The 70,448-nt window shown below is 44.8% G+C and overlaps 1 protein-coding gene across 1 annotated transcript; it reads left to right on the forward strand.

Annotated features, from left to right (window-relative positions):
• Window positions 1-15,830: 15,830 nt before the first annotated feature.
• BMP7 (bone morphogenetic protein 7) lies at window positions 15,831-55,097 on the forward strand. The gene is made up of 7 exons (XM_064391386.1): window positions 15,831-16,652; window positions 40,349-40,541; window positions 50,449-50,597; window positions 51,778-51,975; window positions 53,186-53,262; window positions 53,884-53,994; window positions 54,504-55,097. Exons 1-7 carry the CDS (start codon window positions 16,139-16,141, stop codon window positions 54,651-54,653), a joined length of 1,392 nt encoding a protein of 463 aa, XP_064247456.1. The 5' UTR covers window positions 15,831-16,138; the 3' UTR covers window positions 54,654-55,097.
• The last annotated feature ends 15,351 nt before the right edge of the window (window positions 55,098-70,448 follow it).

The following is a 70,448-nucleotide window of genomic DNA, read 5'->3' on the forward strand; positions in this document are numbered from 1 at the left end:
ACCCACTCCTGAGCGTTTACCCCTGTTGTACTGAGTCCATCAGTTTGGATCTGATTTTACAATGTCTCTGTGCTTCAACATACTGCTGCAAGGACTCATGTGCCCACACATAAATTTTCTTGATGAGAGAAGCTTTTGTGTGAACTTCTTGAAACTGTTGGCAACAAAATATAAGAAACATCTACCACACTTCACTGGATTGGATTAAGGGATGAAAAAGTAAGAGGAGAGCAAACACCACAACACTTTGTAGTCCTGTTTGACAACTAAGGGATAAATTGCATCCTGCCCTCTATTCTTAATAAAAAGCATAAGACCTATTATACTTGTTAATCCAAAGTCCACCTAGACTAATATTCTCCTTCTGACAGCAAGAAATACTGGACATCATGAGAAGAGTACAAAATCAGTGTTCATTGATGTATTCCCAACATGTTTATGACTCAAAGATTTCTGGAATAACTGGTGGGACTTCATATTCAAGGACTTCTGGTGGTGTCTTTGTATTCATCAGGGTTTTTTTAATGGATTTCATGCACATTTTTAACATAACACAACCTGTGACAGGGAGTTCCACAGGTTAAATACTCATTCTCAAAGATGTGTGTTCTTGAACCCAACATCTCCTAATTAGTTATGATGCTCCTTACTCATGATGTTGAGCCAGACAGTGAATAATCAGCCTTTTTCCACCTTTGCCATGCCACTAGGTTGAGGTTTTGGTGGGTTTTTTCCCAAATTTTAATGTATTCCCACACTGCTTCCCCTGATTCCTATTGTCATGGACTATGCAAGGAAGAAAATAAAAAAATTTTTAAAAATTAAAAAAAGAAAGAAAAGAGAGTGCAAAATGGGAAAAAAGACAGAACCACTTAGGAGCCTGAAGCAAGATGGAGGGAATGCAGTGCTCAGGATGTTTTCATCTCTGTCTGGGGCAGAGGGGAAGAGCAGGAAAATAGGCTGGGCCCAAACAGAGGAAGGAGAGTGGAAATCCCCAAATGACAGGAACAGGTGACAACTTGAGGCAAAACCCTTTGTCTTGTTTTGATGATACAGATATTGAGATTCAGAAGGAATTTTGGCCATCAGAACTTGGCTGCAAGCTACACATTCTCTCTATTCCTTCCTTTCCTCTGTATTTGTCAGGTCTGCAATCAAATTTTAAAAATCCAGTTTTAAATTCCTTAGCATCTGGGTGTACACAGGCAGGTTTTGCCTCCTTTATATCCCTGCAGTCCTGCTAATATTTCAGCCCATGAGAACCTGAGATCATAGTTTGGCTTCAAGGAAATTCAGTGTACTGAAATACACTAAGGAGATACACCATCCTCTCTCACCACTGGAGGGAATATTTTTGCCCTTGACAAAGAACTTGGGTGTCATTAAGATAAAATAGATTATGGAGAATTTGATATAGGTGTAAATGCCTCCAGATATTTAATCAATGGGGAAGCAGTGGAACAGGTTTAGGCAGCCCTCAGGTTGATGACCTGTTCTGATAAAACCCGGCTGGACTATTGAAGTCATTCAATATCCAGCCCTGCTGCACTTTCTCATGGCCAGCTACTTACATGGAGCACAGATTCCTGATTTTATTGCCTTTTAACTTGCCACCCTCATGCAGGTCATTGGAATAGGATACAAGAAAGTAGTTTGAAAGCAACACTGAAGTTTTACCTATCCAAAAAACTCTCAAAAATAAACAGCCCCCCAAAAAATGCTCAAACAATAAACAGCCATGCAGGTCATTGGAATAGGATACAAGAAAGTAGTTTGAAAGCAACACTGAAGTTTTACCTATCCAAAAAACTCTCAACAATAAACAGCCCCCCAAAAAATGCTCAAAAACCCCCCAAGAACATAACCAAACTATTATATATATCCAGATTGGGATGGAGAGGAGGAAACTGTAGGAAATATTGGCTATGAGTCCTACCATATGCATAGACATGAAATTTTGGCTGCCCACTCTATGAGCTAAAAGGTTGGATAGTAAGAGTGCTCTAGAAAAGATTGAACCCTGGGGCTTACTGCGAGGCAGTGATGGATTTAATGAGCTGGGTGTGACTGGAGGGAATGAAGGAGATTCTTCTCAGGACGTGCCTGCACTTGAAACTCTGTGGATTTTGTGCATCTGTGTTAAATGATTTGAAAAAAACTGTTGTGTGATCAATGGCACACACACATACACACATCTCCTCACAACACTGCCCTGAATGCATGATATTCCTATTTCTGTCATTACAATTCCTCCTGCAATCACAACAGGCTTTTTAGGAGCTTAGTTTAATTTCTCTTCTTGTTTAAACTCCTTTAGTGTTTTGTGTTATTTACCACATGTTCAGATATGAACCATTTTACCCCTTTCCTGTTACAAATGGAAAGAAACCTGGCAGATTAGCATGAAACTAAAGAAAAAATGCTCAGTGAAAAGGCTAATCCTATGGTTTTGCCTCTGAGCAGCAGGCTGCATTAAAAAGCACATTTCCATTTACGCAATAGAAGATTTTGTTAGTCAATAAATCCCTGCAATCTCAGAGGAAAGAATTAATCTTACATAATTGGAGTTTTGTTTCAGGAAATGAATTTATACTAAGAGATTCAATCTCTTAATTAAAAAGATTTAGTGTGTTTGTGTTCCACTTAGCAGTTTTATTTGTTCTTTAATTTGCAGGAGTCCATACTGGGAAATAATTGAATGAAAATGCCAGGAGGAATGGGATGTGCATACCAGGTCTGTGTGCAGACAAGAACCAGGATCTCTTGAGCTCTGCTACTAGTTTTGACTTTTAAAGGCCTCTGAAAATCTCTGTACATGTCAGTTCTCTGTCAGTAAAATGAAATTCAGCAGTGGGTTATCTCACAAGGCTGCTGTTAGTGCTGGAATCCAAAGAAGGAGCAGTTGGTAAATGCACTACTGGTATTACCAATGTAACAAAATCAAAGAGAGCAGGATAAGATTTCATGGATGGGAAACAGTGCCTTAACAAGAGCCTTTTTCAAATGTCTTCCTCTCCTGACAAAAGATGAGGAAATTACTTGTAAATGCATTAAATTGTATTATATGAGGGGGGAAAAAAACCAAGCTGCCACCTTTATATTCTGCCAGGAGGAGAAAACCATATTGAGCTTTACTAGGTACAAAAATGTTTGTATGTTGAGAGTGATCCTGTGCCGAGTTCGTGTCTCAGTGTGGGAATTTTGTTTGCAAAAGAGCTGCTGGGATTGTTCTGCAAAGAGCATCCAAGCCTCCGGACACGCCTGCCCTTCCCAGGAACTCTGGCTGCTTGGCTTACTCTTTGTGGCTGGGAAGTCTGAAAAGAGTTCACACAGGAGCAACAGGATCAGAATTCCCCTCTCACCTCAGAAAAAGAAAAATATTTTGATCCAGTCCTCTAAAAACTGAACTGGACCACAAACAAGCTCATTACACTCACAAAACCATTACCTTCCTAAGTACCAGAATAAAAATTGTTAAACTTGCTGTTTTCAACCCAATATAGCCAAATGTCTTTTAGACCTAATTAAAGATTGCTCTGGAACTCTCATTTGCTATGGCTTAGGTAAGTATTCCATAGCTTCCATTGAAAACCGATGTAAGCAACCCTCACCCACGGACACAGGCACATATTTCATCCAACCCACCAGTACCAGTTCCAGGTCATGCTGATTAATGCTTTTCACATAAACACACTTCTTATTTCAAATGTTAATGCCTTCTTAGCGCAAGGTGAAAGTCTATCCAATGATAGAATCCCTTAAGAGTGTTAATTAAACAGGACAATAATAATCCACTGGTGATTTATAGTGAGGTGGATTACTAGAGCATAGTGGTTGGTCTGATAGGCATTTATTGCCTACTTAACCATTTAAGTATAACAAAAAAAAATCATTGTGGGACAAAAGGTGATGAATGTTTCTGCTAAAACAGTCCATTAAGATGATTCATTAACATTACAAAGAGGTCTGCAGCCTGTGTGCCACTTGGAGCCTTTAAAAGTCTGGGAAAGTGAGAGGCATTACCATAGGAAATGCTTTATGCTAAATGTGCGCTGATAGAATCTAAAGTCCACTTTCTGCAGATAACATCACTTTTTACATTTTGCACTACAAGGTCTGAGGATGCTTTGTACTTCTCAATCCCTCGAGAATGTATCTTCCTAACAGGGGAGAGGAGCAATAAAAGTCGCAATGCTCTGGCATACATTGGCGTCCCTCTCGCTTCCCTTTGAACTGATGGGCCTGGAATGCTGAATCGCTGGTTGCACCACTGCGGAATGACATGGGAGCCATGAGTTATAGTCACAACAGCCACAGCTTTATTAAATGCACAGCAAATAAAGCTCCTATAATGATCTTTTCAGGTCAAATAACAGCAGATGCCTGCTGTGTAACAGCAAGGTGGTGTACCAGCCCTGGCTGCTACAGGAATTGTAGGAGGGTTAAATCAGCGTGTAAATGCATCCAAAACAGCAAAATTAAGTATTCAGTATTTTCCTAACAAATTATTCCCTGAAAGTGGAGCTAATGAAGCTTGTTTACTCATGGATTTATGTTGCTGCTCTTACATCTCCCTATTGGAATAACCCCAGGTGTCCTCCACCATATCCCACTCCAATCCCTCCAGCCCCCTTCATCCCTCACCTCCCCCCTGCAAGAACATAAACAGGCTCCCTTATTCCCTGGGAATACCCTAGCATGCCTTGGCATCTTCTCCCAGCCATTCCTTGACTTTTGTTTTTGATTTGGCAGCTGAATGAAGCAGTGTTTTCACCAAGGAATATCAGAGCAATGTGCAAATCAGTCGAGAGCCTTGCTGCTGTCAAACACAATGAACAATTGCTGAACTCTCCCTTCTCCCTCAGTGGGAGAATTAGTAAGGATTCCTTCCTCTCCTTAGATGCTAATTCTTGCAAAACTGGTAAGGACAACTGGTAAGTGTCTCCAAATCATCTACATAACCTGTGACAAATGTGTCAGCATCTTGGAAACTGGGTCAGACAAATAATTAGATTGTGTAAGTGATTTCCCTAGGGAACCAGACTGAGAGGTGTGATAGCATCTGCACTGACCAGAAGTCAGTAGAATCTTGTTTATAGTGTGTGCAGCACCTGTCCAGACTACCTGCATGGTCTCAAAAACAAGCCGGACCAGGTTCTAGGAGCACAACAAGACACTTGCATCAGACCTAATAAATTCTGCTTCTCAGTAGATAATTACCCTGGTTTATTTCTCAGTCAGCGAATTAGCACAGCTACACCAAATCCTGGGCTGGAGATGACTGAGATGGATTTGTTGTCCCTGCATGGCATGAATTTTCACTTCCAGATAGTTCAGTTAAAAGTGAAACACTACAGATACTTAATCTGGCCAGGGGAATGGAGCTGAGGGACACATGTGACATCAAACACAGCTGCCCCCAGTACTGTTCAACACCTTCTGACTGCCTGGGGAGTTGGGCAAGCAACATTTAATGTCTGGTGACAAATATTGATTCTTCTAGGAAACAAGGCACTGACTGCATTCATGATCTGTGACCAGGCCTTATTACAAAGTGTCCTGCACTGCACCAGCCTCATTTACAGAAATGGGATAACTGTTTCCAAGCAGTTATCCCATTTCTAGCCCAGTAATCCAAAAACCAGCCTCACACTGGCAAACACCTTTCAGATGAGCTCTGCTGATTGACGAACAGAGGGTGCTGAGGTGTGGAGCTGTGCCTGGTGAAACTCATGCTCCCCACCTCTGCAAACTCCTTTAGGGTCCCCTGGGACACTTGCAAGCCTCAGTTCTTAGTCAAGAATGCCCAGGGGTGCTAGCCCTGGGGAAGAGCCTTTGTGGGAGGATCAGGCCTGGGTGTCAGACAGAAGGAAGGAAGGAATACAAACCAGTGGGAGGCTGGCAGGAGCGCAGGCTAAACCAGAAAGAGAAGCTGAACGTGTGTGTCCAGTGGCTTGATGAGATTCAGAGTGGGAACAAGGATGAAAGGATTGGATTGAAAGATCCCTGTTTGCAAAGCAAAGGAGAAGGGTTGAAATTTACACCTTTCAACACATTTTCTGATTCACCCCCTCACATGTTGAATTTAACCTAATTTCAGTAAGAGCTGAGACAACCACCACCATCTTCTTGTATTTTGCTCTAAATATTCCTTACAAAGTTTCCACAAATTTAGCCACCAGATTTCATCACCCCAGAGCCCACTTCACTTATGATCTCTCCTTCAACCTACAAAAATACTGAAGGTAAACACCTCACGTTTATCAAATACAGAGAAATTTTTCACCTCAGAAAACCTGGTTGAGAATTTTAGACAAAGTGCTTTTTTCTATCAGAAAATGCTAACTTGCAAAAAAAAAAAAAAAAAGTATATTTTTGCTGATTTTCACAGAAATACAGTTAGGTAGGTTCAGACATTTCCATGAGAAAAATCTGTTCTGAATGAGAATGGAGTAGAAATGTGAGGGGTGATTTATAAGATTCCCAAAGCCAGAAGTACACCTAAATATATGCTAGCACCCTACCAAACACAACAGAATAACTGTCTGTTCTCCATGTAGCTATTTTATTTTATTTTTTTAAATAAATAAATAAAATTCCCCAGGCTGAAGAGAAACTGCCTGATGAAACAGCTGGTGACTAAGTCTCACCTACAAAGCACAGGACTCCAAGCAAGCTCTTTTTCAACCCACTACAGAGCCCAGATTTCAGTCTGACAAAAATAATGTTGAAAACATTATGTCAAATGTCTGCTCCAAATCCCATAAAGCACTCCTTGGACAGGGCCCAAGTAAATACCCTAGCCACTGGATGTTGGCTATTCTGGGATGTCTCATTCTTTCTATTCATGTTTTGTTTTTTAAATCATTCTGTGACAAATCTAAAACAAATGTCAAAACCATTAATTTTTTTATACACTAGATTTTTTTTTCTGTTTCTGGTCAACTCTAATTCTCAGTGCACCACCCTTAACTCTTCATTTCTTCTCTTCTAACTTGGTCCAACTTGCTGGCCTTTAGAAGAGTGAGACATACTTAGCTCTTGTATAGGGAAAATTAATTTGATTTGTGCATTCTGTATTGTCCTATATCACTGATTTTTAAAATTACTTCACAGGCCTTTGGGGCCCATAAGCTGCTTTTACAGGGATCCAAAAAGGTAAATAAGACACATTGCTTTGGCATGACATAAAGCATTGGCTGCCACCAAAGTCTGCAAATTAGAAAACATTAAAGATCACTGCTTTACACAGATGTACCTGTGTCCTACTGCTGTTAGTATAGGTTGAAAGCTTGCAATAAGCTTTTATTTGCACTGGGATAAAAAAACTATTAACATTATTAAAAACTAAGTGAATCACAACATTTTTTGGAAGAGAGTAAGAAGAATACTTTGGCTCAGGAGATGCATGTATAACCAGATCCATCACTTTCAAGAGAAAGCAATTTTAAAACAGTCAAAGTTAACATAAAGTTCATGTTGTTACTTTCGCCTCATGTACCCATATGAAAACCGGACAAAATTATCATTTTGACACACTTGCTTTTCATTATTAAAAGCTATCCCATCTCTAATGTGATCCCTAAGCATGTGAGTGGCTAATCAAATGCTAATTAAAATCTGCTTTATGTGGCATTAAACAGTTAAAAATCCATGGTTTTTTTTTTTCTGATTGATCTATTAATTCCCATAAACTTATTTAGCTAGATTTAAAAAATACATTTTTTCTTCTGTCTATCCACTTCGACTTCTCTGAGGCAGCAAATTTTAGTCAGATACAGTTAATATCTTGTTCCTAGAAATTTTCAGTAAGAACTGTCTTCAAATGTGTATTTTTGAGAAAAGATATAATGAAATGAGTACTGTCCTTTCATGCTGTCACGTAGCAGTTACCATATTTAATCCTGAAAACTAGAGCTACCACATTCTGGATCATTCCTACATGCATACAAACAAGAAAAATGAAATCAGATTCATGGAAACACGGCAATGTGCTCGTGGATCTCGGCCGTGCTGCTGTGAAAACAGCATTTTCACAAAAGGCAGGGTCTTGTCTCGGCTGCTCCTCCTCAGCAGTGTCCTTTAACAGGAGCATTTTCTCTACCCCCAGCCCAACAGCCAGTCAGGAGACAATGAGGCTCTGCAGTTTATGAGCTCCCTCCATGGCCAAAGTGCTCTTCCATACCTACCAAATATAGTAAACAGTAAATGCTCAGCTTTTTTGTTCTTGCCTCAAGGCTCAGAAACAACTTGCAAATCCTCTCAATTCTCCTCGCGTCCCCATTCCTTCCATTAGACTTGCTAACAGCATCTTTCACAAAGATTCTTTTGTTTCTACTGAAAATCTCTTAGAGATTTCTTTGACATTTCTCTTTCTCTGAGTATCCTGTCACAGGGCACTGGACCTTCATCCTGGGACTTACCCAAATCCTTCCTTTTTCCAGGACACACTAAAACCTTCTATCCCACACTTTACAAAGGAAGAGTGTAGGCATTATCCCTCACCAAAAACCCAAAACCTTAGAGCTGTGAACTGCTGAACTCCTCCCAAAAATGGCAGAGCACCCTCACACCCACATCACACCATGGAATTTTTAAGATGTTCTGAATATTCTTACTTTTCTCCATAATTTAGCCTTTATTCAATATGTACTTTCTGTCTTAATGGATGTTCTTCTCTCTTCTCCTTCCTCACTTTCTTCCCGCTTCCAAATAAAGCAGTAACCTATGCTTTAAGTTAGAAATACCCTTATTAAATCTGATATTAAAACACAAACCCCAACTTCTTTCAAAAGAAACTGGCATTTCTACTTGCAAAAGTAGCCAGTGTAAATTCCCAAACCGCCCAAATTAGGGATGTTTGCTGTCTGACTTGTCATCATTTCCCAATTACAGACAGTAAGATGCTCTGTAAACAGGTTTTTGTTGAAATGGAAGGTCTCCTGTGCTGTTCTCTTCATGTATTCAGGACATGGAAATAGGGACAGGAATAATCAGGAAGTGATTCAAAATCTCCATAGCCCTCATCTGTGTGAGGACACTGCCTGTGCTGCACGTATCCTGCAGTTACTCAGCTGGAAGAACAGGAGTTTGGTCCTGGGTGGTTTCAGTTTGTCATCATAACTTCAATTTCTGTACACATTAAACAACCGAAGCCTTTCCCCTGCTCATGATAAACATGTTCTTCACGAAGATGGTTTTTACCCCCAAAACAAATGTGAGGATCTTCCTGGAATGTACAAATCTTCACTTCTCTGGATTTTACATTTTCATGAGTTTAACAGACAGCAGCTTATCCCAAGGAAAGAAGTTAAAATTTTATATGCAACTCTAAATAGTCTATTTTGTAGCTCCTTGATTTAAATAAACAAAAAAACAAACATACAAACTGCTTCCTTCTGCTCTTTTCCCGACAACCCAAATATTTAGTACTCTTTATAGGATGCTAACTGTGGAAACCCATGCTTTTAAATTATGCTTTTTGGGTGCCTTGAACAACAAAAACAACAGATTCTCTCTTGCGGTCAGACCACCAGAGCGGAGTAAAGTGCAGTAACTGGGAGAGTTTCTGCCCCATGTTCTGCTCTGCTTGTCCTTTTGAAAGGGGGCTCAATGAAGAGCCTTGTTGAGACCTCCGCTGGTGCCACTGTTTATAGAGGGGGTCATTAGGAACAGTTTAGTCAGAACAAAAGGGGTTTTGTTTCTATTGTCCCGCTTGCAGTTTGACGATGTCTTAACTGAAAAATTATCTTAATAGTCTAACAGTATATATTCGCCTATGGGGCTCAGACAACTGCAGAAAGGGCTTTGGATGAATGCTGAAAAGATGCACTTGACAAAGCCAACTCAGTGCACGCTGAGCACCATTTAGGAAGCGCGTTTGTTCTGGCTGAAAACTTAGAAGCGCCAGTCTCGGCAAGATAAAGTGCTGCAGCACTTAGAGCCGGAGCACCCTCCGCAAAAGGGACAGCGGGGACACCGAGCGCTCCACCCGCAGCCCCGCGGAGCCCCCGGCTGCGGCAGACACCGCACCTCCATCTGCTCACACGGTGCTGCCCCACAACACGCCAGCAGAGCAAACTGCCTCTTCTGATTATTTTAAAATCCTCCCGATTCATGATTTTGTGCTGCTAAAGGTCTGGGAGATTGCTTCACTTGTAATGTGGCAAACCTCCTCCCTCGGGAGCTGGAACCTTCCCCCAGCCCTGCAGAGCTGGGCCAAGCCCAGGGCTTGGGATTGCTGCGGCCAGGGCTTTGGAGAATCAATCTCCTGCTTCCATCTTCCTCCAGACCGGTTCAGAAACGCTGCTATAAATCACCGCAGATATAAAGTTATTTTAGAGGCAGAACCAGAAACAAAAAAAAAATGCACATTGTGTCTCTGCAGCCCCATGCAGCTTGGAATTGGCAGCTCAAAACTTCCAATTGGGGTGGCTCTAATGTGTATTCAAAATAAAGTGTGAAAAGAATTGTTCCTATGGAAATGAAATATAAATAAAAGTAGGAGCTGAGACCATATAAGATAATGTTGGAGCAAATTCTGTTTCCTGCTTATTGAAATGCACAAGATAAGCCTCAACAGGAGAGAAGCTGCGGGGTGCAGCTGTTGTGTATAATCCTGCTTCCTTCAGACCTGTAAAACCAGCAGTCTCCAAAGATCTCTCTGCTCCAGCAACACGAGTTTTATGATTCAGGGGCATGGTACATATGGTTTAGCATACACACCCCAATTTTCCATGCAACCTCCCCTGTTAGGATTACTAATACTTGTGGCATGAGTAGTTTGTACAGCAGCTGTGCAAGGGTTATGCAAGCATTTATGTACACATTGGAATAAAGGCACAAAATAATGGTTCTTTTGAGGTATTACTCTGCACCTGCCTGGAGAGGAAAAGTAAAGCCATCCAAATTCATCCCATTGCATTCACAGGTTGGGATCAGTTCTTTTGTTCCCTTTGAAAAAAATGAGTATGTTTTAAGTGCTTTTTGTTCAGTATAAAAAATAGCAAACATCCCCGCCTTTAGTGAATGCAAACAGCAGAAAACTGAAAAAAGCATAAATATATGTTAATAAGAAGAATCCTGAATGTCTGTAGGAGCAAAGATCACCATGTATTGTAAGAAAATGTGACAGCTAAGCAGATTTTCAGAGGCGCATTTCCAAGGTGCTGCAGCACAACTCAAATCCGCTCCCAACGGTGACGTCCGAGCTCGTGCCCAGCTTAGCTTCTCACAAATACAAGCCTGAGATCTCAGACGTTCAGATTACAATGTTACCAACCAAGGAAATACCTGGGCTTGTGCCAAAAGCGTCAACCAAATCAAGTGTGCACACAATAATTTAACAGTGCAAAAGTAAATTCCGTTTTCTTCGAGCTGCTTTGGCAATATTGGAGTCTACATTAAACAATACATTAAAAAATGGCTGTATCTACACTGCAGAAATAGATTAGTTGCATAAAGTTTAAAGAGATTATAGAAGTACATTTCTATATGTATGCATGTATGGTTATACCAATATATAAACTTATACAGAAAATATAGCACATGCCAGTATTCAAATTGTAGATCAATTCATAATAAATGTAACACTGCAAAAGTTTTGGTAACATGAAGTAATTTCTAATGTTCTCTGAAGTAAATAGCAATAAAAGGATCCCTGTGGTGATTCAGTTTTAGGAAGTGAAGGGCTGAGCTGTGAAGGACTGAACTCTGTCCACCTTCCCCAGCTGATGAATGTTAAATTCAGTGCCATAGCCCCATTTCATAAATCCCGAAATTCTATTTTAGCTTTCACTGGCATCCTCAGAAGCAATAATGCCTTTTTCACAGCCCAAAACACAGAATTCACTTCTGACTCTCCTCTGATCAGTAGCATTGAGAATCAACACTTAATTTTTATAACGTGATCAGTATTGTCCAACAGAGCACAGCTCACCCCAAATCTGTTCAAATTCCTGGATTAGAGCTAATATAATAGCTTTATCCATAATGTGATTAACTCCATGTTGCTGAATATGTTCTCAGTATTAATGCTGGAGAGATGACTAGAAACCTTTGATAAAAATGATCCAACACAGCGTAAAAAAATACGTGAGCTAATTATGCATTCTTATACAAATAATAGTACTATTATTTTTGCTGTATTAATGTTTTTCATGCAAAGGGCATGGACAAGCAGTTCAAAGTTCCCCAAACACATGCTAGTTTAGTGGGACTATTTGGAAGGAGAAAAAAGTTTGCTATAATTTAGGAGTTGCACTTTGTTCAAGACAAATGAGAGAAGATGCAAAACAGAATGGAAAAGAACCATGGTTAAAGTTAAAAAGAGGACATCAAAGTAGGAAGACAAGGAGCTTGAGACTGAATCAGCAAAAAAGAGGACAAAATGCTTTGTGTCTAATTTTTGAAAAGTCATTAAATGAGTTTCTGAGCAGAACCCACACTTTTTACTGCCCGTTGGGTAAAACTGAATGCAAATGGCCAAATTCTGCCCCTGGCATATGCCTCACATGGGTTCATGAGGACGACAAATTCACCAAGCAGAAACGTGCACATTTTTGTGCATTTCGTGTTTTTAAATCAGCCCCTTTATTTCTCTCCTAAATACACACTTCCAAATATTCTCTCTTCCACACAAACAAAAAAATGGCAGTAGTTGGTACCAAACTCGGGTAAGAGCGTGCACACAAAGCTCACAGAGATCAAAAAGTTACTCAGTTGGTAATTTGGCTTGTGCAGAACCCCAGAAACATTGGAAGTCTGATTTTATAGAAATCATCTGAAGCAGCAAGTGCCACCAAACAGGGATTACTTCATCACAAGCATTTAGTTTTCCTCTCAAGAAGAGGAGGCTACACAAAAGAAGTAGAGAAGGCTAAGAGGAAAAACTGGTTCCTTAATTGATCCAGGAAGGAGGAGGAAAAAGACAGTGACATGAAGGTGCCAATATTTCAGCAACCTGTGTGGAACTGATCCTACAGGAAGCAGGATAGGGTTTACACAGCAGGCAGGAAAGGAGGGAAGAGAAAGACGTAGTCCATGAAAAAAGGTACAAACTGGATTGCCTTTCTGTTTGAAAGGTATTTGAAATTCAAGCTCAGATCTGAGGGCTGAACCACTGCAGTTTGAGCTGCATCATCCTTTATTGTATCCAGCAGAATAAATGCTGCCCTTTGTGTCCCAAAGCAAGATGAAGGCAAGAGCTGGAGACTTCACATCAAAAACTTATTCTTTAACAAACTCGCTTTCTCATCCCTTGCTGCTGGCATGGTTTTGTAATGGTTTTTAAAGTACCCCCATTGCAAACTATCATGCAATTATTAAAATATGTACAGGTGCAGCAGGATCATAGAAAATACTGTACAAAACTTTCCCAACTGTTGCTATAAAAGCACAGGATACAGTTGCAACATTGCCCCTCTTTTAAGAGCATATCCTGCATTTAATCAGAATATAGCTAATATGGCCTAACCTAGACCACTTAGATAAAACAAGAAGGAAATAGTGTCAAACATCACTTTTCCAAGAAATTTGTCAAATCAAGAGTTTCAAGGTTTAGTTTTTGTTCTCTGCTCTTTCTCCAGTGACACCTACAGCTCCAAGAGCAGTTACCTAAGGTGTTAACAAGTGAGCAGAGAAACCTCCCACACTTTTCCTTTTCTTTCTTTCAGAGCACAACACTGACCTGAAGTTTAGTCAGATTTTAAATGAGAGCTACAAGCAATTCCAGTGCAAGTAATTTAGGCAGCAGAGACACCTGCTCTCCAGCCCACTGTTCCATCCTTGCAGACTTTTTCATCTCATATCCATGCCAAAGGCAAGGCTCCTTGTCCTACTGCTGCTTGATGAAAGGCCAACACTCACAACTCAGGAAAAACAGTCTACAAGGAACACAAAAGGAAGAGAAATCAAGTTGTCTGCAGCTGAAAGGGAGAGCAGAGAGATCCCAAATCATCTGTCTGCCCTCCCTACAGCAGCCTGACCCAGACACCCTCTCCTTGCCCCCAGCTGTGCATTCCTGTGGCCTCCCTCCTTCCACAACATGGAATCAGTCAGAACAAGAGGCTGACCCAGCAGAAAATTACTTCAGCAAAAGCAAATCCACAAATGGTTAAAAAAGAAATATTTTTAAAAACAGAATCAGCTTTCTGACCTGTGTGTGTTGGTACCAGCACTGCAGAGGGGTGGGGCTGCACAGCTGAAGGTCTGGGCTGGGGTGGGATGAGAAAACAAAAATCTTTCTCAGGGGGAGCCTGGCTTTAAATCAGCTTAAATTGATCTAGAAACCACACCCTCGGCAAGGAAGAAATGTAGGCAAATACATGCTGGTGGTGAAGAGCAGGTTGGTGCTGCTCCTCAGGAAGTACAAAAGATGCTGGAGAGTTTGATCTTAACTGGGCAGCCGAAATTCAGCTGCTGGGTCCTGGTGTTTCCATCGTGGGGAGCACTGGGAATGCAGCTACAGGGGGGATTTCTGAGCAGCACCAGTGAGCGTGGCAAAGTGTTTCTTGTTACCTGAAGGGGATGTAGCTCCACAACCTGCCTGCCCCCTCCATCCTCCCGAGCTTGAGCCATTCCTAACCATGTGTTAGGTCTGAGCTGAGGGTTTAATGCTGGTTCCACCTCTATTTCAATAGTGCCATGAGTGAGTCATTTCTATGTGATGCCTCAGTTTCCCTGTTATTAAGAGGTGCACATGCATGCATACAAACACATTATTTCATTCATCTTGATTCCCATGCAGTTTTTTGACTGGCTACCTGCTGTTCACACCAGGATTTGAAGCATAAAGAACTAAAAGAAGTGCTGAATATTAGTTTCCAAAGGAGTTGCAGGATCTGGTGCTGGATACTACCAGATGTTGCTTGTCTGAAAATATTAACAGAACAATCTATCAAAAAACACCCCCAAAAACACTGACCTGCTTTAGCCTCCACCCCTCTTCTTTCTCCTTTGCCCAAGGAATTAATTAAACTTAATGTATATATGTATGATTTCTGGGGTTACCTCAGGCTCGATTCAGTGACCCAAATACACCATCCTGGCTTCCCCTTCTTTCCAAGTAAGATTTGGGAAGCATTAGTTTACATTTGTCATCTGATATTATTATTATTATTATTAATTACTGTTGTAGCAGACAGCTACCTGGGCTAATTGGGGCTGGAGCTGCATTACTGTAGATGTTGCATCCACTGAGTTAAAAAAAGTCATTGCTTTAAGAAGCTGACAATCTATTTCAAGGCAATATCCCCACGAGCAGAAGGAGATGGGAAGGCAAAGGTGCGGGGTGATGGAATGGCATTAACCACCCATGTGCACAGGTTGATAGTTTCATTTCAAGTGAATGTTCCCGGTTTTACCATTCATAGAGAATATCTCCCCCTTCGGATTTCTAACGCTTCTCCATTAGCTCTGCCCACCGCCAGCTGGAAAAAGTGACCCGGGGCTCTGTGCACTGACACACTTCGTGTCTGTGTAGGTGAATTTATAATCATCACTTCTTAAATTATTTAATGGAGTTTGTTTTGTCAGGGCGATCTCTTCTAATCTGAACTTCTTAAAGAAAAAAAGAGTAGGCAGGAAAAAAGAAGTGTGTACGCGTGCTTGTGCAGGCAGCCGATGTACTCGCATCTATAAAGTCTGTGGGAGTTTGGGCCCCTTCCTTATGCATAAACCGCCCTCTCTCCTGGGCTGTCTTCTCCTTAATGACGTTCACGGCAATTTAGGCGCTGGGGACCGGCTCAGCCTCTCGCCGAGCCCGCAGCCTCCACAAACATCCTGAAAAGCAACCTGAGCAGACGTCCCTCCTCGAGGCAGTTCCAGGGATTTTTCCCTCGCGAGCGGCTTGCAGCGGGCGAGCCAGAGAGAGCGCCTGGGCTCAGCCGCCTGCTCCTCCCACCAGAGACACCCTCCCGCCGCTCCCCGCCGAGCCGCGCCGCTCACACGGCTCCGCCGCGGCGTGCGGGACGCGGGCACAGCGCTCCGCTCCCGCTGCCGGGGAAAGCGCCTCGGCCCGCCGCCGCCGCCTCCGCCCCGTCCATGGGCCGGTGCCGCTGACCAGCCCCGCCGCCTCCCCGGGCCATGAGCGGGCTGCGGCGCCTCCGCGGGGGCTGAGCGCGGGGCCGCGCGTCCGTGCATGCCGGTGGCGGGGCGCGTCCCGCGGCGGGGCAGCCCCGCGCCCCCCGCGCCGCCCCGCAGCCGCCGCCGCCGAGCCGCGATGCCGGCGGCGGGGCGCGGGCAGCCCGCCTCCTGGCTGCTGGTGCTGGGCGCCGCCGCGCCCGCCCTCTGGCTGCGCTGCGTGCTGGCCGACTTCACGGTGGACAACGAGGTGCACTCCAGCTTCATCCACCGGCGGCTGCGCGGCCCCGAGCGCCGCGAGATGCAGCGGGAGATCCTCTCCATCCTCGGCCTGCCGCACCGCCCGCGGCCGCACCTCCACGGCAAGCACAACTCGGCCCCCATGTTCATGCTGGACCTTTACAATGCCATGTCCGTGGAGGAGGGGGCGGCGGGGGCCGCCGCCGAGGACGGCGAGGGCTTCTCTTACCCCTACAAGCCCATCTTCAGCACCCAGGGGCCGCCTCTGGCCAGCCTGCAGGACAGCAACTTCCTCACCGAAGCTGACATGGTCATGAGCTTCGTCAACTTGGGTGAGTGCCGGTCTGGCGGGGCTGGGTCCGGGGCAACCGGGCAGGGAGCAGTGCCAGGGGGAGGCTGGAGCGGGGACCTGGCCACCGGCGGGGGGACAGGGGCTGGTGGCGCAGGTGGCCCCGGCTGGGAGCTGTTTCCCAGCGGGTCAGGTGGCTGACAGCCCACCTGGGCAAGGAAGGGCAGGTAGCGGCCCTCGGCCGCCTTGCCAGGCGGTGACTGAGCGGCATCGACGGGGAGAGGGCTCCGAGCTCCCCTCACCACATTTGGACAGCCACGAGCTCTCCCCTCTCTCCACACTGAGGTCTTTGTCGTCTGCTCCCTTCGATAGTTGCTGCGCGACAGAAATGGGATTTGCAGGTAGGAGTTAAACAGGACCATTAGCAGGTCTGCTCCACATCCCGCACCGCCAAGGAAGACGCGAAACCCCGGCGGGAGCCGCGTCCCGCACAGCTCCCGGTGCCGGGCTGGGGCTCCCGCGGGATGCGGAGCCCCCGGGGCCGCGGGGACGGGTGGCTGGGACGCTTCCCTGCGGCATCCCAGCGCCCGGAGCGGCTGAGCCGCTCGCACATGTTTTCCTAATGGCTTGGGAGGGATTCCACAGTAAATCCTTATTTACTCCTGCAGCTTTTCCTGTTGACCCCGGTTTATGCCGCTAACTCGCCTCTTTTCACAAGCACATGTGGATGGGTTTATGCAAACGATACGAGAGCTGGCACGCTTTGTATGCGGCTCACTAGGCCTCTCTAATTGGATGCCACGGCCCAATCTGATTTCTATTTGCTCGCTGTAGATTGCACACCCGTGTGGACTGACTGGGCCGGATTTGAGTAAAACATTGTCAGGGTGCGCATTCTATTTTAAATATATAATTACAGACCTGGCTGCTCTATCTGTTTTTAGACCTCATCATGCGCGGCTCTCAAACCACACACGTACAGATTGGGTGCCTGCAAGTTCAAGGCAGAACCTGAATTGTATTTCCAAAACAAGATCAGCTCAGACTTTGTCCCAAACAAAGGGAAACGCACAGTGCCAAGAGGAGCACACCTCTGGCACATAACCTGCCAGGAATTACAGACCCCCGAGATCTCCAATAAATCCATTACCACATTTATGGATGTCCCTGCTCTGGACACTTCCACTGTCTGGAACTTCAGAGGCAGCAAAGATGAAACCACCACCTAAACCACGACCTCTCTAATCCCAGCACTTTAACTAACTTGAAAAGCTCAGCAGCTGTAAGGGCTCTGTGCCACACGTTAATAATTATTAGACACAGTAGCCATCCCGGCACAATTCTTGCATGATAAGGAGCCACGGGACGCTGTGGGAGAGCTCTAGTTTGCATGAGCTGCGCCTCCCTATTAACTGCCATAAGCTGCACAGTGGGAAGCTCGGAATTACATCTGGCCCGGGGGCTGTACTCTGCTGCTTTCCATTTGGAATTACAGTGTTTGTCTAGTCACTGCTGGATACTTAAGCCGATGAGCAATGATACATTTAAAATCAAATATTTGAGCAGTCAAAAGTACCAATAGCAGTCAAATATTTGACTTTAAAGATAAGGGTGACCTTGCTAACACTGTTCTTGGGTCCTACACCGAGTGCAAGGAAAGTCCTGAGCAGAAGACAAAGATGTTCAAATAACAATAGCGAAATTCACTCTTTGCTTTCCATTTCAGTAGAGAGGAAAGAACCTTATGAAACATGTAAGTACATAATGGGAGGGAGTTTAGCTCTGCTCCTCAGGTGTAGTAATTTACTGAATCATCAGTGAAACTGCAGCGCTCCTGTCCCACACTGCCGATGTAAGGAAGAGTCTCCTTGTCAGCTCGTGTAAGAGTCGTAAGAAAGAATTAATATTTAGGCCACTGATGGGTTTGAATACAAAGGAATGGAATCGATCCACAAATGTGAAATAAAAGTTACATTTTGGATATGTCTGTGTCTACGTGAGAACTTTGTATGGGGCAGGTTTCACCTGTGTAAGCCATAACCCCCGATAATCAACATCCTGATGCAGTTTGGTGCCTGCAGTGGATTTATTCATTCATTTCCACCCGCCAGGGTTTGTTGTTAGCTTAGAAATGCAAGAGCGTTCTTTATGCAAACTCCTAAATGATTATTTTATTGAATTGCTGTCAGCATGGTCAGGGAGTAGTAAGAGCACAAGCAAAGCTCCTAAAAGCACAAGCAAAGCTACGAAACTACTAAAAGGAGTTTTAAGGACAGGTGGAATTACGACCAGCAAGGCACTTTTTGGAGGTTTATCTGTGCTGTTTTGTTCCCTTGTCAACAGTGCATGCCAGGACGAGTTTAAAAAGGACACAGATCTATAATAGCTTTCTTCATCGCTGTGCACACCTTTCATCCCATTATAGTCATTGCTCTTTCATCTTTATAGGACAAAGACAGGCTTGTTTATGGAGGTTTTAATGAATTAGAGCAGCCACTCACTCCATATATAATCAAACACAACACCTGCTTTGAGACGTACAGTTTTCTGTGACATTCAGGGAAAATTAGAAGATCTATTGTAGAACTGAATTTTTGTGGAGACTTTCTACAATGATCCCTTTTAAAGCAGAGCTGAATTCCTAAATGCAGACTGTAGTAAACTGTGTCCTACTTTTGTAAGAGATACTCTGTGAGCATTGCATTTCACAGGTAGGCTTTTATTACTATACCAGAGCCATCACAATGAGGAAGTGTCACAGCATAATAAAGTTTCATTTTAGAATGGAGGAAGTAAAAGAGAGTAAAGAAATAATACTCTGAAATTCCAGTCAATAAAAAACGGTAATTCCAGGCTTCCAAATGCTAATCTACAAAAGCACTTTTTTTGCCTTATTTATATTTTTCATCCATCGAGTTGTACAATTTTAGAGGGAATAGTATTTTTTAAAAAAACTACATTGCAAGATTTACTGGGCTACATAGTAAAAATCCCAACAACAAACCCCACACACATTGATTTCTATGGAGATACTGTGTATATTTAGTCCAGAAAATTTATGCTGGGTATTGGTAGGGAGGAACCAGAATACAGGTGCTCAGTTTTAGGGAGCTTTGTACTAAGCAAAATTTTACTTACTGTAAATTCCTGACAACTAATTAGATTTAGATTTATAACCAGTTAATTTACAGGCTACATTTTGTCTTAGCTTACACCTGTGCTAAGATGAATGGGGAATGGAGTTGTGTCAAGAATGAAGTTATTTGTAAATTAAAAGAGAATTTAGCCACAGTGGTCTGACTAAGTTAGCCAGTTAATTACTGACTAATTTTGTAAAATTTATTACTGTAATTTTAGCATTTGGAATTTAATTTCAGATCCTGTCCAGTACAGTTTACAAACGGACCCATTTTAGGAACTGAAAAAACGCAAAGCATTTTCTGCACAAGTTTAATTTCAAGTTTATAAACAGCAGCTGAGGAGTAAACATCCTCTAGATGACTTAGGCCTTCTCTTCTAAAAATAATTGCGTTGTCCTTATGCTGGTAAACTTGCCTTGGTAAACAGACTTGCTTAGAATATTTTTAAAAGAGTCGGCACAAGTGATAGGCAATTTGTTAATTTGTCTCGTGGTTGATTATAAAATGAACAACGTTGTTTAATCCTGGCAAGAAAGAGGTGGGGGGGGGAATTAGTCATTCTTGGAAGGAGCACTTGAAAGTGGCTTTTGTTAATATAAATCAAGAAGCTGAAGAGCCCCCAAGTTTCCTTTTATTTCATACCATCTGGCTATCCTTTTTGTTGACAAGTGTTTGGCATAGAGAACCATCTCTTTGCCCTTTAATAACAGGCTTTAACACTGTAGGGTATTAGAAAAAGATTCTATAACAGTTAAAAAATTTCCTTCGGGGAATACTTTATAAAGTGAGCACGGGCTGCAGGCATTTGCAGCTGTAACCTGGCTTGTGTTAAAATTTGGAAGGGGCTGCCTTGCATTCCAGCTCACTACAGGCCTTCATTGGTGTACAGCCAAAGGTTAATATAGATGTCACACAGTTTTTCTTTGGAGAGCCTCAGATATAAGAGTACGAGTACAGCTGTGTTTTTAGTAACCCTTTCATAATCACTTCTTTTAAACCTCATTTTCCTGCTTGTATAAATCAAAGATTTTCAAGGATATTTGACCTGGATTTGAACTTATTTGATCTTCACATATTTCCCACTTGAAACAAAGCAGATTAAAAGTTAGCCCTGGATGCCTGGTCCTGATCACATGGTGTGTCCATACATTAGGCCAAGCCCTCAGCTCTTTTTGTTTCTTCTCTTCCACCTAACTCTGTTAAAAGCTCTCAAGCCTGGACAGGTACATCCCATAATTGTTTTGGGCAGCGTGGATATCCCTTGGTGGTGTAACACTGGCTAAGGCAGAAAGCTCACAGCCAAGTGAAGGTGTGACCGTGCAGCAAGTGACCAGCAGGTATTCCCTGAATGTGCAGACCCACCCAGAGAGAATTTAATTAATTTTCTAATTTCCAGGTGTGAAAGAACAGAGCAGGACAGGAACTATTTACCTCTGCCAGGGGGTGTGCTGCTAGCAGAGCAAGGAGCAGCCAAGGACAGATGTCCTTATGCAAGGAAAAAGGACCTGGAAGTTTTCCCATCCGCTGGCACACAGCAGATTTATCCCAGAGCAGGGTCTTTGCTCTGTTCCCACACAGGCTGTCCTGGGGGGGTGAATCCCCCTCTGTGAGCTGCACTTTAGAAGCCAAAACACAACAGCCCTTAAAGGGCTTTGAAGGAGACAAGCCTTGATGGCCAGGTCTTGTGATGCTGGTAACAGGAGCTGGGCACCAGTGGAGCGTGCAGGACCTGCTCCCAGTGCCCCCAGTCGTGCCATGCCTGTGTCTCTGTGTGTGTCCCAGCACTCCCCCTGCAAAGGAGCTTTAATGGCCTCTGGACAGGCAGCACAAAACCAGGCACTGCATTCCCTGGAAATAAGCCTGAAACACATTTTCGGGTCGGCGGGGAGAGATGTGTGAGAGAAGGTTACACAAGTGGTTGGAAACATTAATTAAAAAAAAGATTATAACTATTAAAGCCCAGTCAGAGCCGTTGACAGGCTCCTTTTAAACAGGACACTGTGATGTTTTAGTTTAATACATTCTGGCAGTGTCACTGGGGTTAAGGCTAATACTGGGATGTGTGGATCCTGTCATGTTATTGTCAGGAGGAATGCAGGGATTAGGTTTGAGAGTGGCGGTGGGTGAGTGCTGCAGCTGTGTACACTTATTATAAAAGATTTAAGTCCCACTGGTAAAATCAATATATTAAATTGCCAGAGCCCCTGTTTTTAATTAGTTTAAATCAAATATACGGTTAGTGCCATTAGGGCTGCTATCCTTGAACCAAGTGAGGAAATGCTAATATTTATGTGGAAACTGTTAATTTGTGGTTAAAATGATAACACATTTAGTTTTATGCCTCTAAATTGTCCTAACTGGATGAATACCAGTGAGAAGTTGCAATGATGGATGAAGTCATCTGAGCAAGAACACAAGTAAGCAAATTTTGATAGCATGCCAGATAAGGAGACTACCTGTTGATATACAGCATTAAGAGACCATGATATTTTAAACCCTTTCCAGTCCTCCTCTCTAGGGCCTACATCAAAGTAGTTTTATGAATTAACTACATCTCTATCTCAAAAATATGTACCATTACTATATATAAATAAAATATGCTATTTTATATATGTATATTTCTTCTCTAAATGGAAGAAACTTCTAAAGAAATGAGAGAGTTGTTTAAATTAGTTTCAGGATGAAGAGTTTCCTTCTCAACTGTTTGAAATAAACGAGACTACACACAAGGACTAATCACATGGATAAAGTTCTGCACATGCTTAAGTTTGGGAAAATGGAAACCCAAGAGAAAATTCTTGGCTAGGTCTTCATTGGTGTAAATTGTCAAATTTCTACTGAAGCTGGCCCTGTGGTCTCATTTATACAACTCTACGTCCAAAGTAATTCCCATAAACTCCCTCTTGATTTACATGAGCACCACTGAGAGCAGAATTGGGCCAAAGAAGTGCCCCTGTGTTGAAATAATGAGCATGCAGTAGTTTCTGCTCGAGCTTCACAGAGTTTTCTCTCCTAATCTTGAAATTGTTTCTGAGGGAAGTTTCCTTTGCTGCAAACAATCAAAACATGAACCAGCTCCTATTAGTCACTGCTTATCATTATTATTATTAGCCCTATCCATGTTGTTGAACTACAACTGAATTCCCATCCTTGCAACAAACAGAATTTAGCAAATAATGTTTGACAAAAATGTGAAACTGATATTTCTTAATACAAGACATATTTCATATGGAGAAACTTCAGTGCTGAAAGATTCCTGGTATCAAAATATCTGAATCACAGTACAAATAAACAGCGCCTTGTAAAGGCTGCGGGGCCAAATTCCGTGCTGGAGTAATTCCACTGAAGCTAGTGGAATTGTGCCAGGAGATAAACTGCCATCTAGATTTTTTTGGTGTTGGATATTTTGTCAGTAAAAATCTTTGCTGCAAAAGAGGTTGCAGGTAGCAAAGATAGAACTGATTCTAATTCAAAAAGCCCTTTTGGAAATCCTTGTTTCATTGATGAGGACCATGAAGTTTGCTGAGCCCCACCCTGTTTTTGGGTGTATGTTCTACAATTCCATTATTTATACATAAATATACCTGATTTACAGCAGGTAACAGAGAAGCCATCGTGGGTGTGATCCCCACCACACTGTGCCTTACCCCTTTTTTAAACATTTGTACCATCTACATCTCAGAGTCAGTGAAAATCCTTCAGTGATCCAGAGTGAGTGGACTGAATCAATGGCAACTTTGAGACTGCAAGTTTTAGTGTAATTGCTTTATTGTTTTGGAACCAAGATGCTTACAATCCAGTTCCTGTGCAAACATGTTTAACGTGTGTTAATGTGTTTCAAAACCAGACCCTCTCCGCAAAATTCTGCTTTTCATTAATTGACATCAGTAGCATGGTACAGTATTTCAAAGCACTGGCCAAATATAAACTGTGTTTCTAATTTCCTTACTTTCCTGTGTTTGGAATGCCAATGTTAATTTGTTCCCATGGAAGAGTGAGAGCTGCCAACCACAGTTTCATATAAATGGCTTTACAGTGCAGGGCTGCCAGCATTAAATGATACTTAGGAATTTTCATGACATTTTGTATTTAATGCTGTGTGTGTGAGAGAGAGAAATTGAGGGAGATGTATGGCATGTTGAACAGCACAAGCTCTGATGATCAAGGCAAATGTTTGAAGAAATTTATCCTTTGAGGATCTGTTACTTAACGTTTCTTCTTATTTAGGATTTTTTAATAATCTGTCAGATATTACACAGCATATTCCTTGTGCCCAGCAAAAAGCTGTTTTGCAGGGACCTTCATTGCTAACGATCCAAACAATTTCCCCCCCACATCCCCCAATAATTTTAGTTATTTATTAATAGATGAGCAGATGGACTTTAGTTTATGTTGTTCCTCTGATAATTCTGAAGTAGATTGTAAGAATGTGATATTACTCAACGTGAGAAAATGCAAAAGCAAAAAAAGCTGCCACTACTAAGGGACAGGGGAATTAACTGATTCTAGTTTAACTGCCAACAGGTAATTTTTCTTTAGCAGAATAGTAGCAGCTAGATAAAATCACTTGCCTTTCTTAAAGAAAATCGAGCATTATCATAACTTCTTTAGAAGTATGTCTGCCTTTGTACATAAACCAAATGTGAAGCTGCCTTTAAACAAAGTTTATTTTAAACTGATAATGGTAAAAACAAAGTCTGTTTATGTATTTCTCCTTTTATTCCTGGAAGATATTCAAAATACAACTTGTTCAGTTTCAGTAGATTCCCCTTAATGAGTGCTTTGGTTTATCTCTGCATTTCCCCAGTTTATTGGAACAGGTGCAGTGTCTGCCATCGGTGCCAGCCCCGTGCTATACCAACAAACAAAGTGTTGTTTTGGTTCACTGGATTTAAAAGTCTCCTGAGAGTAAAGAAATGAAAGAGAAAGAATTTAGAAAGTGCCTAGTGAAGGAAAGGCACTTCAAGTAATGTGCTTTGTCACTCAAGTCTTCCCGTAAATTACCTTAAACTATTTCTAAACTGTTTGAAAAATATATCCGTGGAGGATTAAGTTTCTGTTGCATCCTGGAGGTTCCACACTATTCTTTATCATCCTTATCCTACCACAGTAGCTTCCAAGTTAGAGTATTTTGTTGTCAGGTTGAATTAAATTGTACAGGAGTAAAAACTCCTTTTTTCCTTCTCTTAAAGTGGAAGAACTGTGAATTTTCTTTTTTTTTTTCCCCAGTATTTCTGCTTCCACCTCATTTAAGAGATACTGCAAATAGCCATCCAAGTTTAAACAAGATTATGTTGTAATTAGACAGACAAACTCATAATTATTTAAGGGCTAAACCAACAACAACAACCCTTTCAGGTTCATTTTGACAGTGTTTATCCAGTGTATCTGGAAAGGCTTACAATTAAAGTGCCTGAAGGGTGGGGATGAGATTTTTCAGCATGCAGTCAGTGCTATCGGGTCCACCTGGCCTGGGAAACTATGCGGGCTTTGTAGTGGAGAAAATCCCTTAACTTAGATCTTCATGGCAAGCTCTTAAAAGCTACCTTCCTTTAAAAAAAACCCCAAAAAAACAAGGAAAAGGAGGGCAGAGGGAAGGCAGTTCCCCATGAGCAATAATTAAAGCGAGCAGGAGCTCTCAGTGCTGGGGCAGCAGCAGATGAGCTGATAATGAGCAGAGCATCCTGCAAGGTTTTCCTGCTGCACACCAGAGCTCCTCAAAGGAGAACAGAGCTCCTGTGCTGCTGCCACAGCCTCTCTATGATGGGCAATGCTGGGCTGAATCACAGCTCCTCACAGCCCCACTGGTGTCAGCACAGCCCCACTGGTGTCACCCCAGCTCCTCACAGCCCCACTGGTGTCAGCACAGCCCCACTGGTGTCACCCAGCCCTGCATAACCCCACTGATGTCACCCCAGCTCCTCACAGCCCCACTGGTGTCACCCAGCCTTGCAGAGCCCCACTAATGTCACCACAGCTCCATTGATGTCACTCCAGCATCCTCACAGCCCCACTGATGTCACCCCAGCTCCTCACAACCCCACTGGTGTCACTCCAGCTCCTCACAGTAACACTGATGTCACCCCAGCCCCACTGATGTCACTCCAGCATCCTCACAGCCCCACTGATGTCACCTCAGCCCCACTAATGTCACCACAGCTCCACTGATGTCACCCCAGCTCCTCACAGCCCCACTGATGTCACCCCAGCCACACTGATGTCACTCCAGCACCCTCACAGCCCTACTGATGTCACCCCAGCTCCTCACAACCCCACTGGTGTCACTCCAGCTCCTCACAGCCCCACTGGTGTCACCCCAGCTCCTCACAACCCCACTGGTGTCACTCCAGCTCCTCACAGTAACACTGATGTCACCCCAGCCCTACTGATGTCACCCCAGCTCCTCACTCAGCTGCAGCAGCCTGGCCCCAGGCCACGCTGGCAGTGAAGTCACCAGCCCTGCCACCCCCGAGGAGCTGGCACGGTGTCCTGTGCCCAGCCTGGGGCTGTGAATCAGCCTCTGGGCCTGGAGCCCCTGGGCCAAATCCTGCCTTTGGCCACTGCCTTGGCACTGGGGGGGCCCCCTCAGCTTCACCAATTGTTCTTCCCACAGCTCAGTGGCTGTAAAACATTTTAAAAGAGACTAGAAGAGCTCTGGGAGAAGTACTAAAAAATGCTCATAAAATAATGCAGTATTAGCAGCTGGCAGTTTTGGTTCTGATGGAGAGAAGGGTTTTTGCCTGGGTGAGGACTGGGGATGGGGCTGGTTGTGTTTCTGTGCCTGGAACACCCACTGCCTGTACTGAGTCCTTTGGCACCACAAGAGAAAGCAAATTCAGATCTGTCATTTAAACAGAAGGTTAAAAATTACTGTAATATAGAAATTCTGAATTTTGGTGCTTACATGTGAATACTGTTCATTTGTATCCTTATTTTAACAATTTATTTATATAAGACAATCATCTGTAATGCCATGAATGATAACCAGTCATCACTAACAGGAATCCATTCCTAATTGTATTTGTTCTACCCACAAGCTGCTCTTCCCTTGGTTCTCAAGGTTAAAACTTATTGCTTTTTCCATCACTAAAAATATTCTGAACAATTTAATCTTGCTACTTTTATTTGTTTATTACTCTGCAGTCATTATAATCCCACAGGGACTTTTTAGATGTTAATAAAGAGTACTGCACATCACTTTTCCTGAAGCTTGTGTGGCACTATAAACATTATGCTGAGCTTAAGTTCCCCTTTCTGACCATATCCTTAAAAAATTCAGCATTTGTTAAGAGAATGGAGGGGATTTTTTTTCTTTTCTTTTTAACAAAAAGAAATAAAAGGGGGGAAAAAAAGTAACTTTATCCTCAATCTGCTAGCTACATAAAACAGTAAATGTTCAGTTGAGGCAGGGGAAAACCAGAACTGCTAGAGACTGGTTGTTTCCTTTTGGAGGAAACAATAAATGTGCCCACTTGTATTTTAACAACATTACTACTGAGCCCCCTAATTACACAAATAATCTTGTAATAAACTGCAGGAGAGAAGAACTGAAAAAGAATCATTCATCACAGATCTTTCCCCTCAGCTCAAAAAGAAACTTTTGGGTAACTACTCTTAAATCTTGGCCCAAACCAGGAGATGAAGATATTTCAGCACTATGTGATGAATCATTTGTCTCCTGAGACAGGTGAAAAGGAGAAGCAAATCAGACATGTGGTGTAAAACTTCTCTCACTGGTGTGGACACAACTTTGACCTCTGAATACAACAGTTTCTGCCATCCATGGCATGCACTGTAATCAAATTACCAGAATATTGGAGTCCATATCCACAGAAATCTCTGACTGTTCTGCTGAGTTAAAGCCTGACACAGGAATACAGAAACACACAAAAGATTCCAGGACGAGGCAGAAACGCATCCAAGCACACCCCAAATATTTCTCCAGCAAACAGTAACTGTCATTTTGCTCATCAGTCCACAGCTGTGAGATGAGAGCTGCCTCACTGAGAATCCTGCAGAGGAGGGAGGTGAATCCCTCCAGTGTGTGATACCCTGAGAGCCTCCCCTCCCTGGGTAGCCCAACCAGTGAGCAGAGCCTGGCAGGCAGGACAGCGAGCTGGAAGCAGTGCTCTGTGCTCCTGCTCCTTCAGAGATGCTTTCACAAGCCCCCCACACTCACTCCTGTGCTATTTTTGCCACTTGCACGCAACGGGACGTGAGCTGTGCTGCCTCCATTCACGCCAGACCATGCGGGGACACCAGGGTGTATTTCAACAGCTGATCTTTTACCCCAGAACTGCAGTTGCAAAATTGCCTTTGAAGACACGCAAAAACCAAAACAAAACAGAAAATGCTGTTGTTAGGGGCTGACTCAGGAGGCTGCGTGGCCCAGCCCTGGTGAGAGGCTGGGTGTCAGGAATCCAGCAGGGCTGTGGTATGCAGGGCTAGGTGCTGCTGATGTCACTGATGGGCTTATCTTGTACCAAAAGAAAATTCCTCTTGTATAAAAGGGATCGTGGGTGGGAATTAAACTGCAAATAAATCTTTGCCTCACCCTTAGATGCCGTTATGCCTGGGGCATGGGCCACCAACGTTTAGAGTGTAAAGGGGACAGACACGTGCCCATGCCCTACACGTGGATTTATCATGTTTATCTTCCTGAGGACATGCCTGAAATAACAGTTTAAACTTGCCATCTCTCTGAGAAACCAGCATTTTACATCTGCAAGCAGGAGTGTATGTGGATGTCAGCAACCCCCAGGTTTTCAATATTCATAGCTCTTGGGGCTGTATAGAGTTAATAAAAAGCAAACAGCCGCCTGCTTATTTCTCAATAAAATAAATGTGTTGCACAGCAAATGTTCCTAGAAAGCAAAAAGCTCCTGTGCATGAGCTATGAGTCCCATCACAGGCTAAAGGACAGTGAGAGGGTGTGTGGTGCTGGAGGGAGGGTCATTCCAGGCAGTGACCTCCTCTCCAGGTCCCGTGTCCCAAACCCAGTGCCCCACCTGAGCTCGCCTCTCTTGGCAGCACAGAGGAAACATGATGATCTCAAAGAAAAATGTGAACTAGGTCATGAAGTCACACTTGCATGAGGAAGGGCACTCCACAGTGTCTTTGTAAGCAGAAACTGAAGTTTCTAATGGTTATTTTCCAAAACATGCCTCCAAATACTTTGTTTCTGTTTAATAATTATAAACCGCGTTAATACCACTGGACCTCCCACATACAGAACACCTGAGGAAGAGGCAGTGGCTGCAACAGCCGGGGTGCAAGGAGAGCACTGCTCTGGCAGGGATTTCCCCTCTGGGCAGCTGGACCTTTCCCCTCCATGGTTTGTTGTCCCCTGATCCCCCAGCTCTCCTGGCCCAGAGCTGCAGATGTTTGTCAGTGCACAGACAAGCTCGAAAGGCCCAGCTGGTCGTGGTCTTGGGGCACAGCTCTGTGTGTACATTCCAAGCTGAGATTTTGCTGATCACAATCAAAGGCTGAGATCCTTATCTGATGGCCTCGTGCCTGATATCTGCTGCTTATTTTGTAATATCCCACAAACTGCTCTCTCAACAGCACCAGAATCTGGGAATTTCAGCTGAGAAATCCAGCGAGTTGTATGGCTTCAGACCTGGGAAACTGGTTTTTAATTATTTTCCTTTTATCCCAGTAAACCACAAGAAAGGCTGGATTCCCTGCAACTCCTGCCCTGCTCCTCCCAGGCAGCCTGTGCAGGTGTAGGCCCACACTCCTGAGCATTTGGGGGCATGCTGGAGCTGTTGTGGCAATACAGTATTAAAGGAGGATTAATTAGATTTATGCTATTTATTTGGGCAGCTGTTCAGTAGATGAAAGGAAGTCTAATGCAAATGAAATGAATAAGCCCTAAGAGGCCAATGTCCAGTCACTTCCCACTCGCGTCCCTCAGCACAGCTGGTGCAGAAATGGGCACATTCTTTTGGCAAAAATGAGGCATTTGAAGATTCCATCAGCTGAGCTTTCCCTTTCAAGTGTTGCCAGTAGATGCACAACGTATACATGTGCTTTTAGAAGACTTTTATTTTGAACTCAAGATGTGAATCTATGGCATTAAGAAAAGCAGAACAATCCTTTATTTAGCTGCACCTGCACCTTAATGCCTAATGAGTTTAGTCTGATGGAATCCAGACCTCAGGAAGGATTATAAATTCTCATTTGATTTCATTTACTTCTAAAATACCTTAAACCAGCTGTACCAGTCCAGAATCCAGTCCTTCTTTCTCTATCACTTTTACAAGTGTTGAATCTTTTGCTGTCTTAAGCAACTTTATGCTACATAATGATACTGCAATAGTAATAAAAAACAGAGAGCAGCTTGGAAAAAAATAGTGTAGAATAATGTAGTAGAAGATAATTAATGTATAAGTATCTTAACTTAAAAGTACCACATTATGAGCACAAAAGTTTCCTAAAGTCCTTTTGGCCCTGGAGGGAAGATTTGGAGCTCACTCTCCAGACACCAGAGGTACCTTTAGCCATTTCTGTCTGTTTTGTATAAACACATCAGAGATGCTCAGGCAGTGACCTTCCCAAAATTACTGACTCAGGCTGCTTATTGTGAATAGTAGTTAATTTATCAAATAAAACTTATTAACCCCAGTGTAGGTACTGGAATGCAAGGGGGAAAATTGATCCTGTTACATCTCTGCATGATCATATCATTGCATTGAAGAATTAGCATAACAAGATTTGGTTTTAATTTGCACGTCCTCTGCACATGCCAGATTGAGGTGCCTGTGCCCCCAGCAGGCTCTCATTTCCTTCAAGTCCTTCCCCTGTGGGCTTTTTTCCCCATTTCAGGTTTGCCTGTAGCAGTGTCTCACACTGCCTCTTATCTCCCCTGGCTGAATACACTTCATTTCTACCAGATTTTCTCAGCTCTGTCCCTCCTTCCTCGGGCCTGGGGATGTTTCTGTTTGCTCAGTCTGTGTACAAGCAGTCAGGGCAGGCTGCTGGTTTTTGCATCAGGGATATTCTGAGACCTGCTCATTCTCAGAGCAGGTTGCAGGAAGCACCTTGGGCCCCATTTGTCAAGAGTCTGGACTGGGGGATTATTTTTCTCAATAAACCTTATTGCCACTTAACTTTTCTCCCTCTTTGTGCTCTGCAGCCTCCTCCCCCTTGAGACACCCATCACCCTCCTGCTTTCTCCTCCTCCCTTTTGTGTGCTGTGGCTGCCACCTCAGCCTGATCCTCATCAAGAATCCTCCCCAGACTGCCACTCACTATCTCCGTGACCCTTGGATGCCCTGGCAAAATGTGTGACTTGCAATTCACACCTCAGGCTGGCACAGCTTTCCTGGGAATTTGGCCTGGCCGGATGCAGCTCCCTGATTCCACAGAGCCAGGGAAGCAGCCTTGCTGTCCCCTGAATCACAAAGCCAGTGAGCAGTGTGATGCAGCCATCATCTCTGCTCTAAGGGGGGAAAGAAAAACGTACTCCTGCATCTTCACACAGCCATCATCTCTGCTCTAAGGGGGGAAAGAAAAACGTACTCCTGCATCTTCACATACCTCCCAGAGGATCTGGGGGATGTGTGAGGCAGCAGCATGCCTCTGCTCCCAGGCTGTGCCATTCCACGTTGTGCAGACAGAGAAAAGAAAGCAGGAGCAATGATGAGCTTCTGCCTGCCCTTTTGCTCACTGCTCACTTTGGCTGCAGGGACATTTCCAGGGCAGGGTGTGGAGCAGGGCTGAGGCTGCCCTTGGGTGCTGTGCACTCACCCCAGCCTGCCCTGTGCACCCAGGTCCCTGCAGGAGCTGCTGGCCTGGTGCACCCATCCCCTCTTCCAGGTTCACAGACACAACAGCCCTGCTCTGACAGGGGTGAACACCAGCTCCCAGAGCCAGCACGAGCCATCTGTGATGGCCACAACACTGGGGGGACACAGGATTTGCAGCATCACCACAGTCCCCAGCTTGTCTCTCTGGAAAACAGCCACCCACAAGTTTTGGGAATGGGAGAGCTGGAGGGGTGAATCCCCATGTCAGCACTGTCCTGGGTTCCCCCCTTTGCTGTGAAAGGAGGAAGAGAAACAGGATCTGAGAGCCTGGAGAGGGAGGCCCTGCAGGAGATTTCCTTATAGTGGATTCCAGGAGGATGAAGGTAGAAATAGAGGGAGTCTGTCAAAAGGAACAACTTCATGAACTCCCATTTTTTTACTTTTCCCTGTCACCCCTCCCTGAATTCTCCATTCCCTCACACTACTCAAATCCCACAGCAACCCTCAGTGCATTACAGCAGCTGCAGATGGATTTCAGCTCCATGTGCTGCTGTGCTTCACGTGACAGGGCTGTGAATAAGGTATTCTGTAAAAACACAACTCTTCCCTGCTTATTTAACTTTGCTTTCCCCAGATACACATGCAGACACAGCAAACAGCACCAGGAGTCACACCACCATCGGTCTGTTTACTATTAGGAGGGTTTGGTGTTCTCAGAGCAGTCCCACGTGTAAATTTTTCACAATACCTTTCATCTCGTCTGGCTCTGCTTTCAGCAGAGAAACCGCAGCCTGAGCGGGCACCCATCAGGGTACACTCGGGAAGGAAAATGGATTACCTGTGCTTAACCTGCCCAGATACTTCATGCATGGGCTTTAAAAAGAAATGGTTTTACCATCCAGCATTGCCTTGGAGTGTCTGCAGAGAAATCCCAGCAGGGAATGTCTCTGAATCTGGCAGCATGCACGATTCTCTCTGTCCCTTCCTTCCCAGTGACTGCTTCCCCCTTTGCCATCGACCATACTTGGGAATTTTAACTTGAAGGACTCCTGGGTGACACATGGGGCGAGAGGATGTGGTGACTCACAGCATCCTGTGGTCCCTACACCACATTCCATGGTGGCATGTGGCTCCTGGGGAAGCAGGTGGCTCCCGCACCGCGCTTGAAGCCCTGGGTACAACACTAACGCAGCACTGGGAGAACACCAACTTAGGAACACCAGGAAGGGAGAAACACCAACTTCTGTCCTGAGCAGCCCTTGCTAGCTGAAGTTTGACTTAGTCAGGAAGAACTTGCTGCTGTTTGGGAGATAATTAAACCCATCTTCCCTCGCCCGGCTGTTTGCACACGCACAATGATACCATTGTTCAGAGTCATGCAACACATATGCTGACATTAAAGTGTTTAATCTTGTACTACAGTATTCCATTATTTTTTGGACATCTGTACATGATAGAAAGGCTACGTATTAAGGGATTTGTTGACAAAGAAATGGCTAATGCTGATACATGTGTGGACTGAAAGGATCTTTCCAAGTTGTGTTCTGCAGTAGGGAGGCTGCTGCTTCCCAGGCCTGAAGCCTGGCACAGATGTGATATGCACTGTTGCTATTACCACTTTTCAATTTATAACAAGGAGTCAGTGTTCAGAAGAATTTTGGAAGCTCCCTGCTGGGTTTGTGGCTAGGTGGTCTTGCTGGCAATACCAGCTCCATGCTGAAAGCTGAAAAAATGAAGTGATGGCTAAAGGGAGAATATTAACTCCAGAGGGGTTTTTTTTTCCCTTTCGAAGCAAAAATGCTTACCCCAGATCACTTTGCAGAGTGAGCACTAAAGAATTTCCAACCTCTGAGTTTGGGGATAGGGATTTATGGAGCCTGGTTTTCATCTTCTTTGAAATTAGTGCATTAATCCTGCTCTCCACCCATGGATGGGGCAGGACTTTGCCCTGGCACATGCTGAATTTACCATGCAAGACACAGTTTATCACCTTCTCCTCCCTGTACCTGGCTGTAAAATGGGTCCCTGAGCAGGGAGCAGCTGGGTGCAGGTTCCCTCCTGCTGAGCTCTGCCCTGGCTCACAGCAGCCCCTTCAGCAAAGGGCACATGGGGACAAGGAGTCAGGGCAGGGCTTGGGCAGATGAGCCCAGAGCCAGCCCCCAAATATCTGGGACAGGCAGTGTTTTCAGAAGGGGCAGGATGGCAGCAATCCCCCATGATGGGATCCATTAATGAGTTGTAGAAAAACCACAGGCTATTTTTCTAGTAAGCTTATGTCACAGATCAGAAAATTGGCTGTATTTGTTTTTCCTTAGGTTTCTCCAAAAACCTGCACTAGCTTCTAGATGACTTGGAGAGCTGCAACTATTCCATGTAAAAGGCCTGCCAAATACTGTTTTTATCACTCTTTAAAAAAAAATTAAAAATATATCCCATCACACACCCCAGGACATTTGCTCTACTCCATTTATAGAACTCCCAATTTATATTCTTCAACTATTTCTTCAATTATTTCTGTAACTGCTGCTTTAGCTGCCTAATGTCAGCATGTAAATCATGAAGCCAAGAGAATGAAACAGATGAAAACCAATCACAGAACTTTGCATTCCCAAATTCTTGCCATTATAAATTTCCTGCCACTGCCCCTGTAACTCTTGCTGTCAAGCACAATGAGGAGGGAAACATGTGCCTTCGCAGACTGTGGCCTGGCATGACATTATTGCAATAATCTTTATTATAGTCCCCCTTTTCCTCAGGAAAATATAAGGACTGACCTCGCATTTCTTGCTCAATTCTTGCTCCAGCTGAGCCCAGTAGGCTCTTTCAGCTGCAGAGACCGCTGGATCCTTCCCCTAATTGGTTTCCTCCTTCTTGAACCTCAGCAACATAAGGAGAAAAGGCCTATATTTCATAAATGCCATGGTTTTATCCACCAATTTAGAGACAAAGAAGCGCAATTTATAGAGGGAACATTTAATGCCTGTTAATTAGAAGCCCATCAAGAGGGCTCGAATTTGGCATGCCGAAAATTTACAGCTCAATTTCACAAGCCCCGAGCCCAAGGGGTGGCCCTGGCCTCCCTCCCGCCGTGCTGGGAGGTCCCTGGTCCTCCTGCCACCCTGCTCTGGGGCATGTGGGGAGCTGGGACAGGTCAGGATCCACCCTAAAGGCCATCTGGGAAAGGGGAAATTTGTTTCCAGGTGAATACACTTCCCAAGGGAGACAGGAGGGTGAGGCAGGAGACAGGAGTGGAGCTTCCCTTTGAGCCACGGGCTGGTGGGGCTCAGGTGGAGCTGGTGCCAGGACAGCTGGTTTCTGGGAATCTCTGCACTGACATGATGCAAGAGCTTCTGGAGCTTTGGCTTCGGTCTCAGGGGGTGATGACAGAGGGAAGGAAAGGTAAATTTTCTTGGAGAATTGAAATAAGACTCTGCTGGATCTCAGGACAGCCCAGGCGGCCCTCGGCCACCTCTGAAGGAACAGTGCCCATTTTCTGTACTCTGCAGCTGCTGGGGAGAAGGCAGATAAAGACTCTCCTACCCTCTAAACTCACCACACAGGTGGACTCTGAAAACCTGCTAGACCTTAATGCCAGAGTATGGCAGACTTTTTTTTTGGCACCTGAATCTCTGAGGGGTTTCTCAGGCAGCAGCCTGGCTGAGGCAAGGGGGTGTTGTCTTTTGGACTCTATTTTCCTTTGACTTATCTTTCAGTCTCAGGAATTCAGGACCTTTAATCTATTTGAGATTAAAGTCCTTTACAAATCCCTTCTGGCCTTTTTTGGGAGTGAAGAAGTTACAGACACCCTACTGCACATTCCTTCTGGTGCCTTTTTCCATTGTAAATGAGAAACAAGTAGCTCTAATTGTTGTAAGCACTACAATAAATGAGACAACTGCTCTCAAAGTGCCTTATAAAAACAATTAACATAATATCAGGTGAAAGCGTTAACAAGAAAATTTAAGTTTTTACTTGTTTATATATTCAAAGTATATTCTAAGTGCATCACCCAAATGTGCCAGGGAGGAAGAGGTGTGGAATTACCAAAGCTTTCCCAGTTTGGCAACCTGAGAACAGAGTCTATTCATCTGATGCTGAGTTTCTTTCTGCAAAGCAGTTTTTTTGCATCTTCAGAAAACAAGAGAGTAAAAATACCTAAGCAGGGAGATCGGCCTCCTGTGAAATCCATTGAAATTAGTGAAAAGATTTCTATTGACTTCCCTGGCATTTAGATAAGCTCTTTAATGCTTCAATAATAATTATTTTTAACACAGCCATTCTTGGAAAAGAGTCTTGCTGTGATTCCCCAGTCCTTTGCTCAGCACCTGGGGCTGCTGTGCTGGCTCCCAGGGCTGAGCTGGGATGTGTGGGGAGAAATTAAAACCCTGCAAGCTGTGCCCCACCACAATCCTTGTGTCACGAGCCAGGCCTGGCTACCAGCAGCCCCTGACACCAACCCAAAGGTCCAACCAGGGCTTGCAGAGTTAGCTCAGGCTGGCTTTGCACTGGCCAGCAGAGATTTACAAAGGAGCTGCAAAGAGTTGGAGTTAGTTTATTTCTAACCTCAACATACTTTGCTGTGAAAATGACCAAATGTGGGCTCAATTGAACTTTCCAGCTTTATGCTGATGTGTCATTTGCTTTGGAAGTTTGGGCACCTGGGGTGTTAAACCAGGACCTCAAGGTTTTCAGTCCAACATTATTTTTTTGGTACTGGCTTTAACTTCATTGCTGCAAGTTCTAAATATCACCAGCCACACTGTTTCATCCCTAATGTTTTTAAGTTCTCTATCTTCAGCACACGCCAGAACAAGCACCCAGTGTTTGTTGACATTTTATCTCCAGCTTTCCCATATTTTTGGATCTGATACCTGGCTGCTTCACACCTGAGCACATGTACCCATCCTGTTTGCTTTTAACCATCCCTGCCAGTTGCACAACTGTGTCCTGCCCCCTCTTGCATCACCATCAGGCCACAACAGAGGCTTGGAGAGACAAAGGACTTCAGAGAGCTGGGAGCCCTCTGTGTCAGATAGAGCAGCACTCAGATCCTGCTCAGATAGGCAAGGCCAGACTTTCCAAGGTGCTGATCTGCCTTGCATATTTGTGACAGGTGTGGCCAAGCCACTGATAACCACCAGCCCGAGATATTCCTTGTTTTGGCTGCATCACCTCAATTGTTCCCCCATGGTTTTTGGTGTCTGGTGTATTTTCTCATGCATCTGATGTCCTCCTCCATCCCACAGCTCCCAGCTCCCGTTGTCTCCACCTTTCCCAAGGACTATGCCAGAGGGAGTGTCTGATGATCCTCATCCACCATAGCTCCAATTAACTGCTCCTCTCACCATGCCAAGGGTTGTTTTACACCAGCAATTTTTGAGCCTTCTTGGTTAGGCCAGATTAAGCCCTGTGTTAAATTAGGCCAAATTAAGCTAGAATTTGTCTGCAGTGGTTGTACCTGCAAAATGCAACAGTGCTTCTAAGAATGAGGCTCATGTTCACACAGGCATCACCTGTGAGTGACTTTGGATTGTTGTTTAAGGAGAGGAAATGCCGTTTTCCCACAGTCAAGGCACACAGTCTGTTTCATTGCAGAATTATTTTTCAAGGGTGTTCTTCCTTTTCCTATTTTACAACCTTTGATTGCACATCCAGAGCTTTGGCTTCCTCTCCAAGCAGCTGCCTTGCCAAGGCATTTGAATTGTGAGCTGGAATTTCCAATGTTTGAAATTAGTATCTGGGCTAAAATCATTCACCAAAGACTTTGGGTAGTAGATTTGTGAGAACTATGAGCCTGGGACAAAGATGAGTTGTCCTCATATCCAGCAAATCTCCAAAATGCTTGATGTGTTTTAAGGGAGCATTTAACATTAAAGCAACATTAATGGCAAACAAACAGCTGAGATTAAGTCCTTCAAGGATGACCAAAAGGTTCTTCTTATGGTCATTGTGTCAATCGGGATCATGGATTTTATAAATCCAATGGAGGAACTACAGTCACATCCAAAGAGCTGCAGCAATTCTCTTGACTGTTTCAGTGAACACTTAAAATACCACTATTCCCCCTTGCCTTTTTTCCAAGCTCTCCCCCCTACTCTCCCCCTTCCAACCCCTCAGGTAATTAACTGGAAACGACCCAGTTGCAGCATTGTCAAAGGTCTAACACCCATCAAACCCAGGAAACTCAGGCTCCTTGAATGCTCCCCTGCTTACCCCGTGCTGTTGTGCTGAAGGTATTACAGGGGTCTGCAAAAAGTGCTTGATCAGATATACTGTACCACATGTTCCCAAACACCAACACACAGCAGCATGATTTGGGGATAGGATTTCAGCCTTCATAATGAAGAGTCTTGCTTTTATGAGCTCGAGTCAGACCCTTAACGTTATTTTAACATAGATTTTGGTGTTTAATTATGTAATAAGATTTACTGCAGTCATCTAACAGATGTTGATTCAGGGTCAGTGTTTCTCATAAATTAGTTCTGAAAGGATTTGTTACTTCTGGGTCAGCAGATAGGTCCAGAGTGCAAAGAAAAAGGGGAAAAACAATAAACACTGAGTTGAAGGGTTTCTTGGGATTCTTTCTTCAGTTACATATCCACATATTTTCATGATCTTAATGACTATAGCCACAGGAATGTTTGCTTTAACACTAAAGATGGCTCAGGCCAAAACCCTATATCCAAACATCTGCAAAGCATGGGAAAGTTCAAACTTTGGGGCTCTTTATTTTATGACCCTGGCTGTTAATTTTTCATACTAACACGACACATTTTTCCTAGGGCTCAGCAGTGGGAATTGCTGTGAACTTTAGCAGCACCCCAAAAAGTTCCATCTTCATGTGCTTGTTGTCAGACCTTGTGTATAAAGTGCAGCTAAAGGCCAGTGTTGGTTGATGTGGTTGTCATCACACACGTACTGAAAAACTGCACCCACCTTCCTCTGGAAATTCAGCCTTCCCATGTCTTTGGAAGCAAATCATGTTTGTACATCCTACTGCTAACAGCTGCAACTAAACCCACACAGCATTATACTCATTCTTCTACATTTGTGGTTAAAGGAGGGATTCCATATTAAAGTATTTTTCATTCCATTTTAATTTACTTGCAGATAAATTCCTTTAAAACTGAAATTATGCTCTTTATATCTTATTCTGTTAGGAGTACTTTGGAGGAAAGGGATTGAGGCTCATTTAATAGTGTTGCTAGCACGTCCAGGGCAGTTGTAGCCTGCCAAGTCTTTCACAAATGCTGGTGAATATTCACAATATTCCTCCTCATCAGGGTATGAGACACTGAATGTTGCCCCTGAGATGTTTTAGTAGAGGTGCAACAGAGACTGCTCAACACATAAAACCATTCGCTAAACTTAACCACCTTTGTCTTGGAAAGCTTAGAGGTTTCATACCTAAAAAACTCCTCTAGGATGAATCCCAGCCATGAGTAAGAGCTCTGAAGCATTTCCCTGAGCAGCAATCACACAGTGGCAAACTGGACTCCTCACAGACGGGATGTGAGAGAGGAGGAAGAGTCCATGGCCAGCTGCTGAGCCTCAGCCAGCAAAGCAGCCCTGAACCTGCTCCGTGCTTGGACACAGCCCTGCTCCCAGAGCCTGCCCACGCTCTGTCCCTGCCATGGGGACACCCTGCCCAGGCCTGACCTGTGCTTGTACCATGGAGAGCTGTGAATTTAAACAGCACTTTCCAGACCCGGGCTTGAAACTCCTCTTTTCCAGGAGCAATTCCCTTTAAGTCAATGGATTTACACAATGGATTTGCTGCTGCCAGAAGAAAATCAGGCCTGTAGAAAGACACACATTCTTCGCCAAGGAAATCTCAGAGCTAACTACTTGAATTGTGCAGTCAAGCTGCAGAGGGGTCAAGTGGACAGACGACAGGACTGGGACATATAGGAAGTCCCTGGTTCAAACCTCAGCTCTTAAAATGTCATGCGTTGTGACCTCGGGCGAGTCAGTTCAGCCCCTTATACCTCCATTTCCCCCTTTTCCTTTGTCTGACTTGTCTGTTTAATTTGGAATTTGTTCCAAGAAGGGTGCCTTGCCTCATGTGTTGGGCTGGGGCACTGACACCTCTCCTCCCCCTTGCTGGAGGACTGGCTTGAAGTCTTTGTTTGCTCCCAGCACTGACCCCTGCTTCCGTCCCACGAGCAGGGTTACACGGGACCACCAGCTGTCCATCAGGGGACAGGCAGGCCTGTCACCCCGTGGGATGTCACACACCCCAACGCCAGCCTGGGAGGACCTGGCACTTGTTATTTCACAGTTAGGGTTGGGAGGTGGAAGATAGTCCTCACTTTGGACAGATCCTTTAAAACGAAAGCTTCGACCCTACACAGCGGAGCCATGAGTTCAGCTGGCACCAAATGTGGGTCACTGGCATGAAAAGCCTCAAGGGCTGGAATTTGTGTCTATAGTGTGTGGGTATGTGTGTGTGTGATTGTCAGGAGCAGAGCCAGGCCAAGAACCAGCACTCCTGAAAAGCCCCATCTGTTTGTCTCAGCTCCTTCCCACAGCAGCTCGGTCGTTATCGGTGGCAAATGTCCAGAGTCACTTGTCAAGCACAAAGCTGCCAAAAATCATTAAAACACAATGGCCCCCTGTGCCAGCCAACTGTAAAAGTGCTCCAAAGGGAGCCTGATAAACACACGTATGCCCATAATAGCCCAGATAGAGGCAGGTATTTCCTCTGTGCTTTCGTGACCTGAGCAGCCCCTGAGACGCTCCCATCAGATATTCCCGCCCTTTTCTCTTGTGGCGGCTCTTGAGCGTGTTCGACGGCGAGGGGAAGGGAACAAAGCAGGTGCCTAATGGGCTGTTTTCTGTTTCAGTGGAGCATGACAGAGAGTTTCACCACCAGCGCTGCCACTACCGAGAGTTCAGGTTTGATCTCTCGCGGATCCCGGAGGGGGAGGCGGTGACGGCGGCCGAGTTCCGCATTTACAAGGATTACATCCGCGAGCGCTTCGACAACGAGACCTTCCAGATCAGCGTCTACCAGGTCCTGCAGGAGCACCCGGGAAGGTGAGGGGCCCACGGGGAGACCCTGCTGAGGGCACAACTGGCTGTTCCTGCCGGGAGTTACAGCCAGGGCTCTCACAGGTCTTGGTGCCACCAGCACGAGTGGCTGGGTTTGGCATTGGGGCATCCAGGGGACCCCAGCGATGCTCTGCAGCAGCTCCTCTGTGTTGTGACAGGGGCACAGGTGCCCTGGGAGCCTCCCCGTGGCCCAGGGAGCATCCCCAGCACTCCTGCTCTGGCCTCTGGGAGCACTCAGTAGCTTGGCCATGTGCTAGTGCAGAAAATGTATCATAAACCAGAATATTTCAAGATTTCTGGAAGCACTCCCCTCTTCCTCCTGCTTCTGATGGATCCTGAGGTGGCAAACCCAAATGCTTCCTTTGGAATTGCAGCTTAATTACTAGCCCTTATTATCAAAGGCATTTGAGCTCCCTAATTAACAAAGACAGATGACACCATGCTTTTTATATTGACTGATTGTTTTGCATGTGCAAAGCTACAAGATGAGCTATTAAATCCCTTCCAAGCAATTATTAATGTATGCCAAGCTCCCTGACAAATCCTCCAGGGAACTTGAATAAGAACATATGTTCAATTTTCTCATCTGGTTTTAGTTCCAATTAATCAGCAATCCCAAACCACTTATCAAAGGCACTTAGTTTCATTTGCACATACTTCTTTCACATACAAATCCTACCAAAAGTGAGATCGCATTTATTTATGTGAAAAGAATTTACAATCACATTCTAGTCAGAAGTTATTCTTTAGGACTACTAAATATGGGCTAATAATACTACAGTCCTAATTTAGGTTTATGAAAAGAGAAACACTAGGGATTTAAAAAGTGGAAAGTCCAAAAGGGTAAGAAAAAAAAGTATAATCAGTACTCTGGCTTTATAGTTTTATAAGAGCTAATAAAAATGCAGAAAAAAATTGAAATATATCAGGAAACCTTGTCAACTTTTTTTTAATGGTGAGAATTTCTGCTGGCTTTGCTGGATGGTAAAAATATTTAACCACTGGTGTGTTTTCTTCTACATCTGAAATTCTGATTTTATAGCTTAAAACTCATGGTTCTCCTGGCACTTCCAATGATGCAATCATTTGCAGCGTTTGGGAACTGTGCTAAAATGAATCTATTTGTATCAAACAGTGGTAATTCAAACTGTGCATTTTAACCAGGTCTTCCTTAAAGGAGAAGGCAGCAAGCCAGAGCTGTGCACAGGGTCCATCAGATGTCCTGCTTACCCTAAGCATTTCATTTCATTCCCTCCTAGGCCATTCCAGAGGCAGCAGCCTCCCTGTGCTGCATTTCTCCAGTGGGTTATTTAGGTACCAGCCTGCAGGGATGACTTTCCAGTCTTGGGAAGAGCAGAAACTGTGGATGTGCTGGCAGAGAAGGAGGCACCAGCCTGTGTGCCAGGGCACAGGGGAACTGCCAGGAGCCTGCTCTGGAGTGAATGACCTTCCTCATCAGGTGCCAGGGAAGTTCCCCTCGGGTCCTGATGAGTGAGGTGCCCATTAGGAATCTTACTGACAGAGTCAGAACGAGATCTGATATCTTAATTTTACAGTGGTGCATCCAAAAGGTTGTTTCAGCTTTGTTTAGAGAGGATGGGAAGGTACTGCTGGGGAGAGCTGTGTGTGGAGCAGCAAATGCTTCTGCAAACTCTCTCCTCCACTAATTCCTATTCCTAAAGGAAAAAAAAAATGTATGCAAAGGGTGGGCATATACATCAACCACTGTCTGCAAGAGGTGAGGAATCTTGTTAATTATAAGATGTTCCAGCCACAAGACTAGATGCAATTTTACTGCATCACATTCACCACAGCAACACTATTTTTAATGAGTCTTCATGCATATTCCCCTTTTGCATACATTTTGGCACAGGCAATGGTGAATTTTGAACAGCTTGTCCTGAAAAAATATTCCTGTTGGTTTGGATTGACCAAAGGTAAAAATATTGTCACTACCATTTGTAAAAATATTTGCTCTTTTTCTGCATTTTTCCACTGACATTTTCCACCCGGCTCTGTCACAGCCCAGTCATCCAAGTCAGTGTGTCATTGGGCAAGTGGAGAAAGAAAACAAACTCTCTCCAGTGTTGATCAAAAAACACCCATTGACTTTGATGCTTCCTTGGCTGTTTGTCTCATCCTGAGCTGCTGGAAAGTCAGCCCCATCTGACGTTGTTAGCAACAAGAGCAAAACAAAGCCAAACCCTCCCCACCACGCAGGCAGGGAAACCTCTGCTGCCTTCGGGTTTCCTTCTCCCAGGGCTCTCCTGACACAGAAGCACTGCTGGAATTGCCTTTTGAGACCTGAACCTGAGATTCTCCAGGCTGTGCAGTGCCCGAGGCACGGCAGCTGCTGCCAGGGGCAGCTCAGCATCCTCTCACACACGGCAGAGAGCAGGACAGCTCCCGGAGCCACCAACAGCACAGGGCGGGCTGGAAGGCTCAGGCTGAGGGGCACTGGAGAGGTTTTCCTCTGTGAGATGTGCTGCAGGCAGGATTTTCAGTGAAACCACTAAGAGCCTCCAGTTCGGAGGGTGTGATGGTGCCCTCAGCTCACATAAAGCAGAGGTATGAGCAGTTAATGACTTCACGAGTTCAGACAGGTCGGAGGTATCTAACCAGCAACATCTCTTGCGTGCGCTTCATTGTCAGTGAAAAATACAGGCTTAGGTGTTTCCAGAGCAACAGCTGCACCCCCAGCAGACCGTCCCCGAAATCCTGCCCCTCAACAGCTCAAGTGTTTGCAGGGTAGAAGCTCTCCCCCATCCACCTGCTCAACCTCACAGCCCTGGCAGCAAAAAGGAGGGCCCAGCCCTTCCTTTGCAGCAGATGAGATGTCACTTTGCCTTGGACTGCCAGAAATTACATCTCTGTCAGACTGAAGATATTATTGCAGGTGTTTGTAGGAAATCAGGCTAAATGATCAAATACTCTTTCTGGCTTTTCCAAATCTTTCCTTGCAAGGCAAGCTCTTCAAACTGGCAACATCTCCTCGATAAAAAGGCGTGCACAGCATTCTTTAGGCACACAGCATCAGTTATTCACTTTAGGCAAACAAGTACATTCATGAACAAAAATGTCCCAAATATCACAAACACTGATGATGTTTTAAGTGGTATAACATGCCTCAAAGCTTTCAAGTGCATAGCTCAAAGTCCAGTGACTCATGTCCAACTTCTTTTTGGACTTCGTGGCTCACTCTCCTAAAGCCTGGGAAGGTGTTCTGCAAAGCCAGTGCCTGACTTGAGCAGGGTGAGAGCAGCAGGACATCCAGTCCGGGTCTGTGGTGACAAACCCTCCTCAGTGGGAGCTGAAGGTGGCCATGGGGAGCCAGGGGCTGCTTAAGTCTGCTCCCCCTGGAAAAGGAGGGAGAGCAAAGCAGATCCCAGTGCTCAGCCAGGGCATTCCCCTCAGTTTATTAACCTGCAGCTGCAGAAAAAATGCAAACTGTAGAGCAGCCCTAAAGCTCAGAGCTCGATCCTGCTTTTCTATCTGCACCTTTTGAAGCTGGAATACCTCATCCCAGAGTTACATCTCCTGTTTCATTGGACCCAGCTCTTGCACTGCAGAGTGAATCCCAACCCCTTTGAAGTCGATGGGAGTTTTCTTACTGGAGAGAATAAAACCAGGTACTTGACCAGCCTTTGGTAATTGAAATGTAGTTGTTACATGTTCACTTTGTGGCCATTATGGATTTCACGGGCTTCAAAGGCAGTGATTTGAATGCTCATGTTACCAGCCCTACAGAAAAATCAGATCCTGCAGGATGCATTCCTGGGTTTGACTTGCAGCTGGAACGCTTTAGCTTGAGCTTCAAACTACACCACTGCTGCAGCAGATCAAACCTGAGCCCCTCTCCAGACCCCTTTCTGCCACTCACTGGAGTCTGCTTCCATGTTGTGGGTTGAAACATGTAATTCTAGTACCTAAGAAAGGCTTAGGCCCACCCGACCCATAAAGCAGATGTGCCTTCTTTTTGGGGCTTTTTAAAGTACCAGTGTGATCGTTCTGAGATGAGCACAGCACAGTTGGATTTAATGATGTGCCCCTAATGTCATGTAGCACCATGACAGTATCTACAAATACTGACAATAACTTTGATTATAATTTTTTGGTGACTTATCTGCAACTCAGTCCACAACTACATTTATCTCTCAGCAAGTAGCAAGGGAACTTGAGCACAGAGATCCTGCAGCTCTCCAAGAACAGAGCTGTATCTGGTTTTCTCCTTCAGACCATTCCTAAAAGCCACTGCAGCCTGCAAAACCTTTGACAAATCTTGAACTTAGCAAGGCACAGCTCTTCACAGACACTTGAGGAGCTGCAGGAGGCATTTTGCATACCCCAGTGGGTCCTTGGGTAAGTGATGCCCTGATCAACCTTCAATGCTGAGCAGAAACAGCTGTACAGAAAGTGTCAGAGACGTGTGTATAACCTCATTTCTCCCAGCACTGTTTTTACAACAGGCTTCACGTTTAGGAAACATGTTGCATCTCAGTAACAAACTCCCATTGCCACTTTTAATCAGCCTTTGAGATCTAGATCTTACCCTTCTCCAACACTAAGAAAGACAACACAGCTACTAGAAGCACACAAAGCAGAATTAAGAATCTGCTGCAATTTTAAAGTGAATTTAATTTTTCCCCTAGATTCAGCAGAATTTACACAGATCTGTTTCACTACCAGTACAGCCAGTTTTCAGGCCAATCCTTGGAAAACACCTCTAGCAAACTGAATTCCTGCTGTGGACATCCCTTCACCTGGCAGAGCCCCGGGGCTGTGTTTGGCTGGTGGCTCCTGCCTGGGGGCATGGGGAGAGCTTTTATCAGTGGGGAGAGCTTTTATCAGAGGGGAGGGAGAGGGAGGGATAAGCAGGGGATCCCAGGCACAGGGGAGGGAAGGTGTGGGAGGAGGGCTGCATCAGGTCTATGTACAGAGGGTGTTGCAAACGTGCCAGGGAGAGGCCCAGGGAGATCCTGGGGCCCTCTCAAAGTAGGAAAGTCTGAAAAATATTTTCCTAAGCTTGTCTTTGGACAGCTGCAGCTGACTTTAAGCAATGACACCAAGCAAACTGGAATCTGGATACGGCAGGTTTTTAATCCAAACAGATGTCTTCTAACCCCACATCTCCTCACACCCTGCCAGGATGCCCTTTTTGCCTCCTCCTCCCTCCACCTGCTCCAACCTGGATGTGACAAACCCCCTTCCCCAATGTCCTTGGGCTGCCTGCTGGAAAACTTGCCCTGTGCCTGTGACCCAAACAGCCCCTCTAGGGTTAGAATGTGAGTTGAGAGCAGAGGATTGTGCTGCTGCCTTAGACACTGTGCTTTACATGCTGAATCAATGAGAATTCAACATATCCATGCCTCAGGTGTTTCCTACTTTAAAACAGAAGCAGGAGGGTTAACCCACCTTTGTAAAGCCATCCAGAGGCTGTTGCAAGGTGCCTCTGTATGGTTACTGTAAAAGCACTGATATTGGAATTCCTGCAGGCAGAGGGAGGGAGCAGGGCAGCCCAGCTGCTCTTTGGGTGAGGATTCCCTGTCCCTGATGCAGGCAGGGGCAGCAGGAGCTGCTGCTGTCAGGACAGAGCCTGGGGGCTGCTCCCAGCACACACTGCTGGCTGGTCACAGAAATCACCTTGTCTTACAGTGCAATGGAAATTGCCAAGAGTCACCTTCACTGCTGCTGCCTGTCCCTTTTCCCATTTATTTTTATCCCACTTGGAAGTGCTCATTAGTGTTTACTACCACTTGTCAACCAGCAGCTTGAAATAACAGGGCTGACGAGCGGGACGGGGACAGTGAGTGAAGAAAACAGACATAGAAGCAGGGACTGCTTGGCAGGAGGGCTGACCTAAAATAGTGTGGACCTTACAGCATTATAGTCTATAAGTGCAGAGTTTTATCTCCTGCTCCCTTGCCAATGCAGAGTTTTTGTCTCTCATGTTTTCATCCATGTTCTCCTCGTGCCACAGCTCACCAAGGCAGGTGACTGGGGCACCTCCAGCACTTCTCATTTTTGGGTATGTTTCTAGTGTTTATGGCTTCAAACCAAGATGCATCCCAGGGACTGAAAAAGCACCCCAGCAAAAATCAAGAAGCCATACATCACATTTTCATGAAGCTTCATGGCTGTTAATTCTTTCTCTTATTTTAGAATTGCCGTGTTGCAACAATTCCCTTTATCCCACACCTTCCTTTCCCTGCCGTATCTGTACTTTTTTTCTCTTATTTCTGCGCTCAGTCCCACAATCCTCACTTCTTCCAGCCCTTTTCTCTTCACTAAATATTTGTGATCCCTTTCCTCACCACCATCAGCCCTTTGGCAGGTCAGCCCTTCCACCTCCATAGCTCCAGCTGCTTCCCAGACACGATCTCACATGCATCCTGCCCAGCCACCCTCACGCTGCAGTACTTGTTACTCACCCCTGAGCCCAGAAAACAAGTTCACTCAGGAAGTTTCACAGACCACACAGCACTTACATGACCTGTAGATAAATTTTTGGGAGTGCTTTCTAACAGGAGGTGACTCCCCTGTCTGGCATCCACTGTGAGACACTACCAAAGACACCAGCAGGCAAATGCCAACCTCCTGTCTTCATCTCAGGCTCCACTGAGAGCCCGATGCTTGAGACAAGCGAGCAGAAAGCCCCAAATTTTATCATTGCTAAAAGCTCTGACACTCCCGCTGATGTCAGTTCTTTGAACGCTGAGCCATTTTGATGTGGTCTCAACAGAACATACTTGTGGTCTGGATCCAGACTTTGTAATTTATGTAACTCTAATCTAGACATTAACATTTCCATGTCCCAGCTTAATTTTCCTGTAAAAGGAGGATCATGTGCCTTTCCTATCTCTTGCTCTGGAAAAAGGCACGGTACAGTTTCTTGCATGCACTGAAATTCTAAAATGAAGGAAATGAATGCAGGGCCAAGGAACCAAAGGGTTTTTTTGCCTCCTTGCTGCAGAGCCATCGCTCACATTGCTCCAGGAACATGCTCTGTGTGTACACAGCTGGAAGGTACAGGAGTGAGATGTGCACTAGAAACCTTTTCTCTTTGGGCTCAGATCTTTATCTCTCAGCTAAAACCCAAAGCAGCCACATTAGTTAGACTTAACCAGCACTACCTTCTGTGACAAGTCATTAGATGGGAGCCCTCAGAATAAATGTTGTTTAAGTCTTAGCAGAACAACATTTCTTTGCTGTGTTTACTGTGTCTTGTCCAACAAGGATATCTCGAGGGCTGGCTGCCTATTAGCTGGTGATTTAATGCTGTTTGCCTGTCTGTGGAGAGCAGGACATTCCACTTAAAGGAGGTTTTCTTTTTGAAAAGAACAAGAGGTTTCATCTGAACAGGAGCCACATCTCAGGAGCCTCTGCTTGCAACACCAGTGAGGTTCTGCATCCCACCCCTGGCCACTGCTGGGCCAGGGCAGAAAGCACTAACCCAGGGGTGCTCAAACTCCTCCAAAGGCATCTGACACTGGGCTTTTTTGGGGTCCAAATGTTCCAAGTGTGTGTGGGAAGGACATTTCCCTTCAGTGGGTCCCTTTGATCTCTCTCACTTCGGGCTTCCCCTGCAGGCCTATTGTTTGCACATTGCTGTAACTACAGGAAAACAAACGCATTATACAATTTCCCAGACTGACTCACCCTGGTACTTGATGCCTCTTGTAGTCTGCTTACCCCGATTGCATCATGTCAGCATGGGAAGCTTAAAGGCTGTTTTTTCTGAGTAATAATACTGCAGTTGAGCAGTAGCTAAAACCAAAAAAAAGATTATAATGATTGCTACTATCATCAACCTGCAAACTGCAAGGGGAGAAAACCAAGCAAGCCAAGTCCCTGTTAACTAAACCTTGTGTGAATCATGAGTTCCAGTCAGGGGCCATGCTTAAATAATGGACTATGTGAATAAAACACCCTTTTCTCCTGGAAACTTGGCCTCAGCCACTGGAACGGGCCAATCCATGCAACTGCCTCGTCCCTGGCTCCTCTGGGACGTGTTTGGTTCAGTGTGCTGTAAACAGGGAAGGGTGGGAGGCGTCCTGCGCTGTGGAAACGGGGCCACTGCTCCTGGGTGGGGATGAAACCCCAGGAGATTTGTCCCCTGGTTGGAGTTCAAGCTTCTTGCACTGCTGTAACTAACGTGACAGGGGTTACCCATCCTGTTTAAATTCAGATTTCCTGGGAGCAGAGCTGACTGAGCTGCCAGCACCTGCCTTGAGCCTCGGCTTTGCTGCACCACAGCCCTTCCTGAGCCACCCCTTTGGCTCCCAAACATCCACTGGAACACTCCCACAGGATCCCCTCTGCCTTGGCAAGGAGGTGTTGCAGCAAGTCCAGCTCTGCAGGGCTTCTTCCACAAACCAGAGCTTTGCTTAAAAGCAAGATCTAATTGCACCCTCAGCAGCACTGGCTGCATATGGGGTACCCAGATGGGGTACCCAAATCTGTCCTGCTTTAGGGAGGGAACACAGAATCCTCTTCCTGCACACCCTGAGCCCTGTGCTCACGTGCTCTGCAGGAACTCATTTCAGAAATTTAATTTCATGCAAGCCAGCACAGTCAGAGGTGGGTGGTGACATCCCTTAGCTCACAGAGGAAAGCATCATCTCTTACACACTCTGCCCCATTAAGGTTGAAAGGAAAGATAAATAATAAAAGCATTGCAAAAAACCCTCCATTCCTGTTCTGTGTGGGACAAAAGCTTCTAATTTATTGGTATGTCAGAGGGGGAAAGAATCACTAAAAGCTGTGAGTCAAAAGCCCTTATGCCAGCAGCTCTCCTCAGATTCATTTCTGATAAATTCATGTTTCATGCAAACAAGAGGCACTGTGTAAACCAAGCTGAATATACATATGTGCACTGACAAATCTATAGTGACCAAATTCATAAGGCCTTTAAAGCTTTGAGGATGTGATTAAAGGGTTTTTCAAGGATAGTTCTTCATTCAAAAGGATATAATTACTCTTGAACAAGTTATCATGCTTTTTCACTGTAGGTACAAAAGCAGCTCTTACAGGACTTGTCTAGACACTTCCACCATCTGTCTTTGTTCTTCTTTTAAAGTAATTTTTTATAAAAGCACTGCAACAGCATCTATTTTTTTAATCTGAGTTTTATCTCTTTCTTTTCTGATAAGAGAAAACTCCTTCCTTTACAGAACCTGGATTTTCTCAAATTTTAATTTTTCAGAAATTTGCCAAGAAATGTCTTGCAAATCTGAAATAATTTCACCTTTTTCAAAAGAACAGAATCTCTCTATTTAGGATCTTTTCCATTTTCTGATATTATTTCTTCAGCTAGAGTAACCTAAAAAAAACCTTTAAAAAAACACCCAAGCAGTGAATTGGAAAAAGGTTGTGACCCACAGCAGTGCAGACCTGTGACTGTGCAGAGGGTTATTGCCTCAATCAGTTATCTGTAACCTCAGATAAGCAATTAAATAAAAACAAAACAACTATTACATATGTTAATGTATGCACACCAATGTTCCAGCTGGCTTGCACCAACACTACAGTTATGCATAGAAGTCAGGAAATTATGCTTGGAAAGGTTAATGAGCAGCACTGTCTGCCCAATTATGGGATTTGCATATGCAAACAGTAATTCTGCAGATCTGGGCCTGGCAAGCATTTTTTTTGAAGTTGCATTAGGAGCTCAAGGTTAACAGCAAAGTAACCCCAAACCAGCTCAGCCCTGCTTGAACCCATTCTCCCTTTCTTGAAGAGAATTGAAGTTTCATTGGAGGGTGACTGGAGGGGAGCACAGCCCAGCCCAGCTCTGCCTATCGCTGAAATCCCAACCCCATGCACTGCCTAAAGGATGTTTGTGGAGACTCCAGTGGAAATCCTGGCAAACTGGGAATTCTGCCTTTCATTTCAGGGATTCAGATTTGTTCCTGCTGGACTCCAGGACGATCTGGGCTGCAGAGGAGGGGTGGCTGGTGTTCGACATCACCGCGACCAGTAACCACTGGGTGGTGAATCCCCAGCACAACCTGGGCCTGCAGCTCTCCGTGGAAGGCGTTGATGGTGAGTGCCACACCCAGCAGAAATCAGGGACTCTGGTTCAGGATTCCCAGCCAGGGGAAGCACTGAATATCATCTGATGGAAGTGCAGCAGGATTTTGATGCAACACTTTATGCTTGGGCAGTCCTCAAGGCTTTAAGTGAAGTCAGATACTAAAATAAATCAACCCCCAACCTTCCTTTTTATCTGCTATTAAATGATCTGTAATCATTAAGCAAATACAGTCTATTAAAAAAAAAAATATACTAAATAAATGAACAGAGAGCCCTTCTCCCACTCTCCCTGGCCAGGTAGCCTTGCAGGGCTTCTCCAGGACAGTGTCAGCTGTCCTTTGGCTGCTTCATTTGTGGCTGACAAGGCACAGCTCTGGCCTTAGCAAAAGGATCACAAAACCATAACTTGGATTTAGCAGCAGCACTCAGTAGCTTGGGAGAGAATAATCCTGGATATCAGCTCTGCATTGCACAGCAGCATCCAGACATCCCTCAGCAGCAACAAGGAGAAACATTACATTTCCCACTGCCACCTTCTCCTTGCTTTTTTTTAATAAATAATTGATTTAATTCTACAGAGAAACCTACTAAATGTCTTTTACCAAAAATCAAATTATTTTAGTGCCCAAGATGAAGGATGATGATGAAATCACGATTATCATGGACGATAATCAGAATTTTGTACAAAGTTATCAGCTATGGTGGTGGCAAGATGCAGCAATAAGCAAAATGTCTCTAAACATTTGTTTCTCTCAACTGAGGTATATCTGGAACTCTGTCAGCATTTCATACAAGGCATTTTTATTTTAAGCTAATAACCTTCCAGTGGGAATTTAGTGTTCCTATGGGCTGAGTTTTACGGTTCCTTTTATAGGATCACTTCAAATTATAGGTTGGTGAACTTGAAGAAACCCCTCTAAAGAATGCAGGGAAAGCTAATGCTAAGCGGATATGGGGCAAAACAATTATATGTGGGAGAAATTAATGCAACTTTAACACAGAGATATAAAATGAAGCTAGCTGTGCTGAGCTGCTCTTGCCAGAAGCAGCTTTGCCCATGAAGCCCAGCTCCCTGGAGGGTGGATGGCATTCCCAGGAGTGCCCTGAGCAGGCAGCACCTCTGCCCTGTGCTGTCCTGGCTGCTGCCAGAGCTGCTGCAGGCCTTCTCACCAGCGTGCCGTGCTTGCAGGGCAAAGCATCAACCCCAAGCTGGCGGGGCTGATCGGGAGGCACGGCCCCCAGAACAAGCAGCCCTTCACCGTGGCCTTCTTCAAGGCCACCGAGGTGCACCTGCGCAGCATCCGCTCCACGGGGGGCAAGCAGAGGAGCCAGAACAGGTCCAAGACACCAAAGAACCAGGAGGCATTCCGGGTCTCCAACATTGCAGGTACAGCACGGCGGGCTGGGGCCGCGTTTCTGCCTCTGGGATGGTGGGGGGAATGGTTTTTTCCTGTGTTACTTGTTTTGGTCCACCACTGGTATGAAACGGTGTGGGGTTAGGGTTGTTCCAAAAGTGGCAGGGGAAAGAATGTTTGTTTGAAGGCTTTCTTAACTCAAATTTTAAAAAATACCCCAAGTACCTACCCAGAAAACCTCCTTTTCTCCCATATGAAATAAATTCTTATATTGAAATGAAAGATAATTACATTAAAACAATCAGTAATCAGTGATAAGTGATCAGTGCATCTGAATCCAAATGCTGTTCATTTTCAGGGCTCGTGATTTTAAGTTTAGCCCCTAAAAAGCATAGTAGTCCCAAAATTCTTGCACAGAAGAGGAAAACCCATTCATTCTCAGGATAACCACGGCTATTCTGGGGGGAGCTGTGCTTCCTAATTTGGAAGAAAACTCCATCAGGCATTTGAAATAGAAATGTGGCTTAATTATGTGATAGCTCAGAGGAATGGGCCCTTGATGAGGATCCCAGCAGGAGCCACAGCTCAGGGCTGGCTCTGCTGAGGCAGCAGCAAATTCCAGCTGCTTCCTCACTGAGTGGAAGGAGAGGTTGTGAGGAGCAGAAGGAAAAGGAAAACAGAGCTTCCAATCACATTTTTATAGAATCATTAAGTTTGGAAAAGGCCTCTAAGATCATCAAGTCCAACCTTTGGCCAACTCCCACCTTCTCAACCAGCCCAGAGCACTGCCACATCTAGTCCCTTGAACCCCTCCAGAGATGGGGACTCCACTGCATTCCTGGCAGCTCCTTCCAGTGCCTGACCACCCTTTCTGTGATGGAATTCTTCCTGAGCCATTCTTTCTGCTTGGGCCTTCAGCTCAGGCTAGAGGTCCAAGATGGACAAAACTTTAAAACTGCACTGATTCTCCTTTTATGTATAGGCAATAGAGTGAGCTGTGTGATGCTATTAGGAGGTCAGAGGAAGTCCAGAAAAAAAAAAAAAGATAAACTTACTTTCCTTTTATTGGCTTTGCACTAAAAAGCCAGAAGTGCATTTCATACATGTAGAACCCAGCCATTATTATATGACTAAAACAGCTAAAAAACCAGCTGTAAGTGCAGCAGATGAGCAGCAATGCCTCACTCCCTGCTGAGGGAGCTGGGGCTGCCCAGCCTCATGGCCACCGTTGTCCCCTCACAGAGAACAGCAGCAGTGACCAGCGACAGGCCTGCAAGAAACACGAGCTCTACGTCAGCTTCAGGGACCTGGGGTGGCAGGTAAGGGCTGGGGTGCCTTTTGCCATCATTTATCAGCTGCAGCAGTGAGATCCAGCCACTAACAGATTTTTTATTCTAAATCCTGAAGGGGAAAAATACTGTTTACAGCCTTTAGCATGCTTAAGTGCTTCTGCTAAGCTGGGTATACAAATATTTAGTGTGAGGCTGGCTGGAAGCTCAACACAGTCAGGTCCTTTTGAGGGGCTGTGGGCCTGCAGGTCCTCTGGCAGTGCTGAAGGCACAAATGGCTCTCCGTTTTCATCTACCTGGTTTTTTTAGACCTGGTTAAAGCTATTTTCCTTTCTGAAAGCTTGTGTCTACATTGTGTTGCTGGGTGAAGTGATCCTTGTGGACAGCCAGGACGCTGCTGAATGGATGAAGAACTGAACCCAGATGTCCAGCTGCTCTGTGGGCACATTTGCAATGTGGGGTGTGTCCCTGCAGGAAGAGCAGGCACTTCAGAGGCCTGAAAGACAGCTTTAGAAAGGCCAGGGGGCCAGATTCTTAATTTGCAGGCCACTGTGACTGTGCATGGAATGTTTAGATTTATGTGCTGGCTGGCTTTTTGTTTCTCTGCATTTCTGCCCTTCTCCACAATCTAATGGCTCCAATCTGATCAAGGACTGGATCATCGCTCCGGAGGGCTACGCTGCCTATTACTGTGAAGGAGAATGTGCTTTCCCCCTGAACTCCTACATGAATGCTACCAACCATGCCATTGTACAGACACTGGTAGGTGCACCCCATCTCCTAGCACAGGCTCACACCTGACAGCTGCTACTCAGAAATAAATTTAGGTACAATGGGTCTCCGAGCTGACGGGGGAAGGAGGATCTGCCTTAGCTCTCAAGGACCTGCAGCACCTGGCCCATGTCTGGCCTGAATTAGCACCTGGCCAGAAATGGCCCTGTCTTTGCTGCAGGCAGTGTCAGGCTCTCTCTGGTTTAAAGGGCCCTGTGATAGACATTGCAGAGGGGGTTTAGTCCCAATGCATGGGAAGGGAGGAGCAAGACACGAGACCCACTGTCAGCATCTCTTGGGGAAACTCTGTAAGGATCCACTCCATGCTGCCACCAAAAGTGGATTTGAGGTCAGGCTGAGAATCAGAGAAACCCAAAGTTACACAGCTCAGCTGTCTGAATGAGGGCATGGGACAGGCAGAAGGTAGCCCAGGAAAGAAGAGTATGGTAGGAGGAGAGAGGAGAACTAAATCTTAACATTCCTCTATTTTCATTCCCCAGGTTCACTTTATAAACCCAGAGACTGTGCCGAAACCCTGCTGTGCTCCTACACAACTCAACGCCATCTCAGTGCTCTATTTTGATGACAGCTCCAATGTTATCTTAAAAAAATACAGGAACATGGTGGTACGAGCATGTGGCTGCCACTAGATTTGTAGGACAGAGAAAAGAAAAAAAGTTATTTGTAAAGAGTGGGTTTGTGTGGCTGTGTGGGGTTGGGGGAAATGTTGGTGCTCCAGCCATGGGTTTAAAAAAGTCCCAAACCATTTTAGGACCAGGCCTCTGAAAGTTCAGACAATGGAACAGTTTCTGGATCTAAAGAGGCATTTGAACACATTTTGTTTTAGTTTATTACAGACAATGAGCTTGTAAACTGAAACAAGCCAGAGAAACCGTTTAAAACCAAATCTGCTTACAAAATTGGCTCCTACAGTACATACTTTTGCAAATGAGTCTTTCTGGAGATTGCAAACTCACCAGTGTTGATTGTGAGTAAAACAGTAATAATCTAGCCAAGGTGAGACTGTGCTGTGACTAATAAGTGTGTGTAGTTCCTGTAACACGGTTTGCAATAAAATAAGTGAACAAAATATACCTGGAGTGAACAGGTATTTTGTTAGAAAATTATTGCTTCCATCTCTCTGCTTCAATTTCATAAGCAAAACCAAGGATGAATTACATTCAACTTCCAGTTTTAAACTACAGTAGCAAAAGCTGGATGTGGATTGACACAAATTCAAATGACAGATTAGGCTAAGGAAAAAACAGTCAATTAGCAAGCAAAAGAGCTGAAGAAAAGTGCTTCAAAGAGTGAGAATTTTGGGGTGTACTTTTTTTCTGTCAACAAGGAAGGAAATTTCCTCTAGCAGCCAGAAGGTGTTTCAATTTGCTATGAACTTGAAACAGGAAAGCAGCAAAATGCTGAGAAAGAGGGATCAAACCTGACGTTTAGCTGGGGTGTCCTAAGCAGTTACTGTAAAGATGTAACTAAAGATCCTGCTGCTGTGTGGAAAATGTCCACTGACTTCCCTGAGGGAACAAGTTCCAGCCCTTTTCCAAGAACATGGAGACTCGAGTCAGAGGGTGCTGTGAGTTGGGATGCAGCCCCACACAGACTGGGAACAAGCTGGGAAACCTTCCTTCCTGGGGCCAGTGCTTCTGATGAACCCCCTGCTCCCTCGGCTTCACCTCAAAAAACCCACAACAATCCCCTTCCAGGGCCACCAAGAAGCTGGAACCAGAAGCAAGAAAATGTCCCCTCCAGGGTTTTCCTTTTCCTTCTTTTAAAGTCACAGGTTACACAAACATCACACTTAAGTAATTAAGGCTCAATTAAAGTTGTTGCAAAGAAGAATACAGAGTTGCAGTAACCAATCACAAACCAATTCCCCGCTTTGGCACGCACCGAAGTAGTATTGGTATAAATTTCACCAGGGAGATAAAAAGAAAATAATGCCCAATAAAACACCATGTCCAGCACACCCAGCTCTAAATCTCCAAACCTCAGAAAGCTCCAAGAGATGGGTCCAGGGCATCATAAATTCCTGGAGATGGGTCTCTGCTCAGTGAGCAGATGGGGCCATGCAGCCACAGTAGGGACTTGGCTCCAAGTCTTGCCTTAGAGGAGAGTTAGAGAAAGAAGATAAATGAAATTCTGGACTTCACTCACTGCTCTTCTCCCTTTAAGTCACAGATCAAATCCAGACCAGATGCCTCACTTTAAAAAGAATAAGCAAAGGAAGAAAACCCCCCTACTGTCTATGAAATAAATTGGAAACTTGTTTCTGATGGCCTAATTCTCATCTCATTTCAGTCAATTGGTGTTTTCCCAGCAGTTCTCTCAGGAGCAGGATTAGGCTGATAGGAAAGGGGAAGCCCATCCATGACATTGGTAGGTTTTGGATGGGGGCCTTGCTGAGCAGTTGCCACGTTGCCAGATGTGCCTGGCATCCCCCTAGACCTCTCCAACACCTGCAGGAGCAGCCTGGCTGAGGCAGGCACACGCCACAGGCAGGACTGCAGCAAACCTCCCCACGGGGAGACTTTGGGCAAACGCAGCCAGCCACAGGGCAGGACAACAGCTGAAGCCAAAAATCCACCTCTCGTGGAGCCTGCAGACAGCACTATCCACCACAACCTGCCAAACCTCCCCTCAGTGCATCCCTGCTTAGAGTGAGGAACTGAAATCACTCAGAGAGGAAGCATCTTTTGACACTGCATACATCTACACACCAGGGCTTCTGTAAACCTCCTAAAGGAAGGGAAGGTGCTGCCTAGAAAGTTAAAAGCTGATCATGCCTGAACTTCCCCTATTTAGTAGTCAAGGATTAGTTTTCTCTTGCGGGTGTTTCAGTGTTGGTGGTCACTGCGTTGGTGTATTGCGTTTTTAACTTGGACCACGGTGTCTTGCTGTATAGGACTCATATATTAAATATTATGTGGGGATTGTTTCTGTTTTGGTTTTTTGTTGTTGTTTTTAAGCATAATAACAGGATTTCTGTTGCTAGGCTCAACATCAGCTTCACTGTTTGTACATTTTTGTGTAAATAGTTGTCACAAGCGGAAGAAGAATTATTTATTTCCATCTCTGAATTCCTTTTCAATCACATGCAGGAAAAAAATGATTCTGGGTTCCTAAACACATTTGTTTCCTTATTTAAGAAGATATTTATTAACAGTTGGCAAAAATGCATACACATTTCTGGTTCTTTTCATAGAGCAGTTGTCAGAAGCCTTTTTGTACAAACTAGTAAAATAAATCATTGCAACTTTACAAAAGATATCCCGATGACATTGTGTATCTGTGTGGTTATTCTCCTTTTATTCAAAGAACCTTTTTGGCTGGACAATGTTTCATCTTGAGCCTCTGTTTTCATGCAGCTCAGTCTCTATGTACGGGCAAAACTGTCACATGTCATTATTTGGGGCAGCTCCTTCAGTCCAAATACAACAGGGAGGGAAGAATAGCAAAAATATGGATGTGTTTTGCAGTCTGTGCTGCAAAGATCCATGATTGAATTATAGTGCAGCTGTCAGCAGCTGTTTCAAAGAAGCAGGGGGTAAATTAGTTCTGTTTACTGCTAACATAGTTCAGAGATTTAGTCATCCCAATAAAATTATAGAGGCACAAGAAAGGAAGAAAGAAACTCCAAAGAAACATCAGCCAAGAAGCTGACATTTTCTAATTTAGATTGTTTTAGCATATTTGAGAGATGCTGCTGGCATGAGGTTTCCTACTGTGGATACCACACTGCATTGGTATGGAGGCAGCTAAAAAAAATAATGGTCTAAATCCCTCTATTAACTGAGCATTATATCTTCAGGGCACAACAGCAATTTTGGGGTTCTTGTTTTCTTTGAACTGGGAACAGAGCTGTGCCAGCTTACATAGATATATATATAGATATATCTTACATAGATATATGCTAGGCCAAAGGATTAAATCATCAGCATTTGGGAGTTAATCTGCTATCTTCCATGAACAATTACAAATTCATAAGTAAATTTGCTTTGTGCACTGCTCTGAGAGTCCAAGAAAGCATCAGTGGAAAGACCTGAGACCTGCTCAGCTTCTGTAGGCCTGGACTAAATTTACAAGGAGGATCCTCTGCTATTTCTCATTATGGTCCCAATTCTCTTCATTTAGGTGTAAGGCAGAGGTGGTGCCAGCAAAGGGCAGAAAGAATAAAATAAATATTTTTGCCTTGCAGGGCCAGTCCTGCAGCCAGCAGCAGCTTTACCATGAGTTCAACCTTCCAACCATGAAATATCTGCTGGTTTCCAGCTCTGCCACAAATCCACACAACTGGCTGGATGTGCTTTGGAGCAGCTTTCCCAGCCTTGGAGCCAAAACTCCATTCCCAAGCTGGTTGCAGCCTCCCCTTGGTCTGCAGCACTCCTGTGGCTTTGTCTCCTCATCTACTGTTCTGGAAGAGGAATTCTTGACATGAATACATCCACTGCCATAAACTGGCAGGGCCATAAAACCCTGGTGAACAAGCTTCCAAACAGCTAGATTTATCTGAGTAATGACATTTTAAAGCACATTTAAAACATTTTATAGAACAGTTATTTTAGCTTCCTTTCAGGCCAAACTTTGAGGATGTTATGTTTGCTTAATTGAGCTGTTTCAGATCTGTTCCAGTATTGACAAAAAAATCCTTTTGTCCCTATGCAGGAAACTGCCTCTGTTGCTGCCAGTGTTCATATAATAAAAAATAATGATTTAAATAAGCCTTGGTGCAATTTTAAGATTCCTGATTGTTATGGAAGTGTCAGCTGTAAAGCCTAAAACCAGAGAGGGACAGCAGAGCTTGCACAAGCACAGCCCAGGGCATGGCCAGGATTCCCTCTGCTGCTGGATTCAGTCCCTCAGCTCTGCCTGCAATGGGAACAGACACTTCTGGATAAAAATCCCCACAGAGTCATCTTTTGAGTTCAGAGTTCACATCCTCTGTATGCTTCCATCCAAATACCCTGCCTGCTGACTTCCACTGCTGCCACAAACACATTATTCTCAGTACCCAACCTTCCTTCAGAGAGAAATTCTGCCCAATTAAGCTAAAAGGAACCAGTTTGAAGTTTTTATTTATCAGGTAATGATTGACAAGACCTCGAGGCAAAAACTAGGAGCACTTTATACTACAGTCACTCATTACGCAAGCACAAAAGCAACAGAAATGGGTTATTATGGCCACTTTGAGTTACTCTGTTTTAAATAAAAATATCTATTCCCTTTTTCTGCTTAATGCTGTGGAATCTGTGTGCCTAAATCAGCAGCTGAGAAAGACCAGAAGTTTAGGATAGCAAGTTTAACACAGATTTGTTTCCTAACTGGTTTTCCAAGGGTCCATTTACCAAGCAATGTGAACAGAACTTTTTAGTTTTAAAAATTGGAAAGTTGTTTCTTGGTATTGTGAGGTTTACCACTTTGGCATAAATCTGCTGTTTTCTCCAACAGAATCCTCGTGTATGAATTGATTCCATAAATGAAGACAGCACAATCTTTACACAGCTTAAGTTTGGCTTTGCATTTAAAAGGAAAACAGGACAAGCCATAGATAGATTCATCAGCTTCACACTTTTTCCCCCCCAGTGAAAGGTACTGGGGAATGTTGGGGGGAAAAAGAGGGCTGAGCCTCAGCCCCACAAACCCTTAGAAAGACAACTTTGCCCTTGACCAGCCTTTGCAGGCATGGTTAAGCATTACCCAGGCTAAGGCTCTACCTGGGGCTGCTTGAATTCACCCCACCCTCAAAGAACTGGCTGGCTTGTCTGCAGTAAAACCCAATCCAGGCCAGCCAGCAGTGCTTTGGGGAGGGAGCAGTTGTGTCTGGGTGAGTGGCTGCACCCAGCGCCGCTCCATGCCCGTAATTAAAACCAGCTCAGAGCTGAGCTGACTCCTGAGTGAGCAGCTCCGTGCTGCTGATAACTTGGCCCTAATGGGCTTATTTTAAGAAGCTCTTAAGAAGAAAGGAGGGGATGCCAGGGGCTCAGTGGATCTGGTGTGCTTTAGTGTGTCAGCACCTGGGGCTCCAGCCCAGCACGTTGGGGTTCTGCTCAATTTCCAGAGCAGCTCTACAGGTTTGGGATGTCACTGTGGCTGTGGAGTGCAAAAAGGGCCACAGAGGCTTTTTTGACCTGGCTCCCCACTTTTCCTTCCCTTGCATGATCTCTCCACAAAGGTCCAGAGTGGACAGTAGCCCCAGGAGTGGCCAGACACTGATGGTGACACCAGCCAGGTGACCTTTGGCTTGGCTAATGAAGGAGAACTGTTGCAGGCTGCTGCATTTATTCCCATGCTATTTGCTGCTGCTGTGTCAGGTGCTTCGTATAAAATATGTGGAAGCAGAGACACTGAGTGTCTGGATTCAGTTATGAGGGGTCAGAGCTCAAAGATATCGTTTCTCAGCTCCCAACAATTTAAGCCATTTTGCTCAGTGTTTAAAACAAGCTGTAGACAAGAGCAGAGCAGTCAGTGGCTCTACATCTTCCACCTCAGACTCTTTAAAAAGAGATTTGGGCAGCTGCTTAATGGGAACAAATTCCTCATTTTAGCCTTTATCTTAGCTACATACTAAGCACACAAGAAAGGAGAACAAACCAACACATCAGCTGATCCAAAGCTGACATGTGAGCAGCTTTGCTTCCGATTTGTTTATGCATTTCTCACAGTGATCTACTGCCACTGCTGACCTGTATTTGGCTCCTGAAGTGAGAAACCAGCTCTTAAATCCACTGAAATGAGTTGTTCTTCCTTAACAGGGAATGACCTGGCTGAACTGCAGTTTTAGGAGTTGATTACTCCAAGGTTAATTACTCCAAAGATGGATTTTGTGACACCTTGGGGGTAAGTTTTAGAGGAGACAGCAAGTAGAGGTAGGGTCAGGCCTTTGTGAGAAGAAAAAGTGCAGCTACTGCCTTTTCAATTGTACAACCAAGTTCTGAAATCCATCTTGCAGGGTTCCCCTGGAAACCCAGCCAGTGGTTCTGGGGAGAAGGAACATGACACTCAGAGACTGAGCCACCTTCAACTTGGAGCAACTTGAACCAGGAGATCTTTTTCCCCTAACACCAAGGCAGACTTTTTTTATTCTAAATCAGAAAAATGCACAAGTGATTCCAAGTTCAGCCCATGGGTTGTTTTGGTTTCACATGACTACTGAGAAATCAACTGTAAAAGCTGGTGCAGTTACATAGACACATACCATGCACAGAATGTGAACTGTAAATACTGGCAGGGAGTCTGGTTTAAGAAGCTGCAGTTAATGTTGTGTCAGAACAGCCCTTGGAACCCCCATTTCCAGAGACTTATAGTGCAGGGGGTGGGGAGGGAATAAATCTGATTTTGCTGGAGCTTTGCCTACAACTTCTCAGCCATAAAGCCTTTATTTATGGCTGTTACACAGCATGAAGGATTCAATTTGTTCTTTGTTATGAATTTCAGTGGATCATGTAACTGTTTATTTCCAGATATTTAAAAAAAAAATGATATTTTTGGTTTGCAGGAAAAAACAAAGCTCCTCATAGTCTACATTAGTGGGGATGTGCTTAGACCACACTTTACAGAGACAGGGGGTCCCAAAGCCCTGAAATTTCCTCTTTGGCCAGGAATGGCAGCAGCCCCCTCCAAGAGCTGCTGGAGGCACTTCTTCATGGGAGTAGGTGGAAAAACATAACCAATTCAAGGCACAAAGTGCATCAGCTCTTCACAGCTTTGAGAGATTTCCTGCTTCTAGTAGCAGCTGAGAACAAGATGCTCAATAAAATAAAAAAATCACAGCCAAAAAGAGATGTGTGTCTCCAGTGACTCAGTGCACTTTGCAGTGGCAACATGGAGTCACAATGACAGTCCCATTAATTAACACTTGCTAAGCATTCCCTCTTCAAAGAGTTTTTATTGATGACAGTTAAAAAGGAAGATGCTTGTATTTTGCATTCAGTTATTTCATGTTTCTCATCTGGCTCAAGAACAAACCTTGAGAAACCTGTTTTTTGGGCAAGAGGTAACAGCCTCAAGTTAAAAGGAGATGGAGGCTCCTTCCTGGGAGCTGGGGGAGATTGACAGCAAATTAAGCCCACGGGTCAAATATTATGTTCTCCAGATGGGAGTGACAGTCTTTGAGGAAGCAGATCTGGTTTTCTGCTGCAGCACCTCTCAGAAAATGAAAAGAAAAACATCTCTGCTGGCACTGCAGGATGCTGGAGTGGCTTTTGCTCCATTTCCAGCCCATGCGTCAGACATACCCTGGTGTCTCCTCAAGTGTCCTCCTTCCCTTGACCAACAGAGGTGGAAGACCAGGGAAGGATCCTTCACCTGCCTCCCTTGAAACCCTCAGCAGATGGAGAGGTGGGACAGATCCCAAGCATTGCCACCATCTAGGTCAGACCCTGGCATACCAGAGACTGCATTTACTGCTCCTACAGCTTAAAAAACAAATTACTTGGGCTGATTTATTGCCAGTATGAGAATAGGGATCTCAAGGGTTTGTTCTAGGCTCAGGATCCCCCAGTTTTGTCAGCCTCTGATTGAAAACACACAGGTTAATCGGGCAGAGGCATGGAAAACCCTCCCCAGCTCTGCTCCCTCCCTCTGCAGGGAGTGTGAATGAACAGCATGCCAGAGGTCACACGCATTTGCAGAGAAGTTTACATTTAATCAACATCTGTCCCTCCCACCCGGCACATATGAAAATCTTCTGGGAAAAACAACAGTTAATCAATTCACAAAAATACTGAGCTGCAGCTCTTCCCTCCTCAGTCAAATTAAAGACCTTTTTTGTGCAGTGACAGCTGATAAACACTGTGCCCTGTACTTCAGGTCCTCAGTGCTGGTGTCTGCTTTAATTGCTGCTTCCCATTTGCTTTGGCCCCTTCTCAAAGGAGGCAGCACATCTAATTGCACATGGAGGGAGATGTCTGCCTCTGATCTGCCTGAGCAGCTTCTCCCTCAAGTAATTTAGAAGTGTCTCTGTTACTCTAAACCAGTAAATGAGAGCAGCTTTGGGATCCAGCCATCTCCCCCAAACTAAAGGGTTTTCCCTGTTCAGTAGGATGTTGTCACATTTGGCTGCCAAAACTGCTCATTGTGCTGTGAGTTGTCAGCCAAAATGAAGCTCCACTGCTGCCTGAAGTTGTTTTTGTTGAGGCCTCCTCATCTTTGAGAGGAAACTGCCATATCCCCCTCCCCACTCCATTTTCTTCTGCCATTTACTCAATTGCATTAACAGCAGCAGCAACATCAGAAAGTTTGTGGTGATGGGGCTGGAATTCCTCAGTGCAGTTTGTCTTAACACATCCAGAATACCTAACACATACCAGAATACCAGATATCTACTGAGCTATATATAGAGATAGGGCTACATCTCTGAAAAATTAAAAAAAAAAAGGCCTATACTTCTGAAAGCCACAAGGCCACAAAGATAGATTATGTGAATTACTGTCATTACCAAAATTGCTGGTTGAAGAACTTCTAAGCACCCTGCATTGCTCTAGAAGTTTGACTATAGGAACCACTGTAATTACAAAGTATTTTAAGTCATGCCAGTACAAACACGATCTGGAAATGGAAAATACCGTGCTAGTCATTGCATCTGGAAATTAATGGTTGGCATGGAAATGCATGGAACTGGTTACTCATGCTGAGCAGTGGGCACGGTGAAGTCATGTCCACCAGCACTCCTGGCTACCTTGGACTACAGGCAAAGGTTATTTCCAGTCTCACCCACACTTCTGGCAGCCCCCAGGTCCAAGGGCTGCTGCTCACAGAGCTGGCATCGCTGACAGGGACTGAGCTGTCAGCTCACAGCATGCCCAGGTGTCCAGAAAGGTGTGACACACAGAGGGCCACACAAGCCACATCACCCTCTCTCGCAAGATCAAACCAACATTTAAGTCAAAAAAGCATCCTAATGAGTTTATTTGGAATAATAAATGTTAGGAATTTCTTGCTAAAAAACTGTGAGAGAGGAGTTTGTAACCTAGTTTCTACTAAAGAAGGAGAAAAGCCAACCAACAAAAATCTTTACAGCAACTTCCAGAGTCAGCTCACACATTTTACTGGCAAGAACAGCTTTTCTGCCCAGCCCCTGCCCAATGAGGGAATTGTGGGTGCACAGCAGACAGGGACAAGGCAGAAATGCATCCATTTCCATCCCAGCTGAGCCCTGGAACACAGCAGACAGGTCCCTTCCCCACCCCTGTCCCAGCTGCAGGTGGGAGAGCTCGCCTGTTGCACAACATCCTGGGCACTAATCTCCAGCTCCATCAGCCTGGGGAGTGCCTGTCCTTATCCACTGCACAGCAGCTGCTGTGGCTTCTGTCTGCCAGATCAAAGGACAGCTTATTCCAACCAGCCAGAGTCACTCAGGAAGCTGGGATCAGCCTGCTCTGGGATGGAGCTGCAGGCTGAGCTCTGCTGTCCTCAGGACAAGAGCAAACCAGCTTTCAAAGGCAGGGCATTCTTTGTTTCTGCACCCCTGCTTCCAAGCAAAACTTTTGGTTCCCAACCTGGGTAGAGCAACATCCACTCTTCCCTACAGATCAAGCTACAGCAGCAAAAGTCACAATTTCAATATTATTTTGCCTGCAGAGCATGAAGAACTTGCAGGAACCACCCCCAGCCCTGTCAGTGTGGGGGGTAGCAGCAGAACAGGGCACAACACACAGAGCCAGCAGCCAAATTTTGCCAGCTACAACAAGTGAGGACACTGCCTAAATTGCTTCTGTCACAACCAGCCCCAGTCCTGGTCACGACCAAAAAGAAGGCAAAGCCAGAGCAAATAAATAATTGGAATAATAATAATAATAATAATTAAAATAACATAACTCTAAAAACATGACACAGAATTGCCTCTACCAAGATTCACACACTGTTTAAAGCTGCAGCTTGTTCAGTGATCAATCCAAACTCCTGTTTCTCAGACACTGCAAACCACTGCATAATTTCATTAAGGAAACAAAAGATAAATCTTACCTCTCCAGTACCAGGGGTCACCTTTTGTGTTTCCTCCACACACTCATCTCAAGAGAGGTAGGCTGTGACACCAAGGTAGCATCAGCATTTTGTCCTTCCAGGGAAAAGAGAACTTGCTCCTTTCTGAAGTCACCAAAATACCAGAGAGGCCACGAGACCTTTCCCTTCCTTAGGACAAACTCTGGCCTCTCTAACCAAGCCCCAGAACCAAGCTCCCAGCTCAGCTCCTCAGTGACTGGTTTAAAACCCTTCAACTCAGTCCTTTCTGGGAACTTCTGATTTTCACCTCATTTGGTGATAATTTACTCAGCTTTTCAATTAGGAGGCAGGGTTGTCTCTCCCATGTGCTATGGGTTAAGTGTGGAGAAGCCTCCCTGTGCCCCTCTCCCAGGCTCCAGCCCCCAGGACCTCACTAATTAGTCAATCCCCCTTGCTGCTGATCACCTTCACTCTGGATTGTGGTCACACAGCCCATCTGAGTCCCCTGCTGGCCACGAGAAGCCACCCACACACCTGGCCCCTCTGCAAGGGGACCCTCTACCCTACATCAGTGTGGGGACTTGGCAGAACCTGCCTCTGTCTTGCCTCCCTCTCCCTGCCCAGAGAATCTGGGTGTCCACGCAGGTCCTGGGCTGTTTCACAAGTCCAGCTGGGCAGTGAGGAGTGCCTAGTGAAATCACTGGTTCCTTGGAAGGCCTGGGGTAACACAGGTAGATTTGTCACATCTCATGGCTCATTTTAGCAAGGATTGCTCCCAAGCTGCTGCAGAAGTTTGGGGGGGCCCCACATCTGCAGAGGGGTTGGGAGCCCTGCCCACGTGTGTGGGTGTGCAGCATGGTCTCAGATGCCCAAGGCTGCACACCAGGAGGTTTGGTGGAGGCACAGAAATCTTTTCCCCCTCACATGTGCCTTGCAAAAGCCATTCCTGGCTGGGCTGTCTGTCCCCAGCCCTGTGTCAGCCTCCCAAGCACTTCTGCATCTTCCTCAGAGCCACAGCTCGGGTGATCAGCACCACTTTCATGTGGTCTTTGTTCCCTCTGCATCTGGGTCCCACATTTAGGAATCCAGCACTTTGCAGTGCAGCAGGGATTGGGTGACAGTGCCCCAGCCACTTAACTGGTTGTTTGCCAGTGCCCCTTCTCTGCAGAGAGATCTTGCTCCAGTTCAGAAGGATGGCAGCACCTCCCACACCTGCACAGGGGGTTGAGTCCAAGGATTGCAGCAAACCACACCATGTCTTAACACAGCCCTTACTATAAATTAACTGGTTTACACATCAGAGAATTTCAGAGCCTACTCTGGCAAAAGTTCCTATACTGAATATTGATAATTTCCACTCTCATTTCTGCCCTTTAACAAGACATAACTCAGTATGACATGGAAGGGGCTGGACCTGGAGTATTGATTTCTGTTTCACATCACCCACTGCATAACTGTGCAGGAGGCCTCACCCACCAGTGCCACAGTTTCCCTGTCTGTAAAAGTTTAATTTTGCAGGATTTTGGAAGGAATGGCTATGATGGGATGGGCTGTAAAGGACAGAAAGTACAGCACGCAGGGGGCAGAGGTTGTGGTGAGGAGTGTGGAGTGACCACAGGAATGAGGGCAACCAGACTGCCTGGGATGGGTCACCTCCAAAGCGGGAGCTGGGAAATCACACAGGAGGTCAAAAAATGGGGGAGTGTTTGGCCCCCATCCACCTGTCCTCATGCAGGCAAGGCAGGGGCCTCTCTGATGCTTTGTTCAATGGAAAATTTATCCTCTCCAGATATTTGTGATGTGTCACATCTCTCAGCCTGCTGCACACACAGATCTGCCAGCTGAGGGTTTTATGGGCCCCGCAGGGAGAGGAGCAGAGTGAGCTGATCCCATCGCCATGGAGAAATGATTAAGAGGTTTTGTTGAGTAAGGCTTGGAAAACAAAAAGTGGAAATGACTAAGGGTCTTAATTGAAATATATTTCAAATTTACAGTTTCATCAATAATTTCCTTTTTCTCGACTGAAAAACACCTCTGGAATAATAATTAAAAAACCTCTATGAAAAAAGGTGTTGTATAAATAACGTACAGATGTCAGACATGGGGAAGAATTATTTTAGGTTTAAACTTGCAGCACAGTTTGAAGGAAGGCTGTGTGAAGAATTTTTTAAAAATACATTCATTTTTATTAGAACTTTATGTTTGCCATTTTTCAGCCTGTTCCTCATAAAAAGAGCAAATTTGAGCTTCTCTGGAACTGTGGTTTCCATAAGCCAGGTTTAAGTGTAGGCACTAGACAACCCCTACAAGGGGAGGGAGCTGGATCTGGGAAAGGCTCTTGCAAACTAGAGTCAGTTTAAAAACAAAACGTGTATTTGTCTGGCTGTAGGGATGGAAGAAGATTTTGGCTCACTCATGAGCTGTTTAATTAATCCACAGAAAATAGTGGATCTACGTGGCCCAGAAAGTTGGGAATTGTGGGGATCCCTGCTGGCTGTGGGCACAGCTCTGAGGATGGAGCTGGAGTACCTGGAATATCTGACAAAATCAGGAGCAGGGATGGCTGAAGAGGTTGTGGGTGCTGCTGGGGACACCTGGGGACCCATGGGACTTCTCTGTGCCTCCTTCCTGTGTTTGCACACCAGGCACTCGGGGCAGACCTGACCCATCCACGTGGATCCTCTGCAGCTCACGTTTCCCAAAGAAGGTCGAGGCTCCTTTGAAAGCTCATCTTGTTTTCTCTAATTCAATCCGGAAAAGAGTCATATTAATACCAACAGATACTGCCCACACACAAATCAGAAAAATTAAAGGGCATTGCAAAAGTGCCTGTTTCCAGTGGTCAGATTAGCTGCAGACGGAAGCAATTGGAGCTGCATTAAAACTAACAGGCTGTAATTGTCCAGAGGCATTGTCTCACAGTGCAACACTTCTCTTTGGCTCTTCCCAGAGATTTCTTGGAATTTTTTCAATCGCTTTTCTGCTTGAAGTATATGCTGCATTTCAGATCTTTCCTTTCCATGTCACAAGAGAATGAGCTAAAAGTTCATCAACAGCCTATGGCAACATCTCAGTGGAGAAAGTTGAAGTCATTTCTTAATGCCATTTCTTATTAGCTATCATCATTGTGCAAATGCTGCAAGTACAAGAGCGCAGGAGGTCTGCTGTTAATCATTATGAACCTTGGTTTCTCCCTGCCTAGCAGTTAAACCTTCAGAATCATTTCATTTCTTTAAAATATACAGAAAGCTGGCTTCTCCCAGACCCTTGGGTGTTCCAGTGAATAATACCGTGGACTCAGTTCCCAACCAGCTTTCTGTAGTTAGTTAGTTAGATAGATCTTCTATTTAAAGATAAGTTCCATCCCACCCCTCTGCAATCTGGTTATGATTACTGGTTACTGCCACCCGCAGACTGATAAACTTATAACAGCTGCATTGCAGGAAATCACCTCCAATTCAACCCTGATGTTGTAGGGATGTCTTTAGTTAGCTTAAATAGGCTTTTAACATTCATTTTTTTGTGTGCAAAACACCTATCATTAATTTTGACTCGAGAGATCAAACAGTTAACAATGTGTTGATCCTAGCTTACTTTTAAGTGATGTATTGTATCATTTCTGAGAGTTATGAGGGGTTGATATTTTCTTTTGCTAATGCATCAAAGTCGATAAGTGAGCGGGGCAAACCCGCGTCCTGGGAAAGGAAGCTATTAACAGCTCTGCTCGGAAGGTTCTGAGGGCCACATTGCGTCATAGCCCTCGAGTTTATTGAATGTTAACTCTTTTTTTTTCCCCCCTAACCAAAGGAAATGAGTTTCTATAATCCTCTGCTTTGAGCTGCATCCTCAGTGGGGTAATGAAAAATGACCCACGCCATCCGATAGCGCACTGCTTTGCACACAATAGATCTTCACAAGGGCAGGCACAATGCTGCCCCAGCTCCAGCTCCTTCTCCTTGTTGAAACACACAATGAATTTATTTATTGCTGATCTAAAAGGCACTCGAACAGAACGGGCACAGCGGGGGAATCGCCCGAGTTTGACTTGGCAGAGTAAGCGAGCAGCCCCAGAGAAAATGACCAGTGTGCAGACTGGGGAGAGCAGAGCAGTTTTATAAGGAGGTTCCTGAAATGGTGGGTTCGTGCACACGCAGAGAGCAAGGCAAATTGGTTCCACGAACAAGGCATCTGCTTCCTTGAAAACTTTTTTTTTTTGCAGAATTTGTATGCGAGTTGGGCATGTTGAGTGATTTATGGGGCCATTAAACATACACTAAATCAATCTCTATTAGGGGGGGGAAAAAAAAAAGCACCATGTACTTAAAAAAGGCCCTGGAGCGAGATTGCTGAACCCAAGGTCTGATGTTGTGAGGCAGAATGGTCACTGGCAATTTGGAGATGTAACATGAACTCAGTCAGTCAATTTGGATATGATAGTTTTTAATGTTCCATGAATCCAGCAAAATGTGTATCCAATTAACTACTACTAAAGGACCTTATTTATAAAATAATACTTTTGTGGTCAGGTTGCACTTTTTTCCACTCATTTCTGCACACAGTTCAGGTTGCACATTTTGTGTGTTTGATTAACACGGACAAACATCCGTTTTGGGCTGGTTGCTCCTGGCAGGGCTGGGCAGAGAAGAGGCTTTGTCCCCATCATCACAGATTTAGGCTGGGAACGGAGGCAGGAGAAGGATTTTCTGCTGGAACTGAGCAGCAGGAATTAAAGCAAGAGGTTGTCCTTTGCTGAGGGATCTCTTCAACAGGAAGATCCAAGTGCTGGAAACACTGAGTTGGCAAAGCCCTCAGCTGTTTACTCAGTGCTGTTTTCAAGCTGAAGAAATTTGTAGGTGGTACAAACATGGCCTTCAGTGCACAGGAAAATCATCCTCCTTAGAAAACACATCTGAGTTATTTAAAGGACATGTGCAAGATGTATGCATCCCAAAACAGCCCCTTTTCCAACTTAATTTCATTTTAAGACCGTGCAGCAGGCAGACATTCACAAATTCAGGCAAAACAAGGTTTTATGAACTCCCCTCTGAATTGCCTATGCAAACAAGCATAACGTTGAAATGGAAACAGGCCAAAAGTGTTTTGTGAATAGAGCATTAAGATATTTTCTTCTTGACTTGGTAAGGGATGGAAAATCTGTAGCAAAGCCCTACAGCTTGTCAGAGAAAATTCTCCTGTGTATGTGTGCACACACACACGTAAGTGCAGGAGAGTGACATGTAAAGTTTCTGACATGCCACAAGATGGGATGGGGGAACTCAGGAATGCTCTGTGAATCCAAGAGCATTTCTCACCCAAGTTCAACATTTTATGCCCAGCTTTTCTCCAGTATTGTTTTCAGTTAATTTTTTTTTCTGATTTCAAAATGAAAATATTTCAAGTGTGAAATGTTTGAGTTTTCAAAAATGAATAAACAACTTTGTTTAAAAATTAAAGAAAAAGAAGTGATCCAAAGTGCTCAAGAAAAACAGAAT

The sequence above is a fragment of the Passer domesticus genome, chromosome 16 (genome assembly GCF_036417665.1).
Source record: "Passer domesticus isolate bPasDom1 chromosome 16, bPasDom1.hap1, whole genome shotgun sequence".
In the NCBI taxonomy this organism is placed as follows: domain Eukaryota; kingdom Metazoa; phylum Chordata; class Aves; order Passeriformes; family Passeridae; genus Passer; species Passer domesticus.

Bases quoted from the DNA above. Each gene is read 5' to 3' on its own strand.
- BMP7 (XM_064391386.1), top strand. From the start codon at position 16,139: ATGCCGGTGGCGGGGCGCGTCCCGCGGCGGGGCAGCCCCGCGCCCCCC. The intron at 16,653-40,348 runs GTGAGTGCCGGT...TTTCTGTTTCAG, and splicing joins CATGAGCTTCGTCAACTTGG to TGGAGCATGACAGAGAGTTT. The intron at 53,263-53,883 runs GTAAGGGCTGGG...AATCTGATCAAG, and splicing joins TCAGGGACCTGGGGTGGCAG to GACTGGATCATCGCTCCGGA.